This window comes from Triticum aestivum, chromosome 7D (genome assembly GCF_018294505.1).
Source record: "Triticum aestivum cultivar Chinese Spring chromosome 7D, IWGSC CS RefSeq v2.1, whole genome shotgun sequence".
NCBI classification, from domain to species: Eukaryota; Viridiplantae; Streptophyta; class Magnoliopsida; order Poales; family Poaceae; genus Triticum; species Triticum aestivum.
The window spans coordinates 469,945,375-470,017,463 of NC_057814.1; the positions used below are offsets into that span (position 1 = coordinate 469,945,375).

The following is a 72,089-nucleotide window of genomic DNA, read 5'->3' on the forward strand; positions in this document are numbered from 1 at the left end:
ACCATATGGTTGTTGGCCCTTAGCCTCTTAAAATGTGATAGTTGTTACTATGAAGTATTTAGATATGGACCATATGGTTGTCAAAACCGTGTTACAAAGATCTTCCTTTTGTCGAATAGTGTAACCACTATATATATGTTATTCAAATGTTGTTACCCAAGTTCATAAATTTTCATGGAAAGTATTAGTATCGTACACAGTTCATTGAGTTTAAGCGTGTGCCCGATGTCCAGAAGGCATTTGGATATTAACTGTCCATATTGCAAATTCACACACATGTTAACATAAGGAAACGTATGTGTAACATACTAATCATCGCACACGAGTACTCGCAGACGCATCGTGCGATACTCCGCCACCGCAAGCAACTAGTTTGCATTTTTCAAAGTTTTTTGTACAGACGGAATCACACACGAAGTAACTGTATTGACCGTCTGTATTGTAATTTCTCATCGCAAACAGTTCATCTGAGTCGGCTATTTGCCAAGTATCACACACATCTTGTTTACACAACTCGTTTGTGTTCTTTTGGCTCATCGCAAACAGTTCATCCATGTGAACTGTATGCCGCATATCACACACATCTTGTTAAGTTGAACCGTTTCTGTTGTGTTCCTTAATCAAAAACATTTCGTCCGAGTTAACCGTATGCCGTATATCGCACACACATTGATATGGCTGCCCATTTATGTTGTTCTACCTCATCGCAAATAGTTCGAATGGATTAACCGTGTGTCCTGCATCGCACACACATTGTTATGGCTGCCCGTTTCTGTTGTTCCGCCTCATCGCAGACAATTTGAATGGATTAACCGTGTGTCCTTCATCGCACACGCAACTAAAATCTGAAACGTGTTTGATGACTCCGCCATCGCAAACGTTTTGCGCCTTTTTTGACGGTTTTTTACACCACCGTCTGCGATTATGGCATCGCACACAGTTTCGGCAAAGGGTCTCTGATCGTAGTGTCGCGTTAGCAGTCTCCTGCAGTAGTGATAACCCATGTAGTGGAAAGGCAAAGCCTAGCAAGAAGGCAAAGGTGCTCAAGCCGGCTGAAGATCCCAAAGTCCCTGAACCGGAGCAGCAAATTCCAGCGTGTGACACCTCCGTGCCACAACCAGAAGAGCATGTCCATGATGTTCCACCAGAAATTCCTAACCTCTCCAGTGACCACACAAACATCAATCCTTTGAACACTGAATCATCAAGCCAAATTAAACCATCAGGGACATGTAACAGCCTGGATTTGTGCCCTTTTCTTTTTCCTTTGATTTTCTTAGATTTCTGATTTGATTTGCTTTTCCGTGGCTATGTGGTTCTGAAACTTGGGAAGATCATGTCTTCCTAGGTTTTATAGTGGCTTGTCACCCTCATCATCGTCCCAAGATCATGTCATTTCCATCCTTGACCTAACCCAATATTCTTTTTATTGGGAATATTCCTTTTCTGATATAGGAATAACCCTTTAAACCCTAGGTTGTGAAGCAACCTATATTTCTGTCACTCCCAAAATTCCCAAATAATTCTCATAATTTTTTTGGGTCATATCTTCCTCAAATATGGCTAAATATTTCATTGTCCATGTTTCCCATCATGCTCAATTAATTCCTTTTCTATTCTGTCCCGAATGGCAGTTTGTGAAGCACGTGCCATTTATCTTTTCCCAATTCAACCCAAACTTCTTGGACATCTTTTCCTGTCCAAATAATTGCCCCATGCCAAAATTCAACTCAATTTTCTTAGTAAATATTCCTGAGCAATTTTTCAAAGTTCCTGTATGAGGGAAGTGATTGTGAAGGAAGTACAAGCTAGGCATATCCAAATGAGTTAAAATTTTGCGAGGTCCTTTATATGATCAAATCACGACTCTCCACCAAATTTGAGCTCATGTAACTCCTCTATGTGAGCCCAGCTCCAAATCTTAGTTTCTCGTCAGATTTTCAGTTTGTGAAGCAACTATATTTTATATTGCTTCATTTAAACTGAAAATTTACCAGGACATGCTCCTATTCATATAAACTCTCTCCACCAAGTTTGAGCTCAATTAATTAATCCAATTGCCCTGTGCAATTTTTCCAAAATTCTATCCAGAGAGATGTATTGTGAAGCAAGTGCTATTTTGGTTCATCCAAATGGCCTGAAACTTTTTGAGCATCTTCATATCTTCAAATCATTAGGACAAGACCAATTTTAGCTCAACTTGCCTCTTCATGTGAGTGCATCATCCAAATCTCTAATTCTGGCCATTATAGTGGTTTCTACAGCAACCCTCATCTAAACTCCTCCTCTTAGTCTGATTTTTGGTTATCAACATCACCTTAGTGGGTGATCATCACCCGACAAATTATTTACCACGTTACCAAGCTGGTGTCACCACAGCAAGTTACAAACACCTTCCCGTTGATTTACTTTGGAGCTAAGTGCAAATCTCTTCTTTGCCCCTGGACCGATTTATTTCCTCATCTTGACTAAGGGCACGACGGTCTATCCACTAGACATGGTCGGCCGGGCCAAAACCCGGAGTTTGCTCCAGTGCGTGTGGTGATCACGCTGATGTCATGCCTAATTGCATGCTCTGGCTTGTTCTTGCCCCTGTGCTCATCTCCTCCCTCCTCTTCTCGACGTCCAACCATGTCCTGGAGCTTCCCCGTGATCGACTGCATCTCCCTGCATCGCTGCCTCGTCGTGGTCCGCGTTAAATGCATCGCAAACGCCATGCCCGGCCATGCCCAGCCTCTGTCCACCATTAGAGCACTGCACAAGCTCGCTAGCGTTGCTCTAGAGCCCTCCCCTCGGCTATATAAGCGTGACCCGAGCCCTCCCGCAGCTAATCCACTCCTCATTTGCCTCCCTAGCCCACCAGAGTCCTCGGCCCCCTCTTCTTTTCGCCGAAGATCGCCATGGCCGCCTTGATTCCTCCTCGGTTCCGGCGAACCTAGCCCCTCTCCTCTCCTCCACAGCTGTCCACTAGTTTCCCCTCATCCCCGCGGCTCGCCCCAGCCCCTTGCCCCTCGTCGGAAAGCCCTCCGGCCGCGGTCTCCATGTTTGGCCGTCGCCTCTGCCTCTCGGCCACCTCGTCGTCCCGGCCATCCGGTGCTCCTCTCTCCCTCCCGTCGCCACCAGAGCCTCCCCCTCGTCCCCGCGAGTCGCCCCGCCCTCTCACCCTAGCCTCCCCGTCGCCGGAGTGCTCCCCCTCCAAGAAAAAGGTCGCCGGAGCCCGCTCCCATTCCTCCATCTCCACGATCGTTCCGCTCCTCCCTGGCGCCCCCTCTGCCTGGGGATGGGTGCGACGCGGTCCCACGATCTCGGGGGTGGTCGCCGGCAGCGCGGCCCCTCCCCTGCTTCTTCTGTCCTGCACGGGGGAGCAGCGAGAGGAAGAAGACGCCCGCGCCTGGCCCCTTCCCCTGCCGCTGGGCCCGGCCCGTCAGTGGCCCAAGCGCGCCGCTAACGTGGCAAGTGGAAGCGCCCCCGGGTGAGTACGTTTTATTTGCCCGAAGGCGTATTTCCATTTGTATGCTTTCATTTGCTCGAAAACGTACTTCTTTCCTTCATCAGCCTGGAATACGTTTTCTAACTCAGAAAGCGTATTTTCCAAAATCTGTTTCTGTCTTATCCACTCAGGGACCCGACTGTGAATATTATTTTTATAGAAAAGTCCCTGATCTTCAACACCTCACAACTTTTCAACCGTAACTCCGATCGAGGTGAAACCAGCGCTCACTTATTCGTCTCGTCGAGCTCTATCTTTTGGTAACATTTCCACTAGGTGGTCTCACAGTGAAAATGACCATTTTTTTCCTTGCCTCTAATCAGCCCCCTCCGAGAGAGAACCGTCCGGCGTTTCGTTCCGCGGCTTCACCGCACTTCTTCCCGGAGTTTCCGTCACCCCCAGGCAAGCCACAACAACCACTTGCATGATAGTCAGTAGCCATGGTTTTCAACTTGAATATTTTATAAATGTTTGCTTGTTTTGATACGGTTATCGTTGTTTCGGTGATGCTTATAGATATGTGTTCACTTTCATGCTATGCTCTTCTGCATCTTGTTATCTTGCACTTATTACTAGTATTATTGTTATATGTCATGCTTGATAGTAGTAGCAGTGTGTTCTTTTAGATGCATATTTATGAGCTGTTATCTAGTGTCGTTGCTATGCATGTTACTTTGTATCCTGCTGGTTATATGCTTACTTGGTAGTATTCTGGATAAGTTCTTGCATGTTATTTATTTATGATGCTAGTGGTCATGATATGCTCATGTGTAATGTTATGCCCGTCAGCTTACCATGCTCATTTGGTTAATGTTTCATTATTGTTTTGCTCAATGAATATGTTGCACCTCCATGCTTATGTTGATTTATGTTCATGCATTGTTGTTGCATCATGTTATTTTCATATGACTCGGCTCCTTGCATTCAAGTTTAACCGGACTTAATTGAACTTGAACAACTATTGGTTGAGTCATGGTGCCACCATATTGAGCTGACCAGTGCAACCACACTTGCCTTTTTGGGAGGGTCCTAACTGGGTCTATTGTCGTGCCTCTCGCCGGTGCCTCCAACGAGGGAAGGTTATGGGCACGCGCTACCCTGATCAGGTAGGCGGACATAAGCCTTGTGTGCCCGTAGTTGTTGTTAGGCGCCTTTTTGTCCCCGTTTGGGACCGTTTATGTTTTTGCCACGACGGTGGCCATTGGTGCCTTTAGTAGGCACGGGGCCACCCAGGACTGAACCCCAAGGGGGTGTTGGTCGGAGTGGCCGGGAGAGTGTCATGGCAGTAGGACGGTTTTCTCGGAACGCCATTGGTCCACCCGAATGGGAGCGCGAGGCCATGGGTTCCGTGGTGTGGGTATAGTGCGCTACCTCTGCAGAGTGTGTATTAAATCTATCGATAGTCGTGCCCGCAGATAAGGGCCCAGTTCGTATCGGTCACACTATGGGTCAACAGTAATAATAATAATGATGTCCTTAATAACAACCCCAGTTCGATGATGATATAAGTTGGTTCTGTGATCCGTGAATGATCACCGTTTGGTTATGAGGTAACCCGTTGAGCCAAGAGTGGTTCCGTTTGTGATCCGTGAATGATCACCGTGGTATCGAGGATACCGAGTTGTTGGATATTCGTGATGTTGTGCGAGAATCGTGGGTAAAGATCAAGCTCCTTGTGGTCATTTAATGATTACTACGGTATTGTTTATACCAAGCTTGATTTGATCCTGAGATGATCGTGTAATGTCCGAGGTTGGTAAGTGATGCATATGATGGTTACGAGGTAACCCGAGCAGAATAAGTGGTGCATATAGTGTCATCATGTTGCATGCTAGTATCGTCAGATTTACATGTTCATGCCATGTTCATATTGTTCTAGCGGTATTATGCTCATGTTGTTCATGCCCTGTTATCCTGATGATCTCATGATAATTCCTGCTTAACCTATAATTGCCATGCTGTTGTTTGTCTTGAATGCTTCTGGTTATTGTGAGCTTGCAAGTACATTCAATGTACTAACCTGGCGTGTCATGCCAGTTTGTAGGTCGTGCCTGGATTGCTTGCTTGTTTGGTGTTGTTCCTATGTTCGCGAGCTAGGATAAACGTTCCAGCCAGAGTCCCTGCGGAGTGGAGTCCATCATCACCGTTCGTTGCTCCGCTGCCAGTAGTTGTTCCGCTGCCTCAACTTGTTATGCTGCTTGCATAGAGCAAGCGTGGTTGGCGTAGTGTCGCCGTGCTGATGTTATTCATTGTAATATCGGAGATCTTGTATTCCTATTCGTGTTGTAATAGAGAGCTGGTTTGTTCTATGCTAAGCAGTGCCGTATTCCAGAAGACGTCACCTCGATCTCTGGGCTGGAATACGGGGTGTTCCGGTTTTCTCTGAGCCGGGGTGCCACAGGACACATGCCGACGATGTTGTGATTACTGGCACCGGCTTAAAAGAGCCAGGAAAACCTACTGCCTTGGTCAAGCACTCCGCCAAAGAAGAGCTTATTGAAAGGCAAAAGGTGAGATTTGACATCGCCAACTATTCTCAATTGAGCATTAGTGAAGTACTCTCTGGCTACCTCAAGCAAGTACACACCAGCCGCGACCTTGAAATTGATATGGTGAAGCAGATGCATCAAAAATATGAGGTATGAATTCCTGCTTTAATAAGTTATGTATATCCTGCCAGCCCCCAAGTCTACTGTGTATGATAGGATTGAATATGTTGTAGACTTAGAATAGCCATGAGTATAAGAAGCATCTTTAGTAGAATCCTTGAAAGGTCGGCTTTCACCTTCCGAGTTAAACCGGGTCTTTAATAATTAACATTGCATCCGTAGCCCCCAAGGACCGGTTTAATCAGCATGAATGAACCGGTACTGTTCAACATTGTTTATAAATGAAAGCTTATTTGTGTAGCCCCCATGAACCGGCTGTGGTTGTTTGCAGCACAACCGGGTCATCATAAGGTAGTAATAAAATGCGAGCAATATGCATTAGCCCCCAAGTTCCAAGTTCTCTTGCTTGCAAAGTGCTTGGGACTTATTCATATTTTGCCATTGGATGAAGAATTTTTCGGTAGGCATTAGCCCCCAAGTGCCAAGTGTTGTTGCTTGCAAAAGGCTTGGGACTTTTACTCTTGTGATCCAACTATGAACACTTATTTAACTCTGCTCATGTATAGGATGCCACTACTCAACTTGAATCACAATTGACTGATGTGAAAACCCGACTAGAGCATCAAGAATCAGAAACCCAGAAAGCTGACTCAAAATTCAAATTTAGTCTGGATAAGCAAAAAAACTGAAGACCAGTTTTGATGCTGAAAGAACCGCCTGGGCTGAAGAGAAGATTGCTCTGACACAGCGGGCTGAAAAAGCGGAAGCTGCTCTTCAAGAGGTGACCACTGAGCTTACCGGTTTAAAACACCGTATATCTCAGATGGTTTCTTCTATCTTTGGTGAGTAGCTTTGTCAGCATCAAAGTTGAATCTTATCTTTCATGTTACAAACCGTCTCTGATCAATCCATAATTATGACACAGGTCCCATGAGCAGCAATCTTGGTCAAGAAATGCTTGTGAAGCTCAAGGCCGTATATACGCTTGTTGAACAACTATATACTAGAACTCACGCACGCTGGCCACGATTTCTCCGACTAATCAAGCACCCACTCTTCTTAGTGATGTCTTGAAAAAACTCTCTGTTCTGCCTGCTAGAATTGAAGAGATAAAACGGTCATCTGCAAGAGCCAGTGCCGTGACAGCTTTAAGCCGGGCCAATGCATGGCAGGCAGAGCTAGACCCGACCGAGCTAGCTACTGGATATCCAAGTTTGAAAGAAGATGGCACTCCCTTTGACAAGAAAGACTTCGCTGCCTGCGTGAAGGAGATACGTCCCCTGGCCAGCCTGATTGCTGATGAGACGGATATTTCAAAATATCAGCTGGCTTATGATATGGAAACCAGAAGATGCCCACGTCGGCTTATAAAGTGATGGATCTGATCCCCCCAATCCGTAAGCATACTTTCGCCCCTGAAGTTCATCCGTCCAAACTTATAGATGATGGAGCTGAATTTCAAGCCTTGTGTGGCATTGATTGGTCATCACCGAACTTCCAGACGGCAGAGGAGGACGACAAACTGGAGAAGGATGATCCAGAAGCTTCAAACCGTCAAGGCCAAGAAGATTGATCCACTAGGAGGTTTATATTTGATCTTCTGAAAAACATTTGATCATTTGGGCTTGCTGAGCCATGTAATAGTTTAGTGAAAACTATGCCCTGACGTTCCATCGTGCACGTTTTGCTTTGCATAACGCTATTGAACCGCCGGTTAAATCTCTGGCACTTATGTTTTATGATATCAATTTGAATCTATTCCTACATACAAACGGATCACAAGTGCCCTGGCGGTTTACCGCAGGACGGGTCATAATACCCCATATAGAACCACTGGTAACTAAAACAGTTTATAGCCAGGTCCGGTTTAAACATAACCATACATAATCATAAAAAAATATCATACATGTGATATTTGATCACACTGTCGGCTTATCATACAAGTGCAGTAAGGGTGACAACCCAAAAGATTGAGCACATAATGCCCTGTTTAATTGTCATATACTGCCAGCTTACAACGCCGTATGCAACAAGGGGTAATATCCCAAAACTTAGAGCACAATGCTTCCAAGTACTTAATTTTTTTAATCATCATATACTAGCGACTTATAGTCCAAAGCCAGGCCGGGTTATCAAAAAACCATGGATAAACTCAAAGATGAGCCGTAGAAATTAAGGCTACATGGCCTGAATCGGTTTTTAAACCATATGTCAATATGGTACAAAGATGAACCAAAAAATGTTCAAATAGAAAAGAACACATCAGGAAAAACAAGGCTTTCATAGGCCGCCAAGCCGAAATCTCAAGTGCTTTCAAAGGGCCGCACAGCCACTGAGTTAAACCTTAATACAAACCTTATAAGCCGGGCCTCACATGACCAATCGTAATTTTAACTTTGACAAGTTCAGGGTCTTGTATAAGATTGACTGTCAAAAGTACGGCGGGTCATTCCAGTCAATCTGGGCGGAGTGGCAGACTTAAAAAAGGCAGGATAACTCGGGTTTTTAGGTGAATACACCTGGCTTCCAAGCCTGGCTTTTAAGCCTATTACGACGATCACAAAAACTCTTGTCCATTGAACAAAGAGCCCCCAAGTAATATTTTATTAAAGGCATACAAGCCGAATCAAGAGGGTAATCAAGGCTCTGCTCATTAAGCAGGTCGCCCCCAAATGATATCAAAACAGGGTATCTATGTTTGAGTTGTGCTTTGCAACAGGCTCTCTTTGGTCCCTTTAACCTGGGTAGCAAGCCCCCAAGTGTTGTATAATCATAGCGTATAAGCCGGATCAAAGGGTAATCATAGCTATGCTCAATGAGCAAGAATCCCCCATATGACCATTTGAAGTGTAAATAAAGGCTCATTATTATCAGAAATGAAATGACAGAGGCCCTGCTTTCTCAGGGATGCCGGCTTTATTATATTCATCATAATATATACATTGTCAAAATATGTACATCATAAGAGCCAGTACCTCAGGTGTAATAAGGCCGAGATGAGCAATATTCCACGGCCGACGGGTCTCCTCCTCCGATGTGCGTGAGTCCTTAGGGCCTCGAACATCGACAAGGTAGTACGATCCATTGTTTAGATTTTTGCTGACCACAAAGGGTCCTTCCCAAGGTGGGGATAGTTTGTGCATATCAGTTTGATCCTGGATAAGCCGGAGCACCAAGTCACCCTCTTGAAAGGTTCTGGTCTTAAACCGGCGGCTGTGATAACGGCGCATATCTTGTTGGTAAATCACCGAATGAGCCGCCACGAGGTCACGCTCCTCATCTAACAGGTCAAGTGCATCCTGACGTGCTTTTTCATTGTCAGCTTCAACATAAGTCGCCACGCGGGGCGAGTCGTGACGGATGTCACTAGGAAGAACCGCCTCTGCTCCGTAAACCATGAAGAAAGGCGTGTAACCCGTAGATCTGTTGGGGGTAGTATTGATACTCCATAACACTGAGGGTAACTCCTCCACCCAACAACCCGGCATTCTCTGCAAAGGAACCATAAGCCGGGGCTTGATGCCTCTCGAAATTTCTTGATTGGCTCTCTCCGCTTGACCATTGGATTGGGGGTGAGCTACTGATGATACATCAAGTCGAATATGCTCACGTTGACAAAACTCTTTCATAGCACCCTTGGACAGATTAGTGACATTATCAGGTATAATGCTGTGGGGAAAACCAAAGCGGAAAATCACCTTTTTGATGAATTGAACCGCTGTTGCCGCGTCACACTTACTGACCGGCTCTACTTCGACCCACTTTGTGAATTTGTCAGCCACCACCAAAAGGTGGGTCTTTTTATCCTTGGACCTTTTGAAAGTCCCAACCATATCAAGCCCCCAAACTGCAAACGACCAAGTAATTGGAATCGTCCTCAATTCTTGAGTCGGCACATGAGCTCGTCGTGAAAATTTCTGACAACCATCACATTTACTGACCAAATCCTCTGCATCAGCATGAGCCGTCAGCCAATAAAACCCATGACGAAAAGCCTTAGACACAAGAGATTTTGAGCCGTTATGATGACCGCAATCTCCTTCATGGATCTCACGAAGAATTTCACGACCCTCCTCAGGAGAAACACAATGTTGAAACGCCCCAGTAACACAGCAATGGTGTAACTCTCCTTTGACAATTGTCATCGACTTAGACCGCCGGGTTATCTGTCTGGCTAAAGTTTCATCTTCAGGTAACTAACCCTAGGTCATATAAGCCAAATATGGAACTGTCCAATCAGGAATAGCATGAAGAGCCGCCACCAGCTGTGCCTCCGGGTCAGGAATAGCGAGATCCTCCTCTGTAGGCAACTTGACTGAGGGATTATGCAAAATATCCAGGAAAGTGTTAGGTGGTACCGGCTTACGCTGGGACCCTAACCGGCTCAAAGCATCAGCCGCCTCATTTTTCCTGCGATCAACATGTTCCACTTGACAACCCTTGAAGTGCCCTGCAATAGCATCAACTTCTCGGCGATAAGCCGCCATGAGTGGATCCTTAGAATCCCAAGTGCCGGAAACTTGCTGAGCCACCAGATCTGAATCACCGAAACACCTCACCCGGCTTAAGTTCATCTCCTTAGCCATCCGAAGACCGTGGAGCAAGGCCTCATACTCAGCTGCACTGTTAGTACAAGGGAACATCAACCGGAGAACATAGGAAAGTTTATCACCTCGTGGGGAAGTCAAGACAACTCCAGCCCCCGAGCCTTCCAACTGTTTGGATCCGTCGAAGTGAATAGTCTAGTATGTGTTATCCGGCTTCTCTTCAGGTGTCTGTAACTCTGTCCAATCATTAATGAAATCCACAAGTGCTTGAGACTTGATTGTTGTACGAGGCATATATTCAAACCATGGGGTCCAAGCTCAATGGCCCACTTGGCTACCCGACCTGTGGCTTCTCTATTTTGAATGATATCCCCTAAGGGAGCAGAACTAACCACGGTGATAGGATGACCAAAGAAATATTGCTTGAGCTTTCGACTAGCCATGAAGACTCCATACACCAACTTCTGCCAATGTGGATACCTTTGCTTGGACTCGATGAGCACCTCACTGAGATAATAAACCGGCCTCTGAACCGGATGTTCCTTGCCTGCTTCCTTCCGTTCCACCACAATAGCTATGCTGACAGCCCGGGCATTGGCAGCCACATATAAGAACAGCGGCTCTCTGTCAATGGGAGCAGCAAGGACTGGTGGCTCAGCTAGTTGTCTCTTCAAGGCTTCAAACGCTTCATTAGCAGCATCACTCCACACAAAGTGATCTATTTTCTTCATCATTTGGTACAGCGGTATAGCTCTCTCGCCCAGCCGGCTTATAAACTAGCTTAAGGCCGCAATGCGACCGGCTAGACGTTGAACATCATTGATACACGCCGGTTTAGCCAACGATGTAATGGCCTTGATCTTCTCCGATTAGCTTCAATGCCTCTTTCAGAAACCAGAAAACCCAAGAGCTTGCCTGCTGGCACGCCGAAGACACACTTGGCCGGGTTAAGCATTATCTTGTAGAGCCGGAGATTCTCAAATGTCTCTTTCAAATCATCTATCAAGGTTTCCTTCTTTCTGGACTTTACCACAATATCATCCACATAAGCATGAACGTTGCGCCCAATCTGATTATGAAGACAATTCTACACACATCGCTGATAAGTCGCCTGGGCACTCTTAAGCCCGAAAGGCATAGACACATAACAGAAGGCTCCAAAAGGAGTGATGAAAGTTGTCTTCTCCTGGTCCTTAACTGCCATCTTGATCTGATGATAACTAGAATAAGCATCCAACAAACTCAAACGCTCGCAACCCGCCGTCGCATCAATAATTTGATCAATACGAGGGAGAGCAAAAGGATCAACCGGACAAGCCTTGTTTAAGCCCGTGTAGTCCACACACATACGCCAAGTGCCATTCTTCTTAAGTACCAGCACCGGGTTAACCAACCACTCAGGATGAAAGACTTCAACAATGAACCCAGTCGCCAAGAGCCGGGCCACTTCTTCACCAATGGCCTTACGCCTCTCTTCATTAAAGCGATGAAGGAATTGCTTGACTGGCTTAAACTTCGGATCAATATTGAGAGTGTGCTCAGCGAGTTCCCTCGGTACACCTGGCATATCAGAAGGTTTCCATGCAAAGATGTCCCGGTTCTCAGGATGAACTCGATAAGCGCGCTTTCCTATTTCGGATCCAGATTGGCGCTGATGCTGAACTATTTGGATGAATCGCCAGGAACGAAGTCAACTAGCTGAGTGTCATCTGCCGATTTGAACTTCAACAAGGGATCATGCTCCATGGTTGGCTTCTTCAAAGACGTCATATCCGCCGGGTCAACATTATCTTTGTAAAATTTCAATTCCTTTGTTGCACAAACAGATTCAGCGTAAGCAGCATTACCTTCTTCACACTCCAAGGCTATCTTGCAACTCCCGTGCACTGTGATAGTACCCTTGTAACCTGGCATCTTAAGCTGCAGATAAACATAACACTGCTGCAGCATGAACTTGGCATAAGCCGGCCGTCCAAACAAAGCGTGATACGGGCTCTGAATCCTGACTACCTCAAAGGTTAACGTCTCCGCCCTGGAGTCATGTTCTTCTCCAAAGGCTACTTCCAAAGCAATCTTGCCTACAGGATACGCCAACTTACCAGGCACAACTCCGTGGAAAACAGTACAGGACGGCTTGAGATTCTTGTCAGTTAATCCCATGCGACGGAAAGTATCATAGTAAAGGATATTGATATTGCTGCCTCCATCCATGAGTACCTTAGTGAACTTGTACCCTCCAACCTGAGGTGCCACCACCAAAGCCAAGTGACCCGGATTGTCAACCGGGGCGGGTGATCCTCACGACTCCACACAATGGGCTGCTCAGACCATCGCAAGTAACGAGGAACCGCCGGCTCAACGGCATTCACAGCCCTCTTATGGAGCTTCTGATCCCGGTTGCATAAACTCATGGTGAAGACGTGGTACTGCCCACTATTCAGCTGCTTCGGGTTGTTCTGATAACCAGACTGCTGCTGCTGCTGATTCCCCTGACCAGACTGTTGATGGAAACCACCTTGATTGCCTTGATTGCCTTGGCCCGGGAAGCCGGAATTAGAACTGCCGCCACCGTAACCCAAACCATGAGAGCCGAAACCTGAGCCACCGCCCGGCCCATGATTATTCTGGAAAAGATCGGAATTTTTGTACTCTTTCATAATGCAGCAATCCTTCCAGAGGTGAGTGGATGGCCTTTCCCGTGTACCATGCTTCGGGCAAGGCTGATTCATCATCTGCTTAAGATTGAAACCTGACCCTCCAAACCGGGGAGGCGACCTTCCCTTACGACGCTGACCATTATTCTGCGTGTTGGTATTAGCCACAAAATCCAAATTATTATCAGCTTTGCACTTACCATTACCCCCCTGACTCGCCGGGTTATGATGCTGCCCCTTGGTGTTGCCGCTCTTCTTTCCCTTTCTCGGCTTTTCGTCATCAGACTCGGGGTCCTTGGTACCATCAGAGTCGGCATACTTGACCAAAGCCGCCATCAGCTCTCCCATGTCGCTGCAGTGGTGCTTGAGCCGCCCTAGCTTCTGTTTAAGGGGCATAAAACGACAATTCTTCTCTAACATCAAGACTGCTGAGCCGACATTGATGCGATCCGATGAGTGTAGGATAGTTGAGACCCGGCGCACCCAATGGGTTGTTGACTCACCCTCTTCTTGGACACAGGCGTCCAGATCCATAATTGACATAGGCTGCTTGCACGTATCTTTAAAATTCTGGATAAACCGGGCCTTTACCTCGGCCCATGATCCAATGGAGTTGGCAGGCAGCCCTTTCAACCAAGTACGGGTCGTCCCATCCAACATCATGGTGAAATACTTGGCACACGCAGCATCGCTAACATCCAGCAGCTCCATGGCCATCTCATAACTCTCAACCCACGCCTCAGGGGGCAAGGCAGCTGTGTAGTTAGGCACCTTACGAGGGCCCTTGAAATCCTTGGGCAAACGCTCATTACGCAGAGCCGGCACTAAACATGGCACACCCAAAGTTCTGAAGGTCACGCTTGTCTCCACCGAAGTTGTCGGATGAGCCGGAGAATGTTGACGAGCCGCGTACTGAGCCGCCAGCTCAGTCTCCCGACGCGCTCTACCCTGATCCACCAAATTCTGAGCATTAGCTCCACCGCGCGTTAGGTCATGTCCACGGGGCGGGTTGCGATATCGTCCACTGCTTGATACAGCCGGCTCATCAATATGCATGCTATAACTCCGACTTGGGCGTGGGGTTGAATGGATCCTCTCACGGCTGTAAGAATAAGCCGCCTGCTGTGCCACGGCCGTCTAGAGCAGTTCTCCGGCTCGTCGTATCTCCATAGCTGCCGGTGATTCACCCTCCACCGATAGAGCCACCAGCCGTGTCGCCGCAGCAATCATATTATCCAAAGGGTTAGAATAATGACCCGGTGGCGTCGGTACATACTGAGGCGGGGTAGTATTCAAGCGGGGTGGCTCCGTCGAGCGCGGCTGAGCCGGCGCTCCAACCCCAGACGCCTCAATCCGATTTGTCTCCGGCGGGTTACTGGACCCCGCACCAGGCGTATTGAAGAGGTTTCTCGCCTCATAGACCGGAGGTAAACGAGTCTGATGCCTCCTCATAATTTCATTTGAAGTGTTTTGATCCATCGTGAGCCGGAAAGACTCTGACTGAATCCGCTGCGCCTGGGCATCTAAAGCAGCCCGCTTCGCGGCCATCCTGGCGTTCTCTGCGTTCCGCTCCTCCTTGGCCTGTGCTATCTCATCACGTAATTTTGCAACCTCCGCGTTATGCTGAACTTGATCTGCCGGGTTAACCTCTGTTGTTAACAATGCTGTCAGATTGTCCAGTAAGCCGGTTAAGACCTGAGCCGGCGAGCGCACAATGCCTCCTGCCCCGGCAGCCATTGCCGTTGCTGACCCGGAAATCATTGCTGCCACAGTTGAAGAATTCTGCACTGGCTGCGTACCGGCCATGAAAATCGCGACCCTATTCGGCAGCTCATAGGGGTCCGGAATACTGTCGCCATCGGAATAGCCCCCAAGCCGGACATCTCGCAGTTGATACAACGACTCAGTTTCACCAGTGGATGACTCACCATCAGAGTAGACAACCGTCTCACCACCAGACACAGATCTATCCTCAAATTCCGCCCGATGGATGAATCCCATGAAGGCACGTTTCACGGTGGGCTGAACTCGGGCGGGTCGTGCATGCTGAGCCGTCTCGATGATGTCGGTGCAAATGTCCGGCTCAGGGCCCGGCTCGTCGATCTTGCCGATGAAGACGTGGATTCTGCCGAAGGGGACCCGGTACCCGTACTCAATTGAGCCGGCCTCGGGGCCCCAGCCTGGATGTCGATGTAGAGCTTGCCGCGAAGACTCTTGGTCATCCGGCCCACACCGTATCCCTTGATCCCTTTGATGCTGCCCTTTAAGAACTCGAAACCACCATGCGCTGGCCCCACGGTGGGGCCAACTATCGTGGAATTGTCACAGCAGATGTCCTAGTGTGAGGACTTAGTCGTGGAGCCATCGCAACTAGGTTAGCTTAAAGGGGTTAAACGGGACAAAGGACACAGAGAGTTTATACTGGTTCGACCCCTTGCGGTGAAGGTAAAGGCCTAATCCAGTTTGAGGTGATATTGCTTATGTCTCGATTACTAGGGAGCGAATACGCTTGACCTAGCTTTCGATCTCTTGTTTCTTGCCCTCAGTTGCCGTCGGGTCGTCCCTTTATACACATAGGTTGACGCCCTGTGGCTTACAGAGTCCCGGCTGGCTCATAAACAACGTGTCCGGCTTGGTGACTAATTACCCTTTTCTTGCAATACAAGTCATAAACATATGGCGGTTTACACTTATGGGCCTTAAGCCGCCTTTGGGCTTTGAACCCTCTGCTTCATGAACCGCTATCTTCTACCTCTCCATGGGCTTTGTTATGATGAACCGCCATTGGGATAACCCGGCCCCTCCTGGGCAGGTCATACCCAATAGTCATATCCCCAACACTAAGGGTTATCGACAAGTTCAAGGGGTTGACTACGATGAGACCTTCTCACCCGTAGGAAAGCTGAAGTTTGTCTAAATCATGTTAGCAATTGCCGCATTCTATGATTATGAGATATGGCAAATGGACGTCAAAACGACATTCCTTAATGGTTTCCTTAAGGAAGAATTGTATATGATGCAGCGGAAGGTTTTGTCGATCCTAAGAATGCTGACAAGGCATGCAAGCTCCAGCGCTCCATCTATCGGCTGGTGCAAGCATCTCGGAGTTGGAACATTCGCTTTAATGAAATGATCAAAGCGTTTGGGTTTGTACAGACTTATGGAGAAGCCTATATTTACAAGAAAGTGAGTGGGAGCTCTGTAGCATTTCTCATATTGTATGTGGATGACATACTATTGATGGGAAATGATATAGAACTTTTGGAAAGCGTAAAGGCCTACTTGAATAAGTGTTTTCCAATGAAGGACCTTGGAGAAGCTGCTTATATATTAGGCATCAAGATCTATAGAGATAGATCGAGACGCCTCATTGGTCTTTCACAAAGCACATACCTTGACAAGATATTGAAGAAGTTCAATATGGATCAGTCCAAGAAGGGGTTCTTGCCTGTATTGCAAGGTGTGAGATTGAGCACGGCTCAATGCCTGACCTTGGCAGAAGATAGAGAAAAGATGAGTGTCATCCCCCATGCCTCAGCCATAGGCTCTATTATGTATGCCATGCTGTGTACCAGACCTGATGTGAACCTTGCCATAAGTTTGGTAGGGAGGTACCAAAGTGATCCCGGTATGGAACACTGGACAGCGGTCAAGAATATCCTGAAGTACCTGCAAAGGACTAAGGATATGTTTCTCGTTTATGGAAGTGATGAAGAGCTCGTCGTAAAGGGTTACGTCGATGCTAGCTTCGACACAGATCTGGATGACTCCAAGTCACAAATCGGATACGTGTACATTTTGAATGGTGGGGCAGTCAGCTGGTGCAGTTGCAAGCAAAGCATCGTGGCAGGGTCTACATGTGAAGCAGAGTACATAGCTGCCTCGGAGGCAGCACAGGAAGCAGTCTGGATGAAGGAGTTCATCACCGACCTAGGAGTTATTCCCAATGCGTCGGGCCCGATGACTCTCTTCTGTGACAACACTGGAGCTATTGCCCTTGCCAAGGAGCCCGGTTTTCACAAGAAGACCAGGCACATCAAGCGTCGCTTCAACTCCGTTCGTGAATATATTCAAGATGGAGACATAGATATTTGTAAAGTGCATACAGATCTGAATGTTGCAGATTCGTTGACTAAACCTCTTCCACGAGCAAAACATGATCAACACCAGAACTCTATGGGTGTTCGATTGATCACAATGTAACTAGATTATTGACTCTAGTGCAAGTGGGAGACTGTTGGAAATATGCACTAGAGGCAATAATAAAATTGTTATTATTATATTTCCTTGTTCATGATAATTGACTATTGTTCATTCTATAATTGTATTAACCATAAACCGTAATACATGTGTGAATACATAGACCACAACATGTCCCTAGTGAGCCTCTAGTTGACTAGCTCTTGATCAATAGATGGTTGTGGTTTCCTGACCATGGACATTAGATGTCATTGACAACGGGATCACATCATTAGGAGAATGATGTGATGGACAAGACCCAATCCTAAGCATAGCACAAGACGTGTAGTTCGTTTGCTAGAGCTTCTCTAATGTCAAGTATCATTTCCTTAGACCATGAGATTGTGCAACTCCCGGATACCGTAGGAATGCTTTGGGTGTATCAAACGTCACAACGTAACTGGGTGGCTATAAAGGTGCACTATGGGTATCTCCAAAAGTGTTTGTTGGGTTGGCACGAATCGAGACTGGGATTTGTCACTCTGTATGACGGAGAGGTATCTCTGGGCCCACTCGGTAATGCATCATCATAATGAGCTCAATGTGACTAAGGAGTTAGCCGCGGGATCATGCGTTACGGAATGAGTAAAGAGACTTGCCGTTAACGAGATTGGACGAGGTATGGGGATACCGACGATCGAATCTCGGGCAATTAACATACGGATAGACAAAGGGAATTGTATACGGGATTAATTGAATCCCCGACATCATGGTTCATCTGATGAGATCATCGTGGAACATGTGGGATCCAACATGGGTATCCAGATCCCGCTGTTGGTTATTGGCCGAAGATATGTCTCGGTCATGTCTGCATGGTTCCCGAACCCGTAGGGTCTACACACTTAAGGTTCGGTGACGCTAGAGTTGTTATGGGAAATTGTATGCGGTTACCGAAGGTTGCTTGGATTCTCGGATGAGATCCCGGACGTCACGAGGAGTTATGGAATGGTCCAGAGGTGAAGATTTATATATGGGAAGTCCAGTTTCAGTCGCCGGAATGGCTTCGGGGGTTATCGGTATTGTAGCGGGACCATCAAAAGGTGTCCGGGGGTCCACCGGGTGGGGCCACCTGCCCCGAAGGACTTAATGGGCTGAATATGTGAGGGAACCAGCCCCCTAGTGGGCTGGTGCGCCCCCAAGGGCCCAAGCTGCCTAGGGTTTGAAACCCTAGGGGAGGGGGCGCCTCCCACCTTGCTTGGGGGGCAAATCTCCCCCTGCTGCCCCCCCCCCCCTCTAGATGCATCTAAGGGGCCGGCCCCCTCTTCCCTTCCCCCTATAAGTAGTGGGGATGGGTGGGAGGCCAGCCGCACCCCTTCCCCTGGCGCAGCCCCTCCCTCCTCCAACACCCCTCCTCCTCCATAGTGCTTGGCGAAGCCCTATTGGAGAACCGCAAGCTCCACCACCACGCCGTCGTGCTGCCGGAGCTCTCCCTCAACTTCTCCTCTCCCCTTGTTGGATCAAGAAGGAGGAGACGTCCCTGGATTGTACGTGTGTTGAACGCGGAAGCGTCGTCCGTTCGGCGCTAGATCGGATCTTCCGCGATTTGAATCGCCGCGAGTACAACTCCATCAACCGCGTTCGTGTAACGCTTCCGCTTAGCGATCTTCAAGGGTATGAAGATGCACTCCCTCTCTCTCTCGTTGCTATCATCTCCCAGATTGATCTTGGTGACACGTAGGAAATTTTTGAATTATTACTATGTTGCCCAACATGGAGGTCTACGAAGCTGCATATCAGCAATGGAGCCGTGTCAAGCTCAGGTGTGGAGGCGATCGTCATTTTTTTCTTTGGTGGCTGCTCCGGTAGTGCCAGAGGCAGGTGATGGACGTTGATGTCAATAGTTTTACTTTTTGGTTGGTGTTTCTTTATGCAAAAACTAGTGTTCCGCTATTTTTTTAGTTTTACCATGGTGTACGTGATTTGTATTATGATCCTCATATGATATAAAGTCCTGGTGTTCGCATTATTCCTGAATTTATTTCAGTATTTCCGGCGATGCGCTTTCAGTGGGAGGAGACGTTCCCGTCAACGACAAGGCGTCTACTGTGACTTCGTAAATCTCAAGATGATATGCCGGCTCGGTCTCTCGAAGGTGCGCATAGGGGTAGGGTGTGCATGAGTGCATTCATACGGATGAGTGTATGCGCATATGTATGAGCGCTTGCGTCTGTACTGTGTTTAAAATAAATAAAAAATACCTAGTTCATTTTTCAAAAGGCCAGACTACAACGTGACGACTGCCCCATAGGGGGGCATCTTCCTGTTTTTAAGTCTACAACACTCAGAATAATTTAAAAAATAGCACAGTTTATTTATAAATAACATGCAAATATCTCCAGTACAACAATAGTTTAAATATAAATATTACATCTGAGATAACAAGATGTTCAAGAAGTTTATTGAATTCAACGATACTCGAGTCAGAATCCGCACACGTCATCCTGTGCATTGTGCCCCTGAGGTTCATTCAACAATGTATGAACGTAAATGACATGCCCTTGGTTTTGTGGTATAGCACGACATCGTATTCAGACTATACAATTACAAGGAGATGATTATCAAGTTAAATTTTTAGTGAACCTACATGTAAAGCAACAAGAAGCAAAACTTACGATCTCCAAGGTTGACGCGCACGATGGTCACCATTTCTGCAATTACGCAATCACATTGCAATATTTCACGAAGAAGTTGGAGATGGTATATCACTGCTAGCGACTTCACATTCCGTTCATGGATCATGTGCAAGTCGTAGGGCACGAAATGCTTTTGCTCATGAAGCGAAGCATGCACATTTTGCCAAAAGGTCGAGCACCCCTTGCCTCATGCCTACAAAGTCCGTATATATGATCTTTCACGCATCGCATAGCAACTCGTCCTCTATCACCGAGTACCTCACCATTGTGCTTAGGGGCAATTCTTTTGTGTCTTATTTGAGCCGTGGAAATAAGCTGCCCTTTACCCAACTTATTTTAGAAGTTCAAGCTAAAATTTTATTTTAGAAGCCTGCTAGGTTAACTAACTGGCCCTTACTCTAGAAAACAACAAGAAGGTCAACAAATAGCTCGATGGCATTTGGCCGAACACTTACCGGGCTTGGTGTTCGTCATGGATGGCATCGGCAGGGGGCGAAGGGTACCTCGCTGCAGACGAACCCTAGATGGACGACAGCGTAGACCAAGGCTGGCTGGCGCGTGGGTGGGGTTCAGACGTCCAACAATGCCTGTGTGGCAGCGACGGGCGAGGAGGGTGCGGTTGGAAAGTAAGGAAGGGGCGGAGTGGCCGAAAAGTGGACCGGGAGGGGATTTGAGTGGGCCGGGGTGTCGGACGTGTATTTGGCGAAGTCCCGGACGCCCACAAACCTCCCTGAGTTTGCGTCTGGTTTGCTGGAATTCAGAGAAGCAGGCGCGTTCACAGACAAAATACGCGTACGCGTTACATGACAAACTATGTTCGAACAACTCAGTCCGACGTGTGCGGGTGTTTTGAGAAACGACGTTGAAGATGCCCTTGATCGCCAAATTAGTTTATTCGTAAAACAAGAAAAACAGAAAATTAGTTTATGCTACTTGATTTGTTCAAGCGAGTTCAAGAATATGCATTGAAAAATATCAGCTACATGATGAACTCACTGGACAGGTCAACATAAATTACATAACTGTGCATGTTCTTCGTTCGATTTGTACCTATCGAATGAACTTTTATACAAGGGAAATTCGAAGGAAGCACGTATCCATCCGCACGATTTGCTCACTGGAGTCCCCGTATGTGTTTAAGTTTTCAAGTCGTGAACTTAGCGATTTGTCGTTCAATGGTTTAAAAAACATGTCAAAATGTATTTTAAAATTGGTATTTATTTGAAAAACCTCGTTACAAGGGACACAGATCTGGAAACAAACTTAATTTGGACTTTTGGTTAAAAGATTGAAAACACCCAAATTCGAAAGCCCAAAGAAAAAGCATGAGATGGCTTCGATGCCCGTGCCCCGGTGTCACAAATCGTCTCCCCATGAATTATCCAACCTTAGCTTAAAAAATGAATTTGAGTTGGTAAAAAGACATTGGTAATTTGGTATGAAAGAACTTGGCAACCATGCAATCAAGACCAAAGTTTGGGTCATACAAAAAAATATAAGGTACTAAAATTGGCAATTGAAAAAATGGTTTTGTTAAATCTAAGTCGACTGAGTCTTAGCTATGTCTTAGTCGATGTTACATTCCTAAGATCTTACACGTAGATCTATGCATCCTTTTAGTTTTTAGTTTTTTTTATATGTTATATGTTAAGTCTCAGTCGACTAAGCTCAACCTTTGAAAACTCATAAAAAGTAAAAATAATGGGTTTATTAAACAACATTTCTTATTATATCATCCTTGCGCTTGGCCCTAAAAATCAAACAAAAATAATAATCAAACTTTAGCTTCTTATCTCCAAGATTACACCCTAATATAACGAAAAGTGTCATTTCTACACCCCAGCTCAAATACTCTTAGTATGAACAGTAAATTCCAAAAGGTATAGGAAATATAAAAAATCTGAATTTTTTTTGCAACAAACATTGCTTAGTTTTCTTACTACGTGCAAATTTTCATGATGAAGCAACATTTATGGATGTGTCGGCAAAAGAAAGGTGCTCCAAAATGCTTTAAAATAGTCTATTTGGAGAATCGATTTTATTTTTTCTGTTCAGACCTCCAGTAATGTCATACTATCACAAAAAAATTACACAAAAATGGAACACCCATAATATTATTAAAAAATCAGGATTTTTTTTTTAATATTTTTCATCCGGGGTGCATGTGCAACCGGGAACAGCCTCCATGTCCCTAATATAAGCCTTTTGCTTAGATAAGACATCCGTTTTAGTCTTGCCCTGCGACCTGCATCACTAGGGCGTTGACGAATGTTTTCGGCTCCATGGGCTGCTTTTGCTGATTCACTTCTGCTTGTTACTCATACGTTGACCCTTTTTTCCAATCAATTCTGGCCTTAATTGATCACATAAACGAGTTTATGGTCCAAATCTGATTATTTTCGGAGTTTTTAGCATAAAGTGTGCAATCAATTTGAATTAATGAATTACCCGCAAAAAAGTTGAATTAATGAATTAATAACACATTTCACTTCCATTGGAAACAGATAAAAACAACATTCAAACTTTAGCCTTTTCTCTCCCAAGGTTAGTACATCCTAATGCAAACCCTTGGAAAATGATCAAACATACTTTTTCAGATAAAAGATGTCCACTTCATGATGGGCTACTATAAAATATCATTGGTTCCGAAGTTTAACAGGTCAACAATAAGAAAATGCATCCTAAAAAAATAAGAGAAGGCTGGGATGGAAAGCAACAGAGCACCAAAAGGTCATTTGTAGCCCACTCCTAACAAGAACGCTACAACCCTAAAAAAAACAAGAATGCTACAACGAGATCGCTCGTAAACGCTACAACCATAAAAACAAGGGAGTCACTAGATGTAAGTCAAGTCTGAAAATTTAATTTGGGTCAATCGATTATTTCTAGCCGTCAGATGTAAAATGAACAGACGGATGCTTTCTTTAACCTTCCAATGTATTCTTCCCCAACCGTCCCATGGACCACCGACCCGACCACCAACCACCACGCCCGCGGCCGGTGGCGCTCTCGCGCCAGCCAGCCTCGCCGCCACACTCTCCCCTCAGTCGCCGCCTCCAGCCATCCCTCTAACCCCGACAAGGGCCAGGTTTTTTTTGAGGGAACCTGCACCACCCCCAACACCCCTAATGAGATAGATAGTGGGGTCCATTGCCACTCTGAGATAGATAGTGGGGTCGCTTGCCGCCCAAAGATAGACCCAGAGGGCTTCTCTTGTGAGCTCCTTCTTTCGTTCCGGCGGGCTCCTTTCTTCAAGTGAAATTCGACCGACCCAAATTCTAAATTCAGGTGACTCACATGTAGCTGCTGATCGTGAAAAAGCAATATCACATCTCGCCTACACGTCGCTTGGATTCTGACGTGGCGTCAGTTCCTACTCAGGCAGATGGCAATCAGACAATCCGTGCTTGGCTGAGCAGGCAGGAGGGCTTCCTCCTGTCCTGCGTTCCATTGTGCTACAAGTCAAAAACACTGGACCCAACTGCTCAACCGATCACAAAGAACTCCATCCATGGCCACTGGAGCCGGCGACGACGGGCACGGCGCTGGCGCCGGGGCAACGGCGATCCCGTCCGTGATCCTGAACACGGGCCACGCGATGCCGGTGCTGGGGTTCGGCACGGGCTCGCCAAGCAAGCCGGCGGACCTGGCGAACATCATCGTGCACGCCGTCCGTCTCGGCTACCGCCACCTGGACACGGCCTCCATGTACCGCACGGAGCCGACGGTGGGCGCCGCCGTAGCCGAGTCCGTCCGCGCCGGCGCCGTGCCCTCCCGCACCGACCTCTTCGTCACCTCCAAGCTCTGGATCTCCGATGCGCGCCCGGGCCGCGTCGTCCCGGCGCTCCGCGAGTCGCTCGCCCGCCTCGGCCTAGCCTACCTTGACCTCTTCCTCGTCCACTGGCCCGTGGCCGCCACCGCTGGCGGCCTCCCGGTAGACAAGAGCACGCTGGTGGAGTTCGACATGGAGGGCGTGTGGCGCGGCATGGAGGACTGCCACCGGTTGGGCCTGGCGAGGTCCGTCGGGGTGAGCAACTTCTCGGCGGCCAAGATGGAGAGGCTGCTGGCTCTCGCCGCCGTGCCGCCGGCGGTCAACCAGGTGGAGATGAACGTCGGGTGGAGACAGGAGAAGGTGCGGGAGGTGTGCGCCCGGCACGGCGTTGTTGTCGCCGCCTACTCGCCGCTCGGCGCGTACGGCGGCTTCTGGGGCTCCGACGCCGTCATGGAGAGCGGCGTCTTGCACGACGTCGCCGCCGCCAGAGGCAAGACCGTCGCGCAGGTAAACATGAAAGGAAGAAACAAATGTCAATTATTGCAGTGAAGTTTATATCAGATTTTTTTTCTAAATTAGCTTGTGTCAGATCATTTCAGTTCCTGCATAGGTTTTGTTCCTGAAGCAACCTTTTCAAGTTTGAAAAAAAAATTAGGCAAAGACGGGGTGGGTAAATCACAAATTTCGTAAGAGAATCAACATAACAACTATCTAAACTTCTAAAGACATCATCTATGAATTTCGTATGTTTTTAACATGCCGTATGAAACAATAAATTAGGCAAATACGGGGTGGGTAAACCACAAATTTCGTAAGAGAATCAACATAACAAGTATCTAAACTTCTATTCTGGACATTAGCACACTGAATCTCGTTAGAAATCAATGTAAAGAAGTTTATGTTGGATCGGTAAATCTCAATCGACTAAGACTTAACCAATGTTACACTCGTGAGATCTTACGTGTAGATCCGCGCAAAAAAAATCCATTTTCTTTCTCTTTTGAATATGCTATGTCACTTGACTGAGACTTGATTAAGTCTCGATCGATTAAGATCTAGCCACACCTTTTGCAAATTTGAATCCTATAGATCGTTTAGAAGCGGAATAATAGATTCTATGCACCCAAACCCTGCAAAATCACTAAGAAACTATTTCAGTCAAAAAAGGTGCCGATGAAAAATTAAAAGATGATATATGTGTTGATATTTTCGAACTGTAACAGAAATCAACATCGATCATGTCTTGTTGATGATGTGTACAGGTGGCGTTGAGGTGGCTATACGAGCAGAGCGTGTGCTTTGTGGCGAGGAGCTACAATGGTAAGAGGTTGAAGCAGAACATGGAGATCTTCGACTGGGAGTTGAGCGAGGAGGAGAAGGGGATGATTGACACGATACCGCAGAGGAGGGCGTCTTTGGGTGAGCGTTTCATGTCGCCCGACGGGCCTTACAAAACACCCGAGGAGCTCTGGGACAGCGATATATGAATATATGTACCCGGTTCCGAAATATTTGACGTGGTTTTAGTTCAGATTTGAGGGTACAGGAGCCCAGGGCTTCCTACAGTACAGGAGCATGCCGTGCCGTCGGTCGGCCTGGGCATGTAAAGCGCTCGCCGACAGAGCAGCGCCACCTTTGGGTCTCTGAAAGGATGTCACCGTGGGTTCCGACGCCGCTGCCGGACTGGAAGCATTGGATTGGACGCGACCGCCAAACTGAATAAACCTCGTCGTCTGATCGGACCCGCGCACAACGGCCGCCGACAGGCTGATGCCTTCCAACCAAGCGCCAACCCAGCTCCTTCAGCACGACGCCCCCTCAAAAAAAAAAATGGCGCCCCATTTTTTTCCTTCTTTGAGACAAAACGCGCCACGCCAAGTATTACAGCGCAACATGCAACACTATGACTTGAACAAGAAATTTTAAAAGCAACAAATAAAAGTAGAGCAGAAACGTAACCCCGAAACACAGTAAAGGACAAGTAGTTCATCAATTTGCTACCACTTGCCAATTGCCATAACAGCAAAAGCGTCATCACCTTTGGGCGGGCCAAAGCGCATATGCTCAACACAGGGGAAAGGTCCTAAACTCACCACCAGACAAAACAGCGCAGGAACGCAAGAGTATCAGTTTCGGGGAAATTGCCTGCCAGCTACGGTGCTCTTTGCTTCGCCAAAAGAAAAAGAAGGGGAAAAAACGCCAGGCTTCATGTTTGTTAAGCCATTTGCTCTCACCTCTCGGACCACCAAAGCAAGAAAGCAAAGCAAACAAGTCACAGGGGTTTTCCCTTCTTCAGGCTTCAGGAGGTTCAGGGTCACTTTGGCACTTCACGCCTTCTCTCTGGTTCGACTCCACCTGCAGGAGCTAACCTGGGATGGCAGCACAACACAAGCAATTCAGCATGCACACAAGATACGATGATGTGAGAACGGAACATACGACAGGGAAAATGCATTATTAACTCAAATAGGAAAGTCAAAGGCATCTTAAGATAAAATGGGTAATGAGCATTCCCATTCTCATCAAGCAAAATAGTATTGGTCGGACTAGCTCCGCGAATCATGCCAATAGCATGCATGCGATGAATTAATAAGATATCCAACAGCCGAGATTTGTATAAGATCATGCATGCAGGCATAAAGATGTCAGCGAATTGCAGAAATTGCGATATCACTACTCCCAAAGCTACGTCTTCAATGATGTAGGATAACCTGATGGTTCTGCAGGCCCCTGCTCTATTAGGTGGTTGGCGTTCCCTGCCAAGTTGGTCTTCTCTGCTAGGCATTGAGCTCAAACACGTTGGCTGGGCTAAGCTAATTCGTTATCCCACAACATGACCCCTAGTACAGGGCCATACTTTATATTGTTATTAAAACAAAAGGAGAAACAAAGAACTGATTGCATATTAAAGAGAAACAGATCAGAAAGAACACAAAGATTGGAAAAGGTATTTATTGCATGATCATGAACACACATGACTTGAGTACTAAAAACAGCACCAAAGTCATCATCCATAAGAGGGAAAAAATATCATCATCTGCTGTTATGGCGCTGCTAGAAGGAGGGCGCGAGAGGGCCGGCCAGGGGCCTTTTTGCCCACGGCCGGGCAAGAGGGAAGGGATTTCCTTCTTAATTCTTGCTTGATTAGATTGATACATCTCCTCCCCTTATATAGAGAGGTTTACTTGACCCCTAAGCAAGCGACCCTTATCTCTAATTAACCCTAAGACTAACGGGCTATACCGCCAGACCAGGCCCATTACGTACTCTAACATCTGCACTCCAGTAAAATGGAGGAGGTTCCAAAAATGTCTTGAGATTTGTCATTTAGTTCATCGTAGATGCGACATTGCTGAAAACACATAAGGTGATGACCCATTGATGCCATTTCACTCTCGTATCTCAGGAATAAAAAATGAACTACAGTACAAACTAAATGTACACATCAACTGTTCCAACAAGTGGCAAGTCAATCTAAATACATCCAAAATTATATAATCCATCTCACATACCCAGAACTACTGAAGGTCAAATAAGGAAACAGTTGCAGAATCCAGAGGCAATAAACTAAAATAGAGGTTTTCTTCCAATGTTGGTCTGTCCATAAGATTACCAACAATATGGGGGCCGGGCCTCTGACCTTTAAATTTAAAAGAGTGAATTACTAACACTACAGCGATTAAGCTGTATCTTTCAGTACGAGAAATGGCAGCAGTACCACTCAAACATGATAAGGACTGATTAAGTAGAACTTGCAGTACACTGACGCATGTCTAATTCTGGTAAGGGATAGGTTTCCTTAGGATAATAAGTTTCATCCGCTTCAAACTCTCATGTTGTAATGGCAAAAACAAGACATGACTGAAAATAGCCATCATGAAAAGAGAAACTTAACAATTGTTAACGACTGTAAAACAAAAACATAAACAGGATTACGTAATGGACAGTAAATGGTATTGCTTCTAGAACACTTACATGTGTCAAAAGTGGCCGAAGTGGGCCATTCTACCTCTCCGGAAAGGTTGCTTTATACCCTTTAGCTTGTCACACGATTCAACAAATGCATTAGTAATGCCTGCAATTCCTTTGGGACCACCAATCGCTTGCAGATGAGGACACTCACAGATCTGCAAGAATTCCAGCTTTGACAAACTCTGTGCCCATATTTGTGCAGAGATTGATTTGATGTACTTGAGGTTCATCAACGCCAGATGGGTTAAGTGGTTGAGGTGCTCCAGTGAGTTCGGAACCCATGGTGAGATGTCTCCACAGTCATTGAGGTACAGCTCCCGAAGCGATATAGGAAATGTCAAGCCTCTCCACTCAATATTTGGACATTCACGTATCATCAATTCCTCTAGACAACAGAACTCCACAAACGTTTTGCCAGGTAGAGACAATAAAGCTTCACAATTTCGAATTGTGATTACTTTTACTGCTGGTAAGGAACGAGGAGTGAAGTCAACTGTTGTTAATTTGCTACAGTTCCAAACATCCAGGCGCAGTAGAGATGACCATTGTTGTATGGGAATTGAAGTCAAAGATTCAGAAGATAAATTCAGTTTCAGTAGCGATGCTAGATGTTCTAGGCAGCTCAGAAAGTGATCAGAAAATTGACCAAAATCAATCATGTTCAGATATTGCAATGAAGGCGGCAACCCAACAAGCCTTTCCCAATTAATCTTTGGGCAGCTCCAGATGCTCAGTGTTTCAAGACATTCAAAAGCTTTAAAGGTTTCAACAAAAAGGTTCACCAACTCTGGGCAACGGTCAATACTAATTATTCTGATTGCTGGAAGACCAGGTGCCTGTAGAAGTTGTTCAAGCGAAGACAGTCTGCTGCACATAGAAATGTTCAAAAAAGTGAGAGCTGAGAACATAGTGCCAGCATGGTCACCACCCCAAGATACTGTACGTATATCACATGTTATGAACTGGAGCTGCATTAAGCTCTGCAGGTTTGATGGCTTAAACCAAGTAGGATTTAAGTCGCCTTTGAAATACTTGATATCCAGGCACTGAATAACATCTGGATGGGGGCAAAGAGCCTCAAGAACTTCCATATCACTATCAGAGGTGCCCCTACCCTGGTCAAAAGCTAATATTAGTTTCCGAATATCCTTTCTTTTGCTCATTTCGAGCTGTTGTACATCATTTGGTTGCAGATAGGACATGCCTTCCAGATTCAGTTCTCCCTTAAGATTCATGTACCTTAGCAATCTGATATGGGCGAACTCGGAAGGAACAGAATATAGTGTGCAGTGTCTCTGATGAGTAAGAGTATTAATTCTGAAGTGCTGCAAGTTGACAAGTCTAGTGAAGTTCCTTGGTAAGTTCTGGAATATGAAGCCTAGCCCCACGAACGTTTGCAGATTATAAAGGCAACAGTATGACTCTGGGAATGTATGAAAAGTACAAGTCCTGGAGCTTCCAAACTTTAAGCACCTCAGAAGCTTAAAACGAGCAACAGTCTCAGGCAGCACCTTTATAGCATTAAAGCCACAAGACAGAAAACGGAGATATTTCAAGGCACTGGACCAACAGTCAATTATAGGAATAAGAGCAGTCTGGTTCAATGATTCATTGATAAAAATTGTCCGCAGCTTCTTGTGCTGAGATAGAATCATAAATCTTTTGGAATCAAAATTCTTCTCTGTGAACAGTGACAAATGCCGGACATTTTGAGGAACATTTAGAAGGTCATATTCATTTCTTACGACGAACTTTCATTTGCTGAGACTAACTGGAGCATATCATGGATCAAATCATGAATGACGTATGTATCAGGTGCCCCCGCAGCTTCTTGAAAGAGTGAGCGGTCTATAAGTTCTTGAAAATAGGAACGCGCAATATCTGAAAGAGGAATTTGACCTTGAGGTTCCACGAAACCTTGGGCACACCATATGTGAACAGCAACTTCCATCTGAAAGACATGGTCTTTTGGGTACATTGCACACAGTGAGAAACACCTCTTTAAACGGAAAGGCAGATAAATGTAGCTCAATCTAAGAGCCGGCAAGATCTCCTCCTTTTCTTGCTTTAATTCCCACAGCTCACTATCTAAGACATTTCTCCAATGTTCAATGTCATGATTCACCCTTAGCAACCGGCCAAGAGTTTTGGCAGCTAGAGGAGACCCTTTCAGTTTGGGAACAATCTTCCTTGCAATGGTTTCTAAATCTGCATTATTTTCGCAGCCCTTGCAATTGAATGCACATGATCTGAAGAACTCCCAGAAGGCATCAGCTTGTAAACCTTCTAGTGGAAAAGTCCCAACTGTGCACACTTTCTTAGCTACCTTAACAGACCTGGTAGTCACTAGGATAATGCTTCCTGGAAGCCCACGTGTTAGAGGAGCACAGAAGTTCTCCCATTCTTGTCCATTTTCAGTCAGAACATCGTCCCATATATCATCTAACACGAGCAGAAACCGCTTAGACTTGACAGCAGTAGCCAGTATTGATTGGAGAGAATTCAGGTTATCTGACAATGCTTTCACCCCTGAGGACTGTACGAGCTCTTTTGTCAATCTCTTAACGTCAAAGTCATCGGACACACATATCCAAAGCTGTTGGTCGAAATGAGCTTCTACCAGAGGATGATGGTAGATTTGTTGTGTCAAAGTTGTTTTACCTACACCACCAATGCCAGTTATAGCCAGTACACCCACACCTTCATTTCTTGCATCATCAATGAAAGCTTCCTGGGTGCTGAGTGCATCAGTTGCACTTTTACTGTTTTTTCTTTTCCCACCACTATGGATGCTTACTGGCACGCCAAGCAATTGAATAATTTCCATCAATTCCTTTTGGCGGCCAAAGATCTTAGGTTCATTTGGAAGAGAACTTGTTTCTGGCCTGAATGACTTCACAAAATGCCTCTCGTTGTGTGAAACCATGAAATTCAACTGAGTCATCAGATGTTCGGCCCTTCTTTGCAGTTCCTTCACTTTACCAAAGCCACAGCAGACTGTGCTCTTAGTGAAATCTGTTGGCAGTGCACCTTTCTCTATCTTTGATTTCAGCACGTAATAGTTCAGATCATCAAGAGTATCTTCACTATCATAAAAGACACCCTTGAGTTCTTCTAAAAGTTTTGCTACTGGGTCCTTATGACTTGACCACTCTGCTTTATCGATCATTTCCTGCATCATTGGCATTGTTGTCTCGAGTTTCCAGAGCTCCTCCTGCAGCTGTCCATTCTCCAAAGTTTTGTCTGGCTGGAACCATTGAAGAAAAGCAATCCAATCATTTAAACCAGATACCACTGTCGTGGCGGTTGAGGTGACAGCCTTGATACCCGAGAACCATTCTGCTTCCATTCTGTAAAATATAATTATCAATTAGACTCTTATCTCTTAGTTCCTTCAAAACAGCACATCCAAATAGATTATTCATATCTTGTGCAAAAAATAAAATGTGAACTGTGACTCCAAAGCTCCCAACCACGTTTAATTGTTAGTTTAAATGCCTATTCAAAATACTAGCATAAGAAGTGTTAATCAGTTACTACAGATGCTCAGCACATAGCTTATGAAGCCTGGAGATTCTAAACTTATGAGTTCCACCATACCATACCTCAATTTCTAGTTGTCATATCATAGGAGTTGCAACGAACACTACCTTAAATATGGATGCAGAGATAACAAGAAAAAGGAGAGAAAACAGAAGTACAAAAATGAGCAGGTAGAAGGGGAAAACGGGTGTAGTAGAGGACAACACACACAACCGCCAATCTGAAAACACAAAGCTGGATCATTAAATAAAAGAAGACTGGGCATGTAATTTGCTGACGGGTGAACAATCTTATAGCGTACAGCTGTTAGGACATTCAAGCAATATAGAGGACGAACTGGATAACCACTACTTCAAAGACACACCAGCAGGATTCACTTCACAAGGACCATCCTAGTCTACAGTTTCATGAAATTTGAAGTGCGACTAACACAGGGTACGCCTGACCTGCCTCCAGTCGTTTCAGATATCATAGCTTAAGAAACTTTAATCCTTCCTCTACAATTCAAACATGGATCGTACTAGCCCCCCACCCAAAGAAAACCCTAGCCTACAGCTTCGTGGAAATTTGACGTTCAACTAACAGCACAATTTGCTTCAGTAGGACCATCCTAGCCTACAGCTTCGTGAAAATTTGACGTGCGACCAACAAAGCGGACGCCTCACCTGTCCTTAGTTGGCGTTTGCAGATACCACAACTTGGTCCGAGAAGCTTCGAGATGCCAATACGATGCTGCTTCAGGGTTCCAATCCTTGCCTGCAATAATTCATACATGGAATCACATTAGCACCACCAAATCCTGCAGATCCGGAAGGATTCCACGTTACCGCAACACAGTGCAAAATAGGCCATGGGCTTACCTGATTCCAGGAGACTTTGATGCTAAATCGACGAGTGCTCAGGCTTGAAGAACCCCTCCGAAATCAACGAGCGCCGCCGGGGTGCGCCGTGACCACGCGTGGCGAGCACGAGCGGTCGACAAGCCCAGCAATTCGCGCCGTCTCAGAGACGCACGGGTAGGAATGGCAAATCGAGGTACGAGATCTTCATTCTACAATGATCCGCAGAACCCTAGAAGGAAAGGGGGAGAGAGGGGAAGAGAAGAAAAGGAAGAGGAATAATGGAAGGGGGAGAGAAGAGAAGGGTTTCTATATAAACCTTGTGAAGAATGGGGAATTGGCAAATTCCGTCATGGTACCCCGCAACGAAGAAAAAAACTCCTTCGTGGTAGGGCTCCAAACGGTAAGTTACCAGTGACTTGCATGCGTTATCCACCGTCGCCGGACCATCCAACGGGTTGTTTTTATTTTAATAACACAAGTACATACGCAAGCGATCATATATATACGCGCATACACTCAACCTTATTAACTCATCAAATCTGCCTTCTTTTCTGTTCTGCGCTGTACATATTCTCAAGTTATGTAGTGTAGTTTCTCAAACCAGTGCTTTTCCTGGAATGGATAGAATTCCGTATTCTTTATATGGAAATCCGGGGCCAGGGGATCATTCCCTTGACTCGTACTGATGATCAATTTTTTACTCCACGAGAAATTGAACAAAAAGCTGCCGACCAGGTCCTCGAGGGCATTTCAAGGCGACGCCTTTATTTTTTAACGCACGCCCTATCCCTATGAGCATCTCCGAGAGACTGAGCCGGTATATCATCTTGAGATTTACGAAGTCACCGTACGCGCCTCGTAGTCGACGAAAACGTCTCTTCCCACTGAAAGCGTATTGCCGGAAATCCTGAAATAAATTCAAGAAAATATGCGAGCACCAGGATTTGAACTTGGTGGGCTGAGATACCACTTTCCTCCTAACCATCCAACGGGTAGTTGTCGAGCAACTCTATCTGTCGTATTCCTGCACCACCAGTAAAAAAAATCAATTACATCACTGATGCTAGATTTTGGCATGGACGATCACTTTAGTGCTACAAGTTGTGGTGTACATTGAAGTGATGCAAGAACTTGGCTTTGCGGCGCAAATACGAAGCAAAACTCGATCGTATACGTATGCGATGCTGACGAGGCGTGCCGGTGTGGTGTGGGGCCCACTGTCAGTGACCGAACGATGAGGATAGGATGACTGGCCTGCTCTTTTTTACAAAATAAAACCTTAGGTTTTTTCACATAAAATAATATTAGAGGCCCAGCTGTCAGGAAGAACACAAATTACATTGAGTAAAATAGTATTCCCTCCGTCCCATAATAACATAGAGGCTCTTATATTATGAGACGGATGGAGTACGTGCGAGGTTTCGAACCACGAACCCATAGGTAACCCACATGCACGCCTAACCAAAAGTTCTATATCCCTTTTGCACTAACAATGTAAATTAAATAATTTAACTCAAATGAAAAAGGTGCAACCCCAAGGGCTCGAACCAGCGACCCAAAGTTTTCACGTGTACGCTATTAACAACAGGGCCGACAAAATTGGTTTGTTTTTCGCATACGCAAAAGCTCGTGTATCTTCGCGGATAGAGAGTTTTACATGTTATAAGGGAAGAGTATTAGACAACTCGTGTACAAATTAGGCGTGTGTCCAACATCCCGAGCAGTAGGCGTGGCGGTGCTCAGCCCTAGGATGAAAGGTCTAGGCCTCTCGCAACATCCCATCTATCCCATGCCCGTCGGCTCTAGCCTAGAGATAGGCGTCGTCACAACTAGTTTGCACTAAGCGAGTGACTGAGGGTTGCGTGTCATTGTCTCATTGAAGATGAAGATGTTCTAGTGCTTCCATATCGACCACACGATGAGGGTGATGATGGAGGAGGTCCCACACTTCAACGATGTCGACAAGTGTAGGAAAGAGGATGAAAGTGCAATTAATACCCGGATGATTTTGATAATTAATAACAACATATACATCATTGAACTAATGTCTATTTAAAGATAATTTCAGGAAAGTTCAGTGTAGGCATGGCAAGGACATGTGGTTGTGGACCCCTCAAAATGCTAAGGATATTGGTACGTCTTCGTCATATCTACTTTTTCTAATGCTTTTGCTCTTGTTTTGGACGCTAATTTGCATGATTTGAATGAAACTAACCCGGACTGACGTTGTTTTCAGCAGAACTACCGTGGTGTTGTTTTTGTGCAGAAATAAAAGTTCTCGGATTGGAAAGAAACTTTTTGGAGATTTATTTCATAATAAATAAATAAATACTGGGACCAAGAACCACCGGAGGGGGTGCCCTGGGTGAGCACGATACACCAGGGCGCGCCACCCCCTCCAGGCGCGCCCTGGTGGGTTGTGCCCACCTGGTGGCCTCCCTGGCCCTAATTTCGACGCTATAAAATCCTATTTTTGGAGGAAAAAATAACAGAGGAAGTTTCATCGCGTTTCACGATACGGAGCCGCCGCCACCTCCTGTTCTTCATCGTGAGGCCAGATCTGGAGCCCGTTCGGGGCTCCGAAGAGGGAATCTTCGGTCTTCGTCATCACCAACCCTCCTTCATCACCATGATGCCCCCCACCGGGAGTGAGTAAGAGCGTGTTTGGTTGGCATCCACGCCACCTCACGCCTGGCCTGGAGGCTCCCTGAACTCTGCCTGGAACTTGTTTTGTTCGTGTCCTGAGAGATAGACTGCATGCCTGGCCTGGCTGGCGTAGGCCTGTGATTAGCCTGGTAGAGTTGAATAAAAAAATAAGGAAAAACATGCATAGCTCAGGCAGCGGGATTAGCCTGGCCCAGGCGTCCTGTTTCTTTCGCATGGACCGTGCCGCACCATGCTTGGCTCCTACTTAAGATTTTTTTATTCGCTAGATGACACAACAGCACTACAGCAGGGCAATAGCATGCCAGGGATGAACCAAACGCATCGATGCCAGGCTAGCCTGGGCAGGCGGGAAAAGTTGACCTCACCAGGCCGACGCTAGGCACTAAGATTTTCCAGGCAAGGAGCCTAGGGTGCGAACCAAACACGCTCTAATTCCTTCGTAGGCTCACTGGTCGGTGAGGAGTTGGATGAGATTCATCATGTAATCGAGTTAGTTTTATTAGGGCTTGATCCCTAGTATCCACTATGTTCTGAGACTGATGTTGTTATGACTTTGCCATACTTAATGCTTGTCACTAGGGCCCGAGTGCCATGATTTTAGATCTGAACCATTTATGTTTTCAGCATTATATCTATGTTCTAGATCCGATCTTGCAGGTCATATTCACCTATTACGTGTTATGATCCATAAACCCCAGGGTGACAGTAATTGGGATACTTTCCGGTGATGACCGTAGTTTGAGAATTTCATGTATTCACTATGTGTTAATGCGTTGTTCTGGCTCTCTATTTAAAGGAGGCCTTAATATCCCTTAGTTTCCTTATGGACCCCGCTGCCACGGGAGGGTAGGACGAAAGATGTCATACAAGTTCTTTTCCATAAGCACGTATGACTATTTACTAAATACACACCTACATTATATTTATGAACTGGAGCTAGTGTTGTATCGCCCTAGGTTATGACTGTTATATGATGAATATCATCCAACGAATGCACTGATCCAATGCCTACGAATTTTCCACATATTGCTCTTGCTAAGTTACTATTGCTATTGTTACTGTTACAACTGATACAAAATCATCACTGTTGTTACCGTTATATTGCTACTGTTACCACTTTTATCTAAACTATCATATTACTGTGCTATTGATCACCTTGCTGCAAATATTTAATCTCCAGGTGTGGTTGAATTGACAAACTCAACTGCTAATACTTACAAATATTCTTTGGCACCCCTTGTGTTGAATCAATAAATTTGGGTTGAATACTCTACCCTCAAAAACTGTTGCGATCCCCTATACTTGTGGGTTATCAAGACCTTTTTCTGGCGCTGTTGTTGGGGAGCATAGCTATTTTGTTGAGTCACTTGGGATTATTATCTATTTATTACTATGAAGAATCTAAAAGATGCGAGAACCAAGATTTTTTCCATCTAAGACGAGGGGAGGTAAGGAGCTGACATCTAGCTTTGTACTTGATTCACCTTCTGTTATGGATAAACTTGCAACACCACCATATGCTATTAATCCTGATATGTCGCAAGTTATTGATGATGATGCTTCTGCTATGAGTAATGCTTATGATAATGCTAGTACCTTGCTTGATGATAATGTGCCACTGGGTGAATTTCTTGATGAACAACTTCCTAGAGCTAAAGATAATGAGAATGTTGAAACTGGTGAAATTACTAAAACTGATGAAGTTCCTGAAACTGGAATTCTTGAAACACCTTGTAAGTGCATCTAGTGCCACCCTAGTTGATTTTGGAGTATTGACGACAAACTTGGTTGAGGAACTAATGTGTTTGTGAGAATTGCAGGATAACACAGGTAGTACCGTAGTAGTCCCTTATTGATTCGGTTACCTACCAGAGATGACCCCTAAAAATGTGTGAAGACATTGAAGACAATGGTGGTTCGTGAAGACATTCACAATGAAGATTATGACATGAGAAGACATTCATATGAAGACTATGGAGTGCGAAGACATAGTTGTTTCGTAGTTTCCTTTTCTTCTTTGTTGAGTCATAGGAACCACCGTACTGTTAAGTGGGGTCCAAGTGAACAAAGTCAGAGTGACTAAAGTGATGCTCAACCAAATCCTATGTCTTCGGGCGAAGACAATAGAGCAAATCTTATCCTGAGCTGGATGAGTCAGCTTTACTTGTAGCCCAAGTCAAGCTGCCGCGTGTGTTTGAAATCCGACCGTTGGACACGTGTCGGTTCCTTAGTGACCCAGGGTCATTTCGGAAAAATCAGGTCGGGTTGCCTCCTTGCTATAAATAGCCCACCCACTACACCATAAATTGGTGGCTGCTCAGAGTTAGTGCACGGCTTTTGTCATTTGAGAACAACCCGCCTCTGAAGCATTTGAGAGAGAGATCCTTGCGAGGACTAAGCCCAAAACACCCAGAGCCAAAGAGTGTTAGGCATCACTAAAGTCTTTCTGTCCGCGTGACCTGAAGACTTGTCACTTGAGGCCTGTGAATCCTCCAGCCGGTTAGGCGTCGCGTTCTGAGCATCCAAGAGCCATTGTGGATTGCCAGTGAACGAAGTCTGTGAAGGTTTGGAAGTCTACCTTGAAGACTTACCAGAGTGATTGGGCGAGGACTGGGTGTCCTTAGCTCAAGGGGAATAAGGTGAAGACGCGGTCTTCTGAGTTAAATCTCAGCCTCCCTAACCAGACGTACAGTTGTCACAGCAACTGGAACTGGTCTACCAAATCCTTGTCTTCACCAAGCAACTGGTTCTATCCTTCACTTCCCTCTACTTTACAGTTTGTCTTCATGAAGTCTTTGCTTGCCTGTCTGATCTGATTGACTTCACTATGTGAAGATTGTTTACTATTTGGCTTCATACTGTCTTCCATCCTGATCCATACTACCTAGTTGCTGATTGTCGTCGTGCTTTCACTTCATTGCTTGATTGACTATGGCTAGTCTAGTGTAGTCTACCTTCCGCTGCATATCCACAGGTTCATTTCTACTGTTTGTCTTTAAAGACCTCGTGTTTTGAAGACTTCCGTAAAAATCACCTATTCACCCCCCTCTAGTCGATAACTAGCACTTTCAAATGGTATCAGAGCAAGGTGCTCCCTTGTTCTGTGTGATTCGGTTTAACCACCTGAAGTTTTAGCTATGTCGACTGCAGGGATAATCAAGGTCTCCGTTGCGTGCCCTGTCTTCGAGGACACTGATTACCCCTACTGGAAGAATAAGATGCGTATGCATCTTGAAGCCATTGACGTCGACCTCTGGTATGTCGTCAAGAATGGCGTTCCCAAGGTCGGTGAAGGTGTCACCACTGCTGATGTCAAGAGGTTCATTCAACTGGATTCGACTGCCAAGAACATCATCTGTGGTCATCTAACCAAAGGACAGTACGGTCGTGTGAGTGCACTGGAAACTGCGAAACTAGTCTGGGACTGGCTCTCCAATATCAACGAAGGCGTCTCAACTCAGAGAGACTCAAGGATTGATGTTCTTCGCAACCTTTTCAACCGCTTCAAGAGAAACGACAATGAGAATGTCCAACTCACGTTTGATCGCCTCACTGATATCACAAATGAGCTTCATGCACTTGGCGCCACTGAGATCACCAAGCATGAAATCGTCAAGAAGCTACTGAGATCACTTGACAGCTCATTTCACACCCTGGCCCTGATGATTCAGGAACGTCCTGACTTCAATACTCTCAATCCGTTTGACATACTTGAGGGGCTCAACACACATGAGTTCCAGTTATCTGAGAAGAGAGACATCTATGGCCCCAACTATGGCCGAACCCGGGCTTTGAAGGCAAAGGTTGTGTCCTCATCTGAAGAAGAATCTGACTGCAGTTCTGGTGATCCTGAAGACATTGGAAATGAGCTAGCAATGCTCGTGAAGAAGTTCCAGAAGTTCTCCAAGAAGAAAGGTTTTAGAAAGTCTTCAAGATCCAGCTCAAGAAATGATGAAACTTCTACTCGTGACCACAAGAAGAGAACATGCCACAAATGCAAGAAACCTGGTCACTACATCTCTGAGTGTCCTCAATGGGACAATGAGACCAAGAAGAAGAAGAGCAAGGAATATGATTTTGATGAGAAGAAGAAGAAGAAGAAATCCTCAAAGTCTTCTTCAAAGTCTTCATCAAAGTCTTCATCTCACAAGAAGAGCTCATCAAGCAAGGCTCGTGCGTTTGTTGGCAAGGAGATGGATTCAGAGGAGGAGTCTGCTTCTGAGGAGGTGGAGGTGGAGTCTGAGGAGGAGTCCGATTCAGGCGTGGCAAGCCTGGCTCTTACTTCAGCGTATGCCGCCAAGTCCATCTTCAACACCGAAGACAATGGCCTTGTCGCCGACGCCAATGCTGATGATGAGGATGACTCTGCTCCTACCTACTGCTTCATGGCATGTGGTGCCAAGGTAAACTCACACGATGCTTACTTTCAAACATCCAGTGAAGATGACTCTGAATGTGAATCTAAACCTAGCTACAAAACACTTGCTAAAATTGCAACCGAACAACAAACTGCTATGGAACACATTCAAAAGTTGCTAGACAAAAGCGATGACCTGTTGGACGCGAAAATGACTCGAACTCATTCCTTAATTGAAGACATAAAAAATCTTCACGTTAAGTACGAGGAACTTGAAAGTCGTCATGAAACACTCTCAACTACTCATGAGAAGCTTTCCTATGATTATCTTCAAAGGAAGCAAGAACTTGAGAACTTGAGAGCGACTCATGAAGATCTTCAAAAGGAGAATGAGTCACTCCGTGCTCAACAGATTAGTTCCGCTCAGGAAGGTTTTGAGCCACCATGTCTAAAATGTCTTGAGCGTGATAATGTTGTCTTTGTTGCTGAATGTTCTACTGCAGCTACTGTTGCAATATCTTCAACTGCTGATGTGGTAACTAACCCCTCTACTGAGGATACCACTACTATTGCTGATGAGAATGCCAGGTTGAAGACATTGCTTGAAACAGGGATGTACAAAAGCCTCAAAGGGCATCAAACACTATGTGATGTCCTCAAGAAACAGATTCTGAACCGAAACCCTAGGGAAGAGGGTGTTGGGTTCGAGAGGAAAATGAATGTCGATGGTTCATACTGGAAGCCTGAGCAGTACCCCAAAACCACATGGGTTGCTGCAAAGGGACCTTCTGTGGATCCATCTACCTTATCTGGTTTCACTAGCGCTAACCCTATTATCATTGATGATTCCTTTGATGCAAACTATAAAATGTTTAAGAATCAGAATGGTGAAGTGTTTGCCAGGTATATTGGTACTAACTACAGGAATGGACCACCTTTGAAGAAGATCTGGGTGCCAAAAGGTTGTCTTGAAAAGCTTCCTGTGAATGTCATCATGACACCACCTAGGAAGAAGGCAAACCCCAGACCAAAGGCTTCCTATGGTCCTAAGGCTTCATACAGACAGAGGACTCATCCGACTCACCCTAACGCCAATGTTTTGCTGGGAAACCATACTCAGACTTATGAATATGAGCGTGTTTCGTCAACCCGCTATGCTCATAAGACCAAGAACTTTTCTGCTTATTCTTATGAGTATTATTCACCTCCTGCAAGGCTATTTGCTAGGGCTCCAAAGCCAAAGTTCTCAGATGCTGCACTTAGACTCATTGCTTCTAAGCCACCCCTGAAGATGTGGGTGTTAAGAAAAATTAACTATCTTTTGCAGGGAAAGGTCTCCAGCCGGAAATCAAAGGCTTCTGGTGCTTATGCTGGGGACCTAAAACATCTTGTGGGACGCAAGTGTTGGGGAACGTAGTAATTTCAAAAAAAAATCCTACGCACACGCAAGATCATGGTGAAGCATAGCAACGAGAGGGGAGAGTGTCGTCTATGTACCCTCGTAGACCGTAAGCGGAAGCGTTATGACAACGCGGTTGATGTAGTCGTACGTCTTCACGATCGACCGATCCCAGCACCGAAGTTACGGCACCTCCACGGACTGCACACGTTCAGCTCGGCGACGTCCCACGAACTCATAATACAGTAGAGCTTCGAGGGAGAGCTTCGTCAGCACGACGGCGTGATGACGGTGTTGATGAAGTTACCGACGCAGGGCTTCGCCTAGGCACCGCTACGATATGATCGAGGTGGATTATGGTGGAGGGGGGCACCGCACACAGCTAAGAGAGATCAATGATCAACTTGTGTGTCTATGGGGTGCCCCCTGGCCACGTATATAAAGCAGTGGAGGAGGGGGAGAGGGCCGGCCCCTATGGCGCGCCCTGGAGGAGTCTTACTCCCACCGGGAGTAGGATTCCCCCCCTTCCCAAGTTGGACTAGGAGAGAAGGAAGGGGGAGAGAGGGAGGAAGGAAAAGGGGGGGGCGCCCCCCCTAGTCCAATTCGGACCAGAGGGGGAGGGGCGCGCGGCCTGCCCTGGCCTCCTCTCTCTCTCCCGACTATGGCCCATTAAGGCCCATACAATTACCGAGGGGGGTTCCGGTAACCTCCCGGTACTCTGGTAAAATCCCGATTTCACCCGGAACCATTCCGATGACCAAATATAGGCTTCCAATATATCGATCTTTATGTCTCGACCATTTCAAGACTCCTCGTCATGTCCCCGATCTCATCTGGGACTCCGAACTACCTTCGGTACATCAAAACACATAAACTCATAGTACCGATCGTCACCGAACGTTAAGCGTGCGGACCCTACGGGTTCGAGAACTATGTAGACATGACCGAGACCCACCTCCAGTCAATAACCAACAGCGGAACTTGGATGCTCATATTGGCTCCTACATATTCTACGAAGATATTTCTCGGTCAAACCGCATAACAGCATACGTTATTCCCTTTGTCATCGGTATGTTACTTGCCCGAGATTCGATCGTCGGTATCTCAATACCTAGTTCAATCTCGTTACCGGCAAGTCTCTTTACTCGTTCCGTAATGCATCATCCCGCAACTAACTCATTAGTTACATTGCTTGCAAGGCTTATAGTGATGTGCATTACAGAGAGGGCCCAGAGATACCTCTCCGACAATCGGAGTGACAAATCCTAATCTTGATCTATGCCAACTCAACAAGTACCATTGGAGACACCTGTAGAGAACCTTTATAATCACCCAGTTACGTTGTGACATTTGGTAGCACACAAAGTGTTCCTCCGGTATTCGGGAGTTGCATAATCTCATAGTCATATAGGAACATGTATAAGTCATGAAGAAAGCAATAGCAATATACTAAACGATCAAATGCTAAGCTAACGGAATGGGTCAAGTCAATCACATCATTCTCTAATGATGTGATCCCGTTAATCAAATGAAAACTCATGTCTATGGCTAGGAAACTTAACCATCTTTGATTCAACGAGCTAGTCAAGTAGAGGCATACTAGTGACACTTTGTTTGTCTATGTATTCACACATGTACTAAGTTTCCGATTAATACAATTCTAGCATGAATAATAAACATTTATCATGATAAAAGGAAATATAAATAACAACTTTATTATTGCCTCTAGGGCATATTTCCTTCAGTCTCCCACTTGCACTGGAGTCAATAATCTAGTTCACATCGCCATGTGATTTAACACCAATAGTTCACATCACCATGTGATTAATATCCATAGTTCACATCGCCATATGGCCAACACTCAAAGGGTTTACTAGAGTCAGCAATCTAGTTCACATCGCCATGTGATTAACACCCAAAGATTACTAAGGTGTGATCATGTTTTGCTTGTGAGAGAAGTTTAGTCAACGGGTCTGCCATATTCAGAGCCGTATGTATTTAGCAATTTTTTCTATGTCAACAATGCTCTGCACGGAGCTACTCTAGCTAATTGCTCCCACTTTCAATATGTATCTAGATCGAGACTTAGAGTCATCCAAATCGGTGTCAAAGCTTGCATCGACGTAACTCTTTACGACGAACCTTTTGTCACCTCCATAATCGAGAAACATATCCTTATTCCACTAAGGATAATTTTGACCGTTGTCCAGTGATCTACTCCTAGATCACTATTATACTCCCTTGCCAAACTCAGTGTAGGGTATACAATAGATCTGGTACACAACATGGCATACTTTATAGAACCTATGGCTGAGGCATAGGGAATGACTTTCATTCTCTTTCTATCTTCTACCGTGGTCAGGCTTTGAGTCTTACTCAACTTCACATCTTGCAACACAGGCAAGAATTCCTTCTTTGACTGTTCCATTTTGAACTACTTCAAAAATTTGTCAAGGTATGTACTTATTGAAAAAACTTATCAAGCGTCTTGATCTATCTCTATAGATCTTGATGCTCAATATGTAAGCAGCTTCATCGAGGTCTTTCTTTGAAAAACTCCTTTCAAACACTCCTTTTATGCTTTCTAGAAAATTCTACATCCTTTCCGATCAACAATATGTCATTCACATATACTTATCAGAAAGGTTGTAGTGCTCCCACTCACTTTCTTGTAAATACAAGCTTCACCGCAAGTCTGTATAAAACTATATGCTTTGATCAACTCATCAAAGTGTATATTCCAACTCCGAGATGCTTGCACCAGTCCATAGATGGATCGTTGGAGCTTGTACATTTTGTTAGCACCTTTAGGATCGACAAAACCTTCTGGTTGCATCATATACAACTCTTCTTTAATAAATCCATTAAGGAATGTAGATTTGACATCCATTTGCCAGATTTCATAAAATGTGGCAATTTGCTAACATGATTCGGACAGACTTAAGCATCGCTATGAGTGAGAAAATCTCATCGTGGTCAACACTTTGAACTTTGTCAAAAACCTTTTTTGACAAGTCTAGCCTTGTAGATAGTAACACTACTATCAGCGTCCGTCTTCCTCTTGAAGATCCATTTATTTTCTATGGCTTGCCGGTCATCGGGCAAGTCAACCAAAGTCCACACTTTGTTCGCATACATGGATCCCATCTCAGATTTCATGGCCTGAAGCCATTTCGCGTAATCTGGGCTCATCATCGCTTCCTCATAGTTCGTAGGTTCGTCATGGTCAAGTAACATGACCTCCAGAACAGGATTACCGTACCACTCTGGTGTGGATCTCACTCCGGTTGACCTACGAGGTTCGGCAGTAACTTGATCTGAAGTTATATGATCATCATCATTAGCTTCCTCACTAATTGGTGATGAACTACTTTCCAATAAGGGAGCAGGTACAGTTACCTCATCAAGTTCTACTTTCCTCCCACTCACTTCTTTCGAGAGAAACTCCTTCTCTAGAAAGGATCCATTCTTAGCAACAAAGATCTTGCCTTCGGATCTGTGATAGAAGGTGTACCCAACATTTTCTTTTGGGTATCCTATGAAGACGCACTTCTCCGATTTGGGTTCGAGCTTATCAGGTTGAAACTTTTTCACATAAGCATCACAACCCCAAACTTTAAGAAACGACAGCTTAGGTTTCTAGCCAAACCATAGTTCATACAGTGTCATCTCAACGGATTAGACGGTGCCCTATTTAACATGAATGTAGCTGTCTCTAATGCATAACCCCAAAACGATGGTGGTAAATCGGTAAGAGACATCATAGATTGCACTATATCCAATAAAGTACGGTTATGACATTCGAACACACCATTATGCTGTGGTGTTCCAGGTGGCATGAATTTGTGAAACTATTCCACATTGTTTTAATTGAAGACCAAACTCGTAACTCAAATATTCGTCTCCGCGATCAGATCGTAGAAACTTTATTTTCTTGTTACGATGATTTTCCACTTCACTCTGAAATTCTTTGAACTTTTCAAATGTTTCAGACTTATGTTTCATCAAGTAGATATCACTACAAATAAAATACACTTCCGTGATGATACGTGTTTGTCACAGTAGGTCACGTTTTCTATCATGCATGTACATCCATGACAAATTTATGACAGAATCAAGATAGTCATACTTGTGTTGTCGTAGAAGTGTTCCATGACATTACCAAAATTATCATCACGGAAGTGTCCACTTCCATGATGATAAATCGTGCGTCACAGAAGTGCTTTCGTCAAGGGTGACCGACACGTGGCATCCACCGTAACGGAACGTCGTTAAGCTATCGGGTCCGGTTTCGGATCCGATAACCCGTTAACAGCCCCGACCAATGGGGATTTTCCACGTGTAAAATCATCATTGGCTGGAGGAAACACGTGTCGGCTCACCGTTGGGATAGATGTCATCCACTCATTGGACCCAAAGCGCCTATGATACGTCGACACGCGGCACGGCCCAACAGAGGCCCATTCCTGTGAAAAGGCCGGCCCGTTTGACTTGGTCAAAAGGTGGCGGTCCGGCCCACGGCAAGCCTGTAAATGGTCTGTTCGCATATAGCCCATTTACAGCCCGCTAACCCAGGGCCCGTTTATGGCCTATCCGAATTAGGCCCAGTAGCGTCATCTAGGCCGTCCAATATAATTCCAGCCCGTTTTAACTTCCGGCCCATGTATGGCCCATGACGTCTTTCGGCCCATATGAGGCCCTTAGTAACTTCGGCTCATTAACGGCCCGTGGTAAAAGTGGCCCATAATTACAATGTATCACTTTATACCCATTAACGCACGTGGTGAAACTGGCCCGTAATGAACAGTGTATCACTTTATACCCATTAACGGCCCATTATTCCGTTGGGCCGTTTCCAGCCCATGTTATCTTTCGGCCTTCTCAGGGCCCATTTATTCTTGGGCTCATTTCCAGCATTCGTTTACTTACGGCCCGTTACTGTCATTTTCTGCTTGTGGGCCAAATTCAGCCCGTGGTTACAGTCGGCCCGTTTGTGGCCCATTAATACGTTGGGCCGTTTTCATAGCGTCATCAAATACGGCCGATTAATGACGGCCTGTTATGGTCGGCCCATGAACGGATGATTTCAACTCTAGCCCATTTACGGCCATAATGTGGTCTGTTATTGGCCCATGTTTGGCCAACCGATCATACGACCCATAGAAGGCCCATTGATGATACGGCCCGTAGAAGGCCCATTGTGTCTATGGCCCGTATAAGGCCCATTGTTTCTACGCCGCAGAAGGCCCATTGTTTCTACGGCCCTTAGAAGGCGCATTGTTTCTATGGCCCGTAGGAGGCCCATGTTAACTACAGTAAATATGTAGCCCATGGTTATTGTGGCCTAGTTTTAAAAAATAGGTTATTGCGGCCACTAGCAAACCGCAGAAAAAGAACTGCACCGACTACAAGAAAACAAATAAACAAGACAATAAGGAAATAAATAAGCAAGCAACTTACGCTAGGCTATCACGGCTATTGCACATATTACATCCACTGGGCATCAAAGTTCGCCACCAGTGCCAATATAGGGAACAAAGCAGCATATAAACGCCGCAGCAAAACAAGTCTAGAACTGAAACCACTTCAGAAGAGCTGAAGAAACAATATCCTGGGTACCCATAATGCTGGCAAGATGCTTAGCAAGCTTATTAACTTTCTCTTGTTTGGCGCTTAAATCCTCCAGCACTTGCTGTTGCACCAGAAAGTATGCATCTGAATTCTGCAGGGACTTCCTCAGTCCTTCGGCTTCCTATCGCATAACATCTGATCGATGTCTTTCAACTTGAAGTTGAGACTCAAGAAGCCAAACTGATTTAGGCAGCAAGTTCAAAGAGCTGGTGCCAGCAGTAGTAGCCAGTAACTCGAACACTACATCAAGACAGGACTTTGGGGTTGTCTCAGTGTCTTCAATATAGTTTTTATCAGCTTTCTTGGAGACCAACAGGGATGTCTCACTATCTTGAACCTTATCTGCATTACTTCCTTTACCGTTGCATAACAGGGTACTCTTCTCCAATATTTTATCCGCGTTCTAAAAGAGAAATAAACAAACACATCACAGGTTTCCAATGTAGTATATGAAACTCATTTTGGTAAACCAGTTCAGTAGTAAGGTGGACAGGATAACAACATGAAACAAACATATATCTATGTAGTATGGTCACTGTATGGTCTATATCATTCTAGTTTATGTTGCCAAATCAAGATAGATACAGTTCGAATCATATCTATTTAAGACAAAGCAGCATAGACAGAATATAAGTGTGGGAAACTACACAGCAATAACAACACTTGTAATGTGCATGGCATGAGAACATAATTGTTTATTCAATTGAAACTGAAATCAACATAGAGCAAGTTACAACAGCAAACACGTTAAAGAAACAGGTTTTAAACATACCTGTTGCGCCATTGGAGTTTCAATTACATCCTTCAAAATTTGAAATTAGTTGGTATGAGTAAATACAGTGATGCAAGAGCAAAGTAGTATGAACCATAGCTACGGAACCTGACCTGAGAACAATTCTTCTTCTGCTTTAAGCGTTGACTTGGGGTTCGGAGTGGTGGTCCTCGTGCTTTGGGCACTGCAGTTGCCTTACTAACTGCTCGTGTTTGGGTGCTCAGTGGTGGAGACGGTGCTGTGTCAATGGGAACTGGGTTACTATCTGCTGGGGTTGGGGTTAGAAGGGGTGTAGCTGGTTCTTTGTCCAACTGGGTAGGGGTACAATCTGCGTGAGTCTGGGTTATGTGTGGTGGGGCTGGTTCTTGGGCAAGTACAACCGTGGTTCTATCTCCATCGACGGGTAGCATGATCTTTTCCGAAGACCGTGTTTTTACTCCCACAGATACTGCCATCACCCCCTCCAATTGAAATGGCCGATAAACAAGAAAAGTAATTGAATGTACAGACATTGTAAGATAGACAGGTGCAATGGATAGTAGGGAAGAAAACAGGGCATGAAATAATTCACATTTATGTTGTCTAACCAAACAGAATAACAGGACATAATTTCACATATATGATGGCTAATTAAACAGGATAGCATGACACAATTTCACATGTATGATGGCTAACTAAACAGGATAGAATGACATACTTCAAAATATGATGACTATGTAAACAGGATGACGTGATATAACTATATGATGTGTCTATTAAAGTGGTTGGCATGCCATAAATCACAAACATGCCGTCGATGGAAACATGATGGCATGATATAATTCACGGATAGAATGACATAATTCAAAATATGATGGCTATGTGAACAGGATGAGATGATATAACTATATTATGTGTTTAGAAAATGGGTTGGCATGCCATAATTCAGATACATGTTGTCTATGTAAACATCATGGCATGATATAATTCAAATATATGATTTATATACTAAGGAAGTGAGCAGAGGGCAGTCGCATATATGATGTGTCAACTAAGGAGATGGCATTCAATATTGTGTATATGATGTAAAAACTAAGCATTGCAATACAACATATGCATGATATGAGTAATATAACCCTGCCAAGTTTGAGCATACACCTCTGGGGGATAATAGGACTGGTCATCTGCCTCTGAATCCTCCTCTGAAGAGCTATCTATAACCAACAAGATATCTGCTTCAGCAGGTAGCATTGTCTGCTCTGAAGACCTTGTTTTCACTCCAGATTTCTCCATCACCAATTCAAATGGCTGATGCACAGGAAGAGCAGTTGAATATACAATAACTGACATGCATAGGAATAAAACATAGTGAGATTATGTAAGGAGTGCATGCACAAATCCAGAGTGATGGTAGCAGTTGAATATACAATAACTGTCACTTTTGCTCTACATGTTCAGTTCCATTGTGTACAATAACTGACATGCATAGGAATAAAACATAGTGAGATTATGTAAGGAGTGCATGCACAAATCCAGAGTGATGGTAGCAAACTGTGGATAGACCCAAAACCAATGATAGCATGCAGATAATAGCTTTAGTTAAAAAATACAGATAATGGCTCCTTTAATGTTTGTTTGCACCCAACATGAAACTCATAGTAGACACCTGAGATTAACGAGATAGTAGACCGATAGTACTGATTGCTGCCCCAATATGTACCCCACAACCATTTAAAAACTCAAGTTTCAGCATAAGTTTGGACCTGAATCGGAGTCTAATAGGTGAGCACGACAATAAAGTAGCATGTCATCATATTAAGCGATGCATAACGTAAGCAGACACGGAAGAGTGCGACCTCTCTTGCGGACCCGTGTAGTCCTCAAGGTCATCTGCTCAGTTGATGATGGTAATGCAGTTGTCGTGGCTGCCGACGGCGGGGAAGAAGATCTGAGGCGGCGAAAGACAGTCTGGAGAGCGGATCCTTGCTGTGGTGAACCCTTCCATCGTTGGAGCAGCTAAGCTGGGGTGGAACACAGCACCGTAGGAGCAGGACAAACCACACAAGGTTTTCTTTGACACATATCTGTAATAGAAGTAATTGTGTAGGACTTTTTATAGTCCCAACTAAAAAGTCCCTACTCCTTAAAAAGTCCCTCCCTGTTTGTTTTCAGGGACTAAAAAGTCCCTAGTCCATCCCTAGAGGTTATTGATGACCATGTTACCCCCAGTATACAGAAAAATAACAACCAAACAACACCATGGGGCGGCGGGGCAATGGGTGCAGGGAGGGGCATTGTTGGAAAAGTCTCAAAAAAGACTCTCCTTGAGAGTCTTCTTCATTAAGTCCCAAAAAGCAAGTTTTAGTCCCTAGTAGTCCCTCCTGTTTGGTTAAAAAGTCTCTAAGAGGGACTTTTTCTAGTCCCTACACTAAAAAGTCCCTAGAAACAAACACCCCCTGCATAAAGTTGAGACAGTTATTTTGGAACGGAGGGAGTGCATATTTGCTATGATCTGTCAATCATTGAGATGCAATAGCATGCATGTTAGTCTCCTTTGTATTTGATGAAATGTTGCAACGGGCAACCTTGGATGCAAGATACATGTAACAGAAGCTGGAAGCTTCATAGCATTGTACTGTCTCGCTGATAAATTACAGTACGTACTATACTAGTACTTTCTCCGTTCCTAAATACAAGTCTTTGTAGAGATTTCACCATGAACCACATACGGATGTATATAGATGCATTTTAAGTGTAGATTCATTCATTTTGTTCCGTATGTAGTCCACCTAGTGGAATCTCTACAAAGACTTATATTTAGGAACGGAGGGAGTACTATGTAAAGAGTTAGGTGTCACACGGTGTCCAGAAAATATGGTGATAGTGTGAGGTGGGCCATGTAATCACTGAGCCTGCGTGTTTTCACCGCTCTTGCACTCCTCCGCCGTAAGAATGGAGAAAATTGTAATCTAGTAGTACCTCCTTTCGCCGAAAGCGTGGGACATCCAATAGTCCTACCACCTCAGTAATAATGACCAATGAGCCATCAAATCACATAGACCCAACAGTAAGTTGGACGGATGAAACAACCATCACTCTTGAATCCGCTTCTCCCTTCAACGCAGGCGCCAGTGAGAGGTCGCGTCCGCTCTGCCCGGGCATGAATGCGGCACCGATTCTGTGGAGCGGCGCTGACCGTTTCGGGCGGGAAGCGCGCGCGGGCGATGGAGGGGCTTTGGGTGCACCAGGCTGGTCAGGAGCGGGCGTGCCAGCTGTCCGTCTGTCCCTACCGGACGCCCGGAAACGAGAGGATGCAGCGACTCTCGCGGCTAAAATCGCACACTACACACCATCTCTTTGTAGGAGTAGGTCAATCTGTCGCTCTCTCTAACACACACATGCTGTTAAACACACACACGCACACGCACACACAGGTTCATAGAATAGGAAAATCGTGTGAGTGCGAAGCCACAGGAAGTGAGATACAAATGGAGTACGTACAAGAAGCGAAGAGGTGACGAATATTCCATCAAACGTGGACTGAGGAGTAGTACTCCCTCCATCTAGGTGTTAAGTCATCTTACGGAAATCAGATATTCCCAAAATGTTTAGGCGCCGTCCATTAACTTCGCATCTCAATCCCCTCCTGGCCTCGTTGCTAGCGAGCGTTGTTACTTAGCTAGGGAGCGTTTGGATCCTTAGCAAGAACAACTTATAGCATAGCCGGGCAAGGTTAGGCGTTTGGAACTGTTAAAATATGTTAGCTTTTGTGGGCCAGCTAGCTTGGGTGGGCTAGAAAAACCTTGCTAGCTCAGGAGAGCCAGATCGGCTCGCTTCTGACGGCAAACTTCGCGTAGTAGTAACATAGACTAGTAACATATGCATGTTACTAGTCCAAGTTACTCACCACTATGACCAGCCTAAGCAATGTAACCAAACTCTCCTTACTCTGCCTTGTTATCTCCCACGGAAACCCAATGCATGGAGCGCAACTACGCGTTGATCAGTCAAGAAATCAAAGTCGGCTTGCATGCGAGTTAATACGTGGCCCTGCATGGTAGCTAAAACGGCATCTCTTAGTTGTCTGGATTAATTGTTGCATTTAGAGACAGAAATCAGGGCTTTAATTGGAGGAATGACCGGTCAAGTTTCTCCTTATCCTCCAATCTGCTTGCACCTTGGTCCTGCTGCACCTTCTAACGTGACTTATTACACCTAGACGGAGGGAGTCGTACGAGATACGGTGGCACACTGACTTAGGTCGAATACAAGTGCCCAAAATTGTGTGCATGTTATAATAAGGATTCACTTAAAATAGTACGTGAGCGAACAGAGGGATCAATTGGATAGTGTTCCCGAGCAGTAGCGAGATGTGTGAGGTAAGATACACCGCTGGCGCTTTTAATTTTTCTTATTAATTTGTTTGTTTCACCCTCTGACTGGTGGGACCCAACGTACTACATGGAGAGAGGTAAGGTGACTAAGGCTGCATTGTTTCTGCACCACTGTGGATAGTCTTACCACCAAAGCCACATGACACGATTATGATTTAAATCCCAATGACTCCCACACAAAAAAACACAGCATGCTTGTCACACGAATGCAGGAATGTATAAATGGTTATTTTCCTCTAGTTGAACATAACGGGAGGGTTGTGTAGCTGGTTAGCCTGTTCGCTCATCAAACTTGAGGTCTCGGGTTCGATAACTACACTTGAGCATAATTCGTGCCAGGAGGATTCTTTGACTGCTCAAAATGGATGGATACGGAGCTATACGATCAGCTGCAGCCTCGACGCTTGTTTTCTAGGGTTTGCACTCTTCACACTCTCTTCAGGATATATATACACGCAGTTTCTCTCTTCACATTCTCTCACCCTCTCCAGATCTAAACAAGACTTCGTTGGCCTCTCTCTCTCCCCTCACTGCTAGTCTGCTTGTAGTTGCTCTCTTCACACTCTCTCACCCTCTCCAGATCTAAACAAGACTTCGTTGGCCTCTCTCTCTCCCCTCACTGCTGGTCTGCTTGTAGTTGCTCTCTTCACTCTCTCTCACCCTCTCCAGATCTAAACAAGACTTCGTTGGCCTCTCTCTCTTCCCTCACTGCTGGTCAAAGAGCCAGCAGGATCTGTCCGCCGGGAAGAGAAGGAGGCTTAACGCTGTCACCGTCGGCGAGGGAGGGAATCCACTACCGGTGCAGCTGTTCACTTTCACCCAGAGGTGGTGTGGGAGGGCCTCCGACCCCTTCTTCTTCGCCGCCGTACATAGTGTGGGCCGAACGGCCTCCGGTCGCCCACCGAACCACACCCCAAGAACCTTAAGGTATAATTTACTTATTCCACATGCATTGCTCTAGCTGCATGTGGGCCTTTTCCGCTTCCGCACTCGAATCTAGGTGTTGGATCAAACAGGAAAGTAGTGGGGAAAGTTGTATACCATGAATCTAGGACGTAGTTCAAAGAGGAAAGGAATGGGGGAAAGTAGTGGGAAAAGTTGTATAGCATGAATCTAGGACGTGGTTCAAAAAGGAAAAGGAAGGGGGAAAGTTGTATCGCATGAATCTAAGACGTGGTTCAAAGAGGAAAGGAATGGGGGAAAGTAGTGGGGAAAGTTGTATAGCATAAATCTAGGACGTGGTTCAAAGAGGAAAGGAAGGGGGAAAGTACTAGTACAGACTGGCTATCCAGCACCTATGTTGGTCGAAAAGGGAAAACAATGACAAACGCAGTACGCACATCTATAATGAACTGATCTTTTGTTTTGGGGGACAAGGCTGTAGAGTTTGAGCAGGACTAGATTTGCTGTGCTCACATAGGGAAAGGTGTCTAAAGATAACAAAACTGGGACCAACACAAATATGCTCCTTGGTTGTTTGTTCTTTGTTGCAACAGACTGTGCATCACCCCACTACATCGGTAGATGCACATGGTGCTGGTGCATCCACTGTCCCGTGCAACTCTTTAGCTGTTGTTAATCTAAGGCCCTGTTTGGTTAAAAACTCCCTAGTCCCTACCTGCTTGGTTCCAGGGACTAAACATGGACTAGAGGTTATTAAATGACATGCTAAAAGACCATGTTACCCCTAGTAATGAACTAATAGAGACAAGGTGCGATGCGTGGCAGGGGCAACTGTTGGAAAAAGTCCCAAAAAGACTCTCCCTCGGGGTCTTCTTTCTTTTAGTCCCAAATGCCCACTTTTAGTCAAAGTCCCTCCTGTTTGGTTTAGATGGGACATACACGGAGTTTTTTTAGTCCCTCCACCAAAATGTCCCTATAAACAAACACCCTCTAATAATGCCGCTGGAAAATTGATGCAATGCCACAATTAAAAGCAAATTACATGTTTAACGAATTTTATTGTTAATATAATCTCTCTGTTAATATTAATCAATGCCACCATTTGAGAAATGCTACTGTCTTGCTTTCTTTCCCATTTAGATAAGGTAGATGCTTCTTTTTGTTGGCTTCTGTGTCATCCACCGTTATTGACCACTAGTTGTTTCCTTTGCACCTCTGTGTAAACAGGGTTATCTACTTCACCTCGTTGCCATTGTGACCTTTTGTTGCACTGCACAAAACACTTTTGTTTTAAGAGTGTTTTGTGCAGTTCAACCAAAATGCCACACCGACAATGTTGCTTGATTGCTTGATCTTAGTGGAACTGCACAAGAGGGATCTTACTTCCTATCCGTGTTGGCAAATTTGGTTCAGATCTTCTTCTTGTGAGTTGTTTGAATTCCGCGTCATGAGAGGTCAGTACTAGCCTTCTTTCACATGATTCTGCAGTGTGCTTTCATATGTTGTGCTACTTGTACGGTAATGTTGCTTTATTTTAGTGAACTGCACAAATGGAGACAAGACTTCCAATCTGTATGTGCGCCATAATATCCCATTGAGGTAAGATAAGGATATTTCACAACTGTTGGCCTATATTTTGCCACTTTCATCAGAAAATTAATGTCATTGTTTAGTGCTATACTTGTGCAACCTAATTGACATGCCAAATCTTACATTGAAGGCGAAGCTTGTCTGTTATTGAACCAAGTGATGAAGGGGAAGAACAAGTGGAAGAAAAACAAAAATCAACTCCCGGTGCTGTAATGAAGCACTGGAAGTGTGATGACACAAGTAATGATATAGTTTTGCATCTTAATTTATTGCTATGGCTGGAACGAGCAATTGTTTTGCCACTGATTTGATGCCACTCTTAATGTAATACGTAATTATCTCTACTTGTGCAAACAGGGATCTTCTTTGAAGATACCATATATTTTAGTGGAACTGCACAAGAAGATGTTGGAAACATTAAACTAATCGAGGAGTATATAGTAAGCATGGCCACCATAGTAGATAGCAACATATGGTTCCAGAGAAGTGCTTCATCTGTATGCTCTACACAATAAGCCTCCTGACAAAGGTTGGTACTCGCCCACTGATTTCATCCATATGATTGAGCTTTGTCATCTCTTTTAGTGTTGTGCTACTATTTAGATACTGTCATCAAAAAGTGGTATTGTCCTTGAGAAGTGCTTCATCTGTGTTGTTTTAAATATTTCCTTTCCTTTTTTTCGAGCAAACAGGGATGCTAGCATTTAGTTGTCCTCTTGTCTTTGCACAACAGGATCATCCTCCTCTGAAGAAGAATATGGAGTACGTGAAGTGACTAGTTCGATTATGCCAGGATGAAGAAGCCCTGTCTATCTTCTCATCAGAAGGAGCAGTTGAAGGATGGTTACATTACCCCCCACAAGACCAAACTAACTTCAGCTCAGAAGGACTGAAAAATCTCCATTTTCTTGTTGTGATGCGCGAGTACAATGTTGTTCTAGGATTCTTTCCGGTGAGTTCCATTTTTCTAAAAGTGTTCTCTACATGGACCATGTAGGTGCCTGTTCAAACTGTCAATTCATAGTACAATTTGCTTTATACTAATCACTTTTTTGTATTTGTGCAAACAGGGGTGCTCAGCTTGATTTCAATGGGAACTGCACAAAATGTTCAAGAATACATCGAATCATTCATTTCCACCACAAGAAAGGAGGTGCCGCGCGAGTTTGGTTGATTTTGGTGGAACTGCACAAGAAGAACAACTGGTTTATTTAGCACGAGGTGCCATGTCAATGTCTGAATTGATGGCAAACCCTGCCCATTCCACAATCGTAGGCATTTGATATTTTGGAATGGGACAACCTTGTCAAATTTTGCTCATTGATTTTAGCAAGAAGACATGCGTTTGATATTTTCGAATGGGACGCCCTTTGCTGTCAGCAGCGTTGATCCATTTTTTCTTTAGTTGTGAAGTAAATATTGGCTCTGACATGTGAATCACTGAGATGCATAATCATCGATTGTTTTGAATGTTCTCTATGAATTGCCAGGCTTGTGTGTTTGATTGCAATGTACAGGAACGCTAAAAAGCTGCTCAAACTTGTATGCAGACTAGAAAGTGCATACTTTTTTCTATAAGATTGGCCAAAGTAGAGATACTTTGACTGCAGACAAAACTTATATGCATAATAGAAAGGACCGGAGGGAGTACATGTGAAACTGCTGCAAACGAGGTGATCACCCTGGGAATAATGCTAGTACGTATTGTTTTGCATGTTCATCCAATGCCAGTGATACAAGAATTCGAACTAATCGAAATAAATTCATTCATACATGGTCGTATTTCATATAAACATGCCGGATTTCATTACATTTCATACATTCTTCAACTAAAAAGGGGTGCGCTGGAGGTATAATTAATTAACCGAAGCTACCCACATGTGTCCGGCTGAGCTGAACAGAAGCTTCAGTGACTTAACTGCAGGTGCAGTTGCGTAACTGTGGCCCAGATGCCTGTTGGGCCCACGTGTCAGTCAGCCAACTGCACCAGCAGTTAAGTAGAAGCAGCGTCCTTCTCCAACATAGCTCTCCGACTCCACGTCGCCGCCAAGAAGCTAACTGGCCGTCAGTGGTCAACCCGCCTAGCTTGTCATAGCGATTAGGTCAACTAGGAGCCCAATGATCAGGATCCCCACATGACAAACAACTTTCTTCTTGTCATTCTTCTTCTTGAAGTTCGTGTGTTGCACAACCTTGTTCTTCCCATCAAACTTTGCTTTACCATCAAACTTGCCCTTGTTCTTGAACTTGTGGGGCTGGAAGTTCTTCTTCTGTACCAGATTGGCACTAGCTCCTCCCTCAATTCCTCGAGCACGTGTGTCCTTTGCTCTCGCCTTTTCTTCCACATCAAGAGTGCCAATGAGATCCACGAAGGAGGAAGCTTAGTGATGATACCTCCGGCAACAAACTTGTCCGATAGCATACAACTGAAGTGCTCAAGTTCTCTAGCAAATGACTGTATCTCATGAGCTTGCTCAACCACGGAGCACTCTTCAATCATCCTGTAATCATAGATTGCTCCATGATGTACAACTCAGTGCCAGCAACCGGAGGGTAGCAGCGGTTGCCTTACTTGGACCCGAGCAGCGGCGACCTACCATGTTCTACTCTTCCTCGTTTTCTGTGTGGCACGGCCTCATTGGCAGCGGGGCGGGGCCTCGGCGGAGCCGGCGATGTCCTTTGTCTCGTTGCCGGCAGGCGGTGCCTCGGCGGAGCGGGGGAAATCTTCCCCCTCATTGCCGGCAGGGTGGGGCCTCGGCAGAGCCGGCGGTGTCCTCTCCCTCGTTGTTGGCACCGCGGGGCCTCGGCGGAGCAGGGCCTCGTCAACGCGAGCGGAGCGGGGACTCGTCGGAGCCGGCATTGTCCTCTGCCTCATCCTCGGTCTCGCCAAACAGAGCCTCGCCCGCTTCATCGCCCTCTTTGTAGGCGGCCGCAGCCTCCGCCACCCGCATGCGGTACCGCCAGCGCTCGAGGCGGCCCTCGCGGGCGGAGCGGTACGAGTCGAGCAACGCCTCCTGCTCCGCCCGCTCCACGGCGATCTGCTCCTCCGCCTGCAGGTGCTCCTGGAGGAGATGGTGGTTGTAGGCGGCGTCGGCCTGCGCCTCCCGGAACTGCTCCTCATGCTTCTGCCTCACCGTGTCCATGTATTGGGCAGGGGCCTCGCCGATGGTCATGGTGCAATGCACCGGCGAGGATGGCGCGGAGGAGGGGGTTGGCGCCGGATCATCGACTACCATGTTCTCCATTGGGATGTCGTCGTCCTCCGGCTGCCTGCCGGCCAGCCAGTCGGCAGCAATGGCTGCCATCTCCTTGTGGTCCGTCGTCCGCCCGTCCCGAAGAGCACTGGAGCGCGAGGAAGCCATGGTGGGCAGTAGTGGTGTGGACAGGAGAAAGGGAATAGATGCGGATGACTCCGGCTATGGCCGGCGCGGCAATTTATATAGCAATGATGGGCGGCGAAGGGACGGACGTGTGGCGCCGGAGTAGCCGCCTCGGCCACCGCGTATCATTAATGTGGGCGGCAGAAGGACGGACGGACGGCACTTGTGTCGTTTGAAGGCGGAGCAATCGCCTGCACTGGGAAGCGGGGAGGGCGGCACTGACCGTTTCGGGCGGAAAGCGCGCGTGGGCGAGGGAGGCGGTCTGGGTGGGCCAGGGCAGTCAGACTCGTGCTTGGCAGCGGGTCGGTCCAGCAGCCGGACATCCTGGCTCGCCAGCTAGCTCGCCGAGCTGAGCGACGACAATCAGACGATGGACGTAGCTTCCGACCAGGAGCCGGCGCCACTGTCCAAGCCGGTTCATGCCGTGTTCACCATAGAGCAGGTGCGGCCGCACTTCGACGCCCTAATGGCGGAAGAGCTACGAGCGCAGGAGGACCTGTGCTGCAACCTCCGTCACCTCAACGAGCACCGGTGAACAAGCGAACGACAATGCCGTCGCAGACATGTGGCCCTATGATCCTGGCTTCCCGAATGAGCAGCGGGCGCTGTATCAGACCATCCGTAGGGCCCGCGAGGCCCTCTCCGTCGTCCTTTGAGTTGTTGCGCTCGCGTGGCGCCGCCGTCTCGCGTTGTCAACATGGTCAACGGACATGAGGATGAGGAGATGACTTTACTTGGAGAGGATGACAGTGGGGACCCACCAGGGCCATAGCCGCACGTACGCAAGTGCCTCCTTATTAGTATATAAAACTATATTTTTTTTGCTTCCTCCTGGTTTCCTGACATCACGGTCCCACACCATTGTCAACCTATGTAGTCAATAAACGAGAGAATTGCACAAGAAGCGGCCGACAGCTGGGACCAAGCAGCTCGAGCAGTATTTGTGTTTTTGAGGTGTGAGCACTGCAGAGTTTTTCTTGAGCGATGTTTAGCCCAGATATTAATTTTTCTCCTCTGAACAACAACGAAAACATCGCTGCAGCTATTAACTGGGCGGGTTGTGGCCCGTCTAGCCCAGGCCAGATATCCAGCCCAGATATTAAATTTTTTTCAAGCTGAAAATGGCTAGCCCAGCTATACTTTTTTTAGGAATACCCAGGCAAGGTCAAGTTGTTATTCTCCGCCCCGCTGGGCTGCAAATCTTTCCTAGGAGGGATGCATTAGGCTTAACAAGAAAATGGGCTTTAAGAAATAATAAATGGGATGTAATTATAAAAACTGGGCAGTAACTATAAAAAATGCACCAAACACGTAATTACTTTATAAAATATTATTTTTGGATATTGAAAATTTTAATTTCATTAATTGTTGCGAGCGCAATGTTTCGTTGGATTTTTACGTAATATAAATTTATATTGAAATTGTATTTAATCTGACTAGAAATTTCGGGATAAAAATATTTCGGATCCCATCAAAATGTGGGAAATTTTATTGAATTTTGTTTTGAACGGTTGGTTGAAATGGGCTGTACTTTTAAGAAACTGTAAATGGGCTGTAGTAAATTCCATTAGAATTCAAAAATTGGCTGCACATTCTTACAAATCTCAAATGGGCTATAAGTTCTCTGCCACACACTTGTGGCCTTACTAAGTTGATGCGTCCCCTCAAAAAAAAGAGTTGACGCGTATGCAAGGCTTTGTCAACTTATAGTCAACACACGGTTCTAGCAGCAATGGCCGTTGGATGTCCATCCAACGGATGCCGTGCTTCTTCTTCAATCTCGGATATTCTAGCTTCACCCGCCCAAAAAATGATTCCTCCCCCTGACATCTGGGGTGCACCGTTTCGGAAGCTGACCTGTGGGCCTACTAAGTTGACGTGTACCAAGGGCTTTGTCAACTTAGTCAATATAAACGATTCTAGCTGCAGTGACCGTACGATGTCCATCCAACGGTTGTCGTGCTTCTTCACCCTCTGGTCTTCTTGCTCCAGCCACCCAAAGCAGCGCTGGTCGTGCCGCCTGCTCCTGCCTCCCGTGGCCGGCTGTGCTGCCGTGGAGGTCTCACCGCCCCTACTACTCCCACCGCTGGCCAGGCCATCCCTCCACTCACCCACACCCCCTGTTATTCTGCAGCGATGGTAGCCTCACACCGCAGCCAAACCAGTGAACCCTCGTACTCCTCTCCGCGTGGGTATCCACTGCGGCGTCTTCCCCTTCCTAGGCCTCACCGTCGTCCACCGCCGTGGTGCTCTCGGCGCGGCGTGGTCAATGTGGTCAACGACCGACTTCCATCGGAAGACTACTGTACGTTGAGAGGCTGACAGCTGGGTCCACGGCAGCCGCAAGGAAGTGCCTCCTTATTACGCGCAAAATAATTATTCCTGCACCTGACAGTGGGGACCCACCGTATGGGCCATCATATTTTGTGAAAAAACGTTTCCCCCTGACTGCTGGGACCCACCAGCTACATCTTCGCATGCAAGGAAGTGCGTTCGGGCAAAGAAAAAACGATTCGCCCCTCTGACTGCTGGGACCCACCAGCTATATCTTCGCACGCAAGGAAGTGCCTGACAGTTGGGACCCACCTGGTCGAAGCGTACGTAGCATTGTCATTCTGGTCGCGAACGTGTATGTACATACTGGTCGATGTAGAGCGCGCACGTGTCGTAGTAGAGGCGCACATGTAGCATGTACACGTACATACAACGGCCAGTGTGCAAGAAAGAAAATATGGCCACGTACGTACATACGAGCGGGGTCTCGAACGTCTACTCGCGCATACGTACGGTGAGGGCTTGTGTACATGGCTGGGTCGGAACAAAGAAACAGCATCGTAGTCGTGTTCATGGGGAGCCAACCGGCTGGGTCGGAACGAAATGCGTCGTCGTGTTCATCGGGAGGGGTTGGACAGAACAGTCGATGGAAACGAGGCCTGGTGTACCGCAGAATGGAGGAAACGACCTTGTGTTTGACCGGCCACGGTCGAAACGGGATCCTGTTCATCGGGAGGGGTCTGGCGTACCGCAAAACGGAGGAAACGGACCTCCTACGGTCGAAACGGAGGTCCTGTTCATCAGGAGGGGTGTGGCATACCGCAAAACGGAGGAAACAGACTTGTGTTGGAGCGCTACGGTCGAAACGGGGGTCCTGTTCATCGGGAGGGGTGTGGCGTACCGCAAAACGGGACTCCACGGGATACTATTCATCTCCACCGTCAACCCCCTCCAGCCTCCACGGGCTATTGTTCATCCACCGTCGACCTCCTCCAGCCTCCACCTGCGGCTGTTCATCCAGCCTCCACCGCGCGCTACTCCATCGGCTACTGTTCAACCAGCCCTCTCCACGGGCTCCTGTTCAACCACCCCTCCACGGGCTACTGTTCATCCAGCCCTCCACCGTCTACTGTTCATCCAGCCCTCCACGGGGTGGTCTTGTTCATCCAGCCCTCCACGGGGTCCTATTCATCTAGCCCCAACCGGCTTGATCGATCGGGGTCCTGTTCATCCAGATGCAACACCACGGGGTCCTAATCATCCACCCCCACCGGGAACTGTTCATCCAAACCCCCCAGCAACGCTCACTGTTCATCCAGAGGCAGCATCGATCGGCTTCAGTTAGCAGCAGTAGCGAAGGAATCGCCCGATCGGGTTCAGTTAACAGCCATCGATCGATCGCTCGGGTTCAGTAACGCATAGCCTGCAGTGCAATCGCTCGGGTTCAGTTAGAGCCCAACGCCTCGCTCGGGTTCAGTTAGAGCGCAACACCTCGCACCCACGCGCGTGCGTGTACGAGAGAAACGCGCATCGCTTGGCCCCGACCACCCACCATAACCGGGGACACCCCGATATTTTCCTCGCCCTCGCTTCTACCATGGTTTTTCTGTCATTGACGGCCCAAAGAATGTCATGCAGCTGCGTCTCCGGCCCGCCCAGGACGAAAAGCCCATTTTATGTCATGATTTTTGTCATAGAAGTAGGAGCCCACCACATCTATGATGATACCGGGTTTTGTCACAATTATCGTCATAGAAGTGTCATAAGTATGACAGAAAAAAATTCGTTCGGCCAAAAATGTCACGGATGTGTCTTTTTTTGTAGTGTATACCCATATCTGCTCAAATCATCTGTGAAGGTCAGAAAATAACGATACCCGCCGCGAGCCTCAACACTCATCGGACCGCATACATCAGTATGTATTATTTCCAGTAAGTCAGTTGCTCGCTCTGTTGTTCCGGAGAACGGAGTCTTAGTCATCTTGCCCATGAGGCATGGTTCGCAAGCATCATGTGATTCATAATCAAGTGATTCCAAAAAGCCCATTAGCATGGAGTTTCTTCATGCGCTTTACACCAATATGACCTAAACGGCAGTGCCACAAATAAGTTGCACTATCATTATTAACTATGCATCTTTTGGCTTCAATATTATGAATATGTGTATCACTACGATCAAGATTCAATAAACCATTCACCTTGGGTGTATGACCATTGAAGGTTTTATTCATGTAAACAGAACAACAATTATTCTCTGACTTTAAATGAATAATCTATTGCAATAAACATGATCAAATCATATTCATGCTTAACGCAAACACCAAATAAAATTTATTTAGGTTCAACACTAATCCCGAAAGTATAGGGAGTGTGCGATGATGATCATACCAATCTTGGAACCACTTCCAACACACATCGTCACTTCACCCTTAACTAGTCTTTGTTCATTCTGCAACTCCCGTTTCGAGTTACTAATCTTAGCAACTGAATTAGTATCAAATACTGAGGGGTTGCTATAAACACTAGTAAAGTACACATTGATAACATGTATATCAAATATACCTTTGTTCACTTTGCCATCCTTCTTATCCGCCAAATACTTGGGGCAGTTCCGCTTCCAGTGACTAGTCCCTTTGTAGTAGAAGCACTTAGTCTCAGGCTTAGGTCTAGACTTGGGCTTCTTCACTTGAGCTGAACTTGCTTGCCATTCTTCTTGAAGTTCCCCTTCTTCCCTTTGCCCTTTTCTTGAAACTAGTGGTCTTGTCAACCATCAACACTTGATGCTTTTCTTGATTTCTACCTTCGTCGATTTCAGCATCACGAAGAGTTTGGGAATCGTTTCCAGTATCCCTTGCATATTATAGTTCATTGATGTCTACTACGCAACCTTCTTCTTGTAGACGTTGTTAGGCTTCCAAGTGCAGAGGTTTGTAGGACAATAGCAAATTTCCCTCAAGTGGATGACCTAAGGTTTATCAATCCGTGGGAAGCGTAGGATGAAGATGGTCTCTCTCAAGCAACCCTGCAACCAAATAACAAAGAGTCTCTTGTGTCCCCAACACACCCAATACAATGGTAAATTGTATAGGTGCACTAGTTCGGCGAAGAGATGGTGATACAAGTGCAATATGGATGGTAGATATAGGTTTTTGTAATCTGAAAATATAAAAACAGCAAGGTAACTAATGATAAAAGTGAGCATAAACGGTATTGCAATGCTAGGAAACAAGGCCTAGGGTTCATACTTTCACTAGTGCAAGTTCTCTCAACAATAATAACATAATTGGATCATATAACTATCCCTCAACATGCAACAAAGAGTCACTCCAAAGTCACTAATAGCGGAGAACAAACGAAGAGATTATGGTAGGGTATGAAACCACCTCAAAGTTATTCTTTCCAATCAATCCGTTGGGCTATTCCTATAAGTGTCACAAACAGCCCTAGAGTTCGTACTAGAATAACACCTTAAGACACAAATAAACCAAAACCCTAATGTCACCTAGATACTCCAATGTCACCTCAAGTATCTGTGGGTATGATTATACGATATGCATCACACAATCTCAGATTCATCTATTCAACCAACACAAAGTACTTCAAAGAGTGCCCCAAAGTTTATACCGGAGAGTCAAGACGAAAACGTGTGCCAACCCCTATGCATAAGTTCATGGGCGGAACCCGCAAGTTGATCACCAAAACATACATCAAGTGAATCACGTGATATCCCATTGTCACCACAGATACGCACGACAAGACATACATCAAGTGTTCTCAAATCATTAAAGACTCAATCCGATAAGATAACTTCAAAGGGAAAACTCAATCCATTACAAGAGAGTAGAGGGGGAGAAGAAACATAAGATCCAACTATAATAGCAAAGCTCGCGATACATCAAGATCGTGCCAAATCAAGAACACGAGAGAGAGAGAGAGATCAAACACATAGCTACTGGTACATACCCTCAGCCCCGAGGGTGAACTACTCCCTCCTCGTCATGGAGATCGCCGGGATGATGAAGATGGCCACCGATGAGGGTTCCCCCCTCCGGCAGGGTGCCGAAACAGGGTCCCGATTGGTTTTTGGTGGCTACAGAGGCTTGCGGCGGCGGAACTCCCGATCTATTCTGTTCCCTGATCGTTTTAGGGTATATGGGTATATATAGGAGGAAGAAGTACGTCAGGGGAGCCACGAGGGGCCCACGAGGGTGGAAAGCACGCCCTAGGGGGGTGGGCGCGCCCCCTACCTCGTGGCTCCCTCATTTCTTTCCTGACGTGCACTCCAAGTCTATCAGGTTGCTTTCCTTCCAAAAATAACTTCTCCAGAAGGTTTCATTCCATTTCAACTCCGTTTGATATTCCTTTTCTTTGAAACACTGAAACAAGGGAAAAAACAGAAACTGGCACCGGGCTCTGGGTCAATAGGTTAGTCCCAAAAATAATATATAAGTGCATAGTAAAGCCCATAAAACATCCAAGATGGATAATATAATAGCATGAATACTTCATAAATTATAGATACGTTGGAGACGTATCAGCACCCCCAAGCTTAATTCCTGCTCATCCTCGAGTAGGTAAATGATAAAAGAAATAATTTATGAAGTGTGAATGCTAGCAGGTGCATAAGTTTGATCAATGATAATTTCAATCACCTTTTCTAGCATCATTATATGTCATAACAGTAGCTCAACTCATAGAACTTTTCATGATCAAGTAACAAACTATTCACATGTTAGAGTATAGATCATAAACTTTCTTGAAAACTAACAAACTATATTCTCAGTCATCAAACAATTGCAATTCATCTTATTTTCAGGAAGAGTCTATGTCAGAGCTTTGATTCAGCAAACTTCACATACTCAACTATTATTTAGTCTTCCATGATTGCTACCACTCAAAGCATATTTTTAGAACAAATAGTATTCATCAAACACAGAGAAAGATAGGGGCTTAATGTTTCGCCTCCCAACCTTTTACCTCAAGGGTAATGTCAACAATAATAATTCATGCTCAAATATATTTGAATGGCCATATATGCTTAGATGTTTCCATCACATGATGCTTGCCAACTAAAGAGTAGGTTGGAATGAGAAGGAATACTACTGATTCTTGCATAAAAGTAAAAGATAGGCCCTTCGCAGAGGGAAGCAGGGATTTGCAGAGGTGCCAGAACTCGAAGCAAAAACAGAGATGAAAATAATTTTGAGAGGTATGCTTTCATTGTCAACATAATGACCAAGAGTTCCCAATATCTTCCATACTACATACATTATAGGCGGTTCCCAAACAGAAAGGTAAAGATTTTTACTCCCCCTCCACCAACAATCATCAATCCATGGCTTGCCCGAAACAACGGGTGCCACCAACTAACATCAAACCTGGGGCAGTTTTATTTGCAATTATTTTTGATTTGATTTTGATCTTTTTGATCATGGGACTGGGCATCCCGGTTACTAGCCATTTTCTCGTGAATGATGAGCGGAGTCCACTCATCGTGAGAATAACCCACCTAGCATGGAAGATACTTCTAACCTGTAGTCGCTACATGAGCGATTCGGCCATACAAAACAGATTATTATTTGAAGGTTTAGAGTTTGGCACATGCAAATTTACTTGGAAGAGCAGGTAAATACCGCATATAGGTAGATATGGTGGACACTCATGGAAGAAACTTGGTTCAAGGAATTTGGATGCACAAGCAGTATTCCCGCTTAGTACAGATATTTTGGCTAGCAAAGGATTCTAAATAGCAAGCACCACATGTTAGAGGATCCAAAACAATATAAATTATACAAATATACCCAAGCATAACTCATTATGTTGTCTTCCTTGTCCAACTTCAACTAATTTGCTCAGGTTTGAAAATAATTAATGGGGATCACAATCATAGAAGATGTCCAAGATAGTATTATATGTGAAATCTCTCTTCCTTCAATATTCTTTCATGAATTGTTCAAGTGACCAATACAATGTTTGCTAACCTTCAAAAAATTTACCACGTCTACTTCTTATATGTAAAAGCATTGCTCCCCATGGGAAAGGCATATGTAACATATATAATTTCAGATTTATGACATTCAAATCATTCAACCATTTACTCATAGGATATAAGTGAAGCACACGAGTAAATGACAAACTACTCAAAAAAGATTGAATGGTTTATCCCGAACACCCCCGTACTTCCTATGTGGGGGCAGAAGCCGACGACTGGCCAACTCTCAGGATTAATATATAAAACGGCCGCGCAGGAGGATAAACTTTTATATAACATGCAATAAATAATAGAAATGACCTTGTTCAAGATTACAAAGGACAACATGATTGTATTCATGGAAATATAATGTCCTTGGTGCATTGCTCCGCCGCAAGGCAGGATCCTTTCAGGACACTTTCATAATATAATTCGGGCTTGCGGTGCTCCTTCCCCTCTGCGGTCCCTCGGTCATCAGCTTTTCAGCATCCATCTTCCCCCGGTGCACCTTTGCGCGGGCGAAGGCCATTCGCGCACCCTCTATACAGACCGACCGCTTGATGACGTCAAGTCGAGGGCAGGCACTCACAAGCCGCTTCACGAGCCCGAAGTAGCTGCTTGGAATCGGCTCGGCGGGCCATAGCCGGATAATCAAATCCTTCATGGCTAGTTCGGCCGCCCTATGCAGTTCGATCAGCTGTTTCAGTTGATCGGCAAAAGGCACCGAATAATTCGGTGCCAGATACTGCGACCAGAAGAGCTTATCTGCAGTGTTCCTTTCTTTGGCTCGGTAGAATTGGGCGGCATCCGATATGCTGCGGGGCAGCTCCGCAAATACCCCTGGAGAAATACGAACTCAAAATTAGAAACATGATTTTCTCCTCAAATACTTGCTTTACATGGAAAAAAGCCTTACCCGCCGCGATCTTCCTCGCCTCTTGGATCTCCTGCAGGGCGCCTTAGGTTTCCCCCCGGGCATCGCACGCGGCCTAATGAGCCCTGGTGAGTTCGGATTCTTTCTCCGTTAAACTCTGCTCCAAGGTCTCGCATTTCTTCACGACCTCTTGAAGCTCTTGCTCAGCTTCAATAACCCTGGCCTCGTGCTTCTCACAAAGAGCCTGCTCTACAGCTGCCTTTTTCTCAGCCTCGGCCACAGCCTTCTTAAGAGCCTCGACTTCGGTCATCGTCCCTAGCGAAATCATGAAACATATTTTATCATACCAGAAATTCGTTCGCACTAAACGCGAACAAGGCTTGTGCATACCTTGTTTATCTTCCAACTGCCTTTTCAACTGGCCAAGTTCTTCTTTGGCCCGCTCCAGACCTTGATTCAGTCCGGAGACCTCTGCAGTATGAGAGGCAACAGTCGCTACAGACGCCTGCTTATAAAAGAAGAGAGATAGATGTCATCAAGTGAGTCTTCCTGCGAACATAAATTTGATCCTCTGTCCGGTTCTTTCTTTCACCGAACAGTGTATCAGGGGCTACTATCCATACTATGACACTCTTCGAAACCTCATAAAACATACCTCAAAGCCTCTTATAAGGCTGATACAGGCTTCATTCAGTCCACTCTCAGCAGACTGAATCTTCTCAATCACCAAACCCATAAGGGCATGGTGTTCATCGACGATGGAGGCGCTCTTCAGCGCCGCCAACAAAGCGTCCGACACCTCTGGTTGGACAGAGGTTGCCGGTGGAACAGGCACACCCCCTCCAGCCGAGGGAGGCCACCTGCTTGATTCTAGAGCCGTATTGGTCTCCGGAATTGCGTCCGGCTGGGGGCCGAATTCAAGATGGCCCCCGCCGTTGACTCCCATGAGAACCTTCTCCCCCCATGTCTCCGGCCCCTTAAGTTTGACCTCCAGGTGCCGCCTTCACGATCTTTCCCCCCTCCTTGGCCTGGGTCCTTCTGGGACGAAACCTCGATGTTATTCACATATTTGGGGGAAGGGGCCTTCGGGGGCGTCCCGCTCTCCATAGCATCCGAGCCTAGCAAATCCTCCGACGAGGATTGTTCGGTGCGGGACCTTGCCGGACTACCAAAAGTACGGCTCAGGTTAAAATATTATGCCATGATGAGTCTGGACGCATAAATGTGTTCGGATTTTATATACTCACGAGTTCACCAGGGGCTGGGCCCTGGGATCCCACTCCGGGCTGCTGTCGGCGGCGGCAGTGGACTCCTCCAGAAGAGGAGTTTTTCCCCTTTTAGGCGACTCGGCCTCCAAGTATATGGAGGCCGTCCTCTTCTTTCTTCCCCCCGCTGGGGATTCGTCTTCCTCCTCCTCGTCGTCCCCTTCGGAGGCAGAACGTGCATTGGAGCCTTCGGATATTGTGTCCGAAGTGTCACGGCGACGAAGGCCGCCCTGGGTCTTTTTGGCCTCCTTCTCGGCCTTCTTCTTTGGTGCCTTGTAAGGTGCCGGGACCAGCATCTTCGTCAGAAGTGGGCCGGTCGGTTCTTCTGGCAGCAGGGCCGGACAGTGGATCTGCCCCGCCTTCTTCGTCCAGCCCTAGGAGAGTTGTGGAAAACACATTAAGCATTTCCCTTGGGTTATGCGGATAAAACATATAATGACTTACCGAGCTTGCAGGGCGGGACAGTTGGTACCCGCGGTCCTCGGCTGAGTCCGAGCATGATTTGCCAGACTTGAAAAGCACCTTCGAGATGTCTTTGTGTGAGGAGCCAAAGAGCTCTCGCAGGGTCTGGTGCTTGGCCGGATCGAATTCCCATAAATTGCAAGTTCGGTGTTGACAAGGCAGGATCCGGCGAACTAACATCACCTGGACTACATTGACAAGTTCGATATTCTTGTCTTCCATATCCTTAAAGCGCGTCTGGAGCACCGACAGTTCGTCGGACGAAGACCAGTTTAGGCCCTTCTTGGGCCAGGACGTAAGCCGTAGAGGGGCTCCGGATCGGAACTCGGGAGCAGCGGCCCATTTCGTGTCGCGCGGCTCAGTGATGTAAAACCACTGCTGTTGCCACTCTTTGACGGAATCATTAAAAGTACCTGTGGGCCATGTGATGTTGGGCATCTTGCTCACCATAGTGCCCCCGCACTCGACGTGCTCGCCGCTCACTACCTTGGGCTTCACATTAAAGTTCTTCAGCCATAAGCCGAAGTGTGGCGAGATGCGGAGAAAAGCCTTGCACACGACGATGAATGTCGAGATGTTGAGGAAGGAATTGGGGGATAGATCATGAAAATCGATCCCGTAATAACACATGATGCCGTGAACGAACAGGTGGAGGAATAACCCTAGCCCGCGGACAAAATGAGGGAGGAATACAACCCTCTCGTGGGGTTCCGGAGTAGGGACGATCTGTCCCGCTGTCGGGAGACGGTGGCTAATTTTCTTGGCCAGATACCCGGCCTCCTGAAGCTTTTTGATATCCTTCTCCCGAACGGTAGAGGCCCTCCACTTGCCTCCTACTCCGGATCCGAACATTTTCAGAAGACCTTTGTGGGCGGAGAAGACGAACGCTCGGGCGCTGGAGCTCGAGCGAAGGGGAATGGATGAGGAAGAAGAAAGCGTGGGTGCAAAAGGGAGTCCTTATCCCCTTATAAAGGCACCAGGGATTCTACGCCTCCCCACTTGCCCGGTAAACTCGCTTATTCCCCAAGCGCCGTGATTGATGGCGCGGTTGGGTTACCCACACCCGTATTGATGAGAATCCCATGATAAGGGGACACGATCTCTGCTTCGACAAGACATGCCAAGAAAACCGCCTTGCAATATGTGCAATAGCTGGTTGAGAAAAACGGTTCGAATAATGACCGGGCCGTGGCGTGATGTCACACTATGAAATTTGTCAGCAGATTAGATTTGTGGGATATTGTACTCTGTACGGTGGTATGTGGAATTTGTTTTGCAGAGTCGGACATGATCCTTGTGTTCAAAATCTTTTATGGAGTATTCGGAGGAGGAACCCGCCTTGCAATGCCGAAGACAATCTGCACGCTGGACTCGTCGTCATTGAAGCCTGGTTTAGGGGCTACTGAGGGAGACCTGGATTAGGGGGTCCTCGGACAGCTGGACTATATACCTTGGCCGGTCTGTTGGACTATGAAGATACAAGATTGAAGACTTCATCCCGTGTCCGGGTGGGACTGTCCTTTGCGTGGAAGGCAAGCTTGGCAATTCGGATATGTAGATGTCCTCCCTTGTAACCGTCTCTGTGTAACCCTAGCCCCCTTCGGTGTCTATATAAACCGGAGGGTTTAGTCCGTAGGACAAGAACAATCATAATCATAGGCTAGCTTCTAGGGTTAGGCCTCTACGATCTCGTGGTAGATCAACTCTTGTAATACTCATATCATCAAGATCAATCAAGTAGGAAGTAGGGTATTACCTCCATCGAGAGGGCCCGAACCTGGGTAAACATTGTGTCCCCCGCCTCCTGTTACCATCCGCCTTAGACGCACAGTTCGGGACCCCCTACCCGAGATCCGCCGGTTTTGACACCGATAGTAAGCAGTATGACTTGTATCGCCCACAACTCACTTGTGTTCTACTCGTGCATATAACATCTACGCATAAACCTGGCTCGGATGCCACTATTGGGCAATGTACTAATTTCAAAAAAAATTCCTACGCACACGCAAGATCATGGTGATGCATAGCAACGAGAGGGGAGAGTGTCGTCTACGTACCCTCGTAGACCGTAAGCGGAAGCGTTATGACAACACGGTTGATGTAGTCGTACGTCTTCACGATCGACCAATCCCAGCGCCGAGGTTACGGCACCTCCGCGGACTGCACACGTTCAGCTCGGCGACGTCCCACGAACTCACGATCCAGTAGAGCTTCGAGGGAGAGCTTCGTCAGCACGACGGCGTGATGACGGTGTTGATGAAGTTACCGACGCAGGGCTTCACCTAAGCACTGCTACGATATGACCGAGGTGGATTATGGTGGAGGGGGGCACCACACATGGCTAAGAGAGATCAATGATCAACTTGTGTGTATATGGGCTGCCCCCTGGCCACGTATATAAAGTAGTGGAGGAGGGGGAGAGGGCCGACCCCTATGGCGCGCCCTGGAGGAGTCCTACTCCCACCGGGAGTAGGATTCCCCTTCCCTAGTTGGACTAGGAGAGAAGGAAGGGGGAGAGAGGGAGGAAGGAAAAGGGTGGGCGCCGCCCCCTCCTAGTCCAATTCGGACTAGAGGGGGAGGGGGTGTGTGGCCTGCCCTAGCCTCCTCCTCTCTCTCTCTCTCTCCACTATGGCCCATTAAGGCCCATACAATTACCGGGGGGGGGGGGGTCTGGTAACCTCCAGGTACTCTGGTAAAATCCTGATTTCACCCGGAACCATTCCGATGTCCAAATATAGGCTTCCAATATATTGATCTTTATGTCTCGACCATTTCGAGACTCCTCGTCATGTCCCCGATCTCATCCGGGACTCCGAACTACCTTCGGTACATCAAAACACATAAACTCATAATACCGATCGTCACCGAACGTTAAGCGTGTGGACCCTACGGGTTCGAGAACTATGTAGACATGACCGAGACTCATCTCCGGTCAATAACCAATAGCGGAACCTGGATGGTCATATTGGCTCCCACATATTCTACGAAGATCTTTATCGGTCAAACCGCATAACAGCATACGTTGTTCCCTTTGTCATCGGTATGTTACTTACCCGATATTCGATCGTCGGTATCTCAATACCTAGTTCAATCTCGTTACTGGCAAGTCTCTTTACTCGTTCCGTAATGCATCATCCCGCAACCAACTCATTAGTTACATTGCTTGCAAGGCTTATAGTGATGTGCATTACCGAGAGGGGCCAGAGATACCTCTCCGACAATCGGAGTGACAAATCCTAATCTTGATCTATGCCAACTCAACAAGTACCATTGGAGACACCTATAGATCACCTTTATAATCACCCAGTTATGTTGTGACGTTTAGTAGCACACAAAGTGTTCCTCCAGTATTCGGGAGTTGCATAATCTCATAGTCATAGGAACATGTATAAGTCATGAAGAAAGAAATAGCAATATACTAAACGATCAAATGCTAAGCTAACGGAATGGGTCAAGTCAATCACATCATTCTCTTCAAATGACAACTCATGTCTATGGCTAGGAAACTTAACCATCTTTGATTCAACGAGCTAGTCAAGTAGAGGCATACTAGTGACACTTTGTTTGTGTATGTATTCACACATGTACTAAGTTTCCGGTTAATACAATTCTAGCATGAATAATAAACATTTATCATGATATAAGGAAATATAAATAACAACTTTATTATTGCCTCTAGGGCATATTTCCTTCAGCAAGATAAAATGTCCGAATGGTCTTACTATGTATTTCGTCCCAGGATTTCTTATCAAACATCCTATCTACCCTAACCAGGATCTGAACTTTGATAATATGCTTGTCCGTCAAATGTTTATGCTTCACATTTCCTTTGGTGATGCCTATCCTGCAAACTGCATTGTAGGGTACGACA

The 72,089-nt window shown here is 46.1% G+C and overlaps 2 protein-coding genes across 2 annotated transcripts; one reads left to right on the forward strand and one right to left on the reverse strand.

The window, feature by feature from the left end:
- Positions 1 to 23,549: 23,549 nt before the first annotated feature.
- LOC123169243 (probable NAD(P)H-dependent oxidoreductase 1) lies at positions 23,550 to 25,455 on the forward strand. The gene is made up of 2 exons (XM_044587081.1): positions 23,550 to 24,451; positions 25,207 to 25,455. The coding sequence occupies exons 1-2, from the start codon at positions 23,684 to 23,686 to the stop codon at positions 25,429 to 25,431; spliced, it is 993 nt and encodes a 330-aa protein (XP_044443016.1). The 5' UTR covers positions 23,550 to 23,683; the 3' UTR covers positions 25,432 to 25,455.
- A 397-nt stretch (positions 25,456 to 25,852) lies between these two features.
- LOC123171176 (putative disease resistance protein RGA3) lies at positions 25,853 to 32,311 on the reverse strand. The gene is made up of 5 exons (XM_044588792.1): positions 32,287 to 32,311; positions 32,125 to 32,215; positions 29,662 to 31,266; positions 27,920 to 29,476; positions 25,853 to 26,313 (listed from the first exon to the last, which is right to left on the reverse strand). The coding sequence occupies exons 1-4, from the start codon at positions 32,309 to 32,311 to the stop codon at positions 27,925 to 27,927; spliced, it is 3,273 nt and encodes a 1,090-aa protein (XP_044444727.1). The 3' UTR covers positions 25,853 to 26,313; positions 27,920 to 27,924.
- Between the last annotated feature and the right edge of the window lie 39,778 nt (positions 32,312 to 72,089).

What these genes read in the sequence shown, in the direction of transcription:
- LOC123169243 (XM_044587081.1), top strand. Translation starts at nt 23,684, where the DNA reads ATGGCCACTGGAGCCGGCGACGACGGGCACGGCGCTGGCGCCGGGGCA. An exon ending in GAGGCAAGACCGTCGCGCAG is followed by an intron (nt 24,452 to 25,206) that starts GTAAACATGAAA and finishes TGATGTGTACAG; the next exon opens with GTGGCGTTGAGGTGGCTATA.
- LOC123171176 (XM_044588792.1), bottom strand. Translation starts at nt 32,311, where the DNA reads ATGGCCTATTTTGCACTGTGTTGCG. An exon ending in CTATTTTGCACTGTGTTGCG is followed by an intron (nt 32,216 to 32,286) that starts GTAACGTGGAAT and finishes GAATTATTGCAG; the next exon opens with GCAAGGATTGGAACCCTGAA. An exon ending in CAAACGCCAACTAAGGACAG is followed by an intron (nt 31,267 to 32,124) that starts GTGAGGCGTCCG and finishes TATATTTTACAG; the next exon opens with AATGGAAGCAGAATGGTTCT.